We start from the raw sequence: 67157 nt of genomic DNA, 5'->3' as shown, positions 1-67157 counted from the left end.
TCACCACTAGGCTAGTGGTTCTCAACCTGGGGTAGGTGTACCCCTGGGGGTACGGAGAGGTCTCCCAGGGGTACATCAACTCATTTAGGTCTTTACCTAGTTTTACAAGAGGCTACATAAAAAGCACTTGTTTATTCTGCTCTGTATGCTACACACTGATATGCCAGTATAATATTTATATTCCAGTTGATTTACTTCCTAATTACAAGGGGAAAAAGGAGAAAGTCAGCAATTTGTCAGTTCCAGTGCGCTGTGACATGCGTGGTATCTTTATGTCCGATTGTGTACGTCAGTCGTTTTTAAGTGAGGTGAAACTTGGGGGTAGGGAAGACATATCAGATTCCTGAAAGGGGTACAGTCGCCAGGAAAGGTTGAGAGCCACTGATCTAGACCCCACTTTCCTCTCAGACCCGGGGATAGAACCCAGGAGTCCTGGTTGCCACCAGACCCCACTCCCCTCCCAGAGCCAGGTATAGAACCCAGGAGTTCTGGCTCCCATCCCCCCCTGCTCTAACCATTAGGCCCCACTCCCCTCCCAGAGATGGCACAGAACCCAGGAGTCCTGGCTCCCAGCACCCCCTGCTCTAACCATTAGGCCCCACTCCCCTCCCAGAGATGGCACAGAACCCAGGAGTCCTGGCTCCCAGCCCTTTCCACGGGTGAGGCTGGCCCGGGTGGCGAGCACTGGGCTGGGCCCCATAGGGGGGGGCAGGCCAGGTTCACCCCTTCCCGGGCGCGGCACTCACCTTGAGGCAGGCGGGATGGACGATCTCGTTGCAGATGGAGCACTCCATGAGCGACAGGTTGAATTTCTCCTCCTCCCCCTCCACCGTGTCCTCCTTCCCGGCCTCGCCACAGAGCAGGCACACAGCTGTGTGAGGCAGGACTGGCTGCGGGCGGCAAGGAGAGGCGCCGGGGCCAGCTGAGCTGCCGGCCCTGCCACCAGGGGGCCCCCGAGAGAGAGATCAGGGGATCCCCTGCCCTGCGTGGAGATACGGCCCCCTCTGGGGCGGGCCACGGAGGCTGGTTATTCTGGGACCCCTTGGCACTGTGATGCGGCCACCTCTGGGGCAGGCCGCGGAGGCTGGTGATCCGGGGACCCCTGGCACTGTGATGCAGCCCCCTCTGGGGTGGGCCACGGAGGCTGGTTATTCTGGGACCCCCTGGCACCGTGATGCAGCCACCCCTGGGGTAGGCTGCAGAGGCTGGTTATTCTGGGACCCCCTGGCACTGTGATGCAGCCCCTGCTGGGGAGGGCCGCGGAGGCTGATGATCCGGGGACCCCTGGCACTGTGATGCGGCCCCCTCTGGGGCGGGCTGCAGAGGCTGGTTATTCTGGGACCCCTTGGCACTGTGATGCGGCCACCTCTGGAGCAGGCCGCGGAGGCTGGTGATCCGGGGACCCCGGCACTGTGATGCGGCCACCTCTGGGGCAGGCCGCGGAGGCTGGTGATCCGGGGACCCCTGGCACTGTGATGCGACCACCTCTGGCGCAGGCCACAGAGGCTGGTGATCCGAGGACCCCTGGCACTGTGATGCAGCACCCTCTGGGGCGGGCCGCGGAGGCTGGTGATCCGAGGACCCCCTGGCACTGTGATGCAGCCCCCTCTGGGGTGGGCCGCGGAGGCTGGTTATTCTGGGACCCCCTGGCACCGTGATGCAGCCACCCCTGGGGCGGGCTGTAGAGGCTGGTTATTCTGGGACCCCCTGGCACTGTGATGCAGCCCCTGCTGGGGAGGGCCGCGGAGGCTGATGATCCGGGGACCCCTGGCACTGTGATGCGGCCCCCTCTGGGGCGGGCTGCAGAGGCTGGTTATTCTGGGACCCCCTGGCACTGTGATGCGGCCCCCTCTGGGGCGGGCTGCAGAGGCTGGTTATTCTGGGACCCCTTGGCACTGTGATGCGGCCACCTCTGGAGCAGGCCGCGGAGGCTGGTGATCCGGGGACCCCGGCACTGTGATGCGGCCACCTCTGGGGCAGGCCGCGGAGGCTGATGATCCGGGGACCCCTGGCACTGTGATGCGGCCCCCTCTGGGGCGGGCTGCAGAGGCTGGTTATTCTGGGACCCCCTGGCACTGTGATGCGGCCCCCTCTGGGGCGGGCCGCGGAGGCTGGTTATTCTGGGACCCCCTGGCACTGTGATGCGGCCCCCTCTGGGGCGGGCCGCGGAGGCTGGTGATCCGGGGGCCCCTGGCCTGCCCCGCTGCGCCCCCAGCTCACCGCTGTGCATTGCCTCATCAGGCAGGACTGCTTCATGCGCCCCGGGCCCCCGAACTTCTTCATGTCCTTGCAGAAGTGGCACTCGCCGCACTCCGTCCGCTGGCAGGCTTTGCACTTACGGCAGCGCGTCCGGCGCCGGCGAGATCCAGCCCCCGCCCCTTTGCTGGACGACATTGGCTACCTCCCGCTTCAGCTACTCTGCAGGCTGCGGGGCAAGGAGACGCCGGGAGTTAGAGGGGAGCTTTGGGGGGGAGCCGCGGGGACCTCAGAACTCCCCTAAAGCAGGGCCAATCACCCCCTAACTGAGCACCCAGGGAGGGGAAACTGAGGAACAAAGCCGTGCACAATGTCCCACAGTAAGTGATGGAATAGAACCCAAGAGTCCTGGCCCCCAGACCCGCAGCTCTAGCCACTAGACCCCACTCCCCTCCCAGAGCTGTGATTGAATCCAGGAGTCCTGAGGCTAGCCATGCTGTCCAGGATGACAGCCCCACCAGAGGAGCGAGGGGATGGGACAGCAGCCGCCCCAGAGGAGCCAGAGGATGGAACCCAGGCGTCCGGCTCAGCTCAGGCCAGGGGGCTGTGGAACGTGACTCACCTTGGATATGGAAAGCTGGGGCCACCGGGACCCCTCACCCACAGCTGGCATCAGATCTCCCCTCCCAGGGACCAGGCTGAGGAACCAAGAGGGCATGGCCAGCCACAGGACTCCTGGGTTCTCTCCCCAGCTCTTGGACGGGAGTGCGGGCTAGTGGTTAGAGTAGAGGGGGCTGGGAGCCAGGACTCCTGGGTTCTATCCCCAGCTTTGGGAGGGGAGTGGGGTCTCGCCCCTCCTAATCTAACCACTAGACCCTACTCCACTCCCATAACATCCCAGTCTGTGAAAGGTGAAAGGCTTGGAGCTCACAGTGTCTCCCCTGGCCAAACAACTCTACAGTTAAATGCTCCAGCCTGAATCCCTAAGATGCAGCTGCCTCTGGGGTGTGGCAGCTGGGGAAAAGCCGCACAGCAACACTACAGGATCCGTCTGTCACCCAGGCTCAGACCAACAGGCCCACCTAACCCAGTCTCCCGTCCCCCCAGCACTGGATCTGACAGTCACACCTTTAATCGGCCTGTATTTGACACCCAAACATAGCATCAGGGAGTTCCATAGGTCACCACAACAAGCCAGGGCCCCTACCCAAAACCCCCTATACACTCGGCGAAGGCTTGGCCCTCGCATGCCACACAACGCGAGGCTGTATCTGCCGGAGTCTGCAGAGAGCCTGAGACAAGAGCTCTGAGGAGAAATGGGTGTCGACTTTGAAACCTACTGACAGCAGATGAGCCACCAGCATTATTAACTGTTCCACTGCTGTCCCAGACCAAAGACAATTTCAGGGAGGTCTTGTGAGGGGCACATGCACATTAGGGTTGTGCCACAAAGGGACCGAGGTCAGGGCCCCCATCACACCAGGCACTGCGCAGACCCCGACCGAGATCAGGGCCCCCCTTCCGTGCCGGGTGCTGCACAGACCCACGGTGAGAAACACGCCCTGCCCCCAGCAGCCCACAGTCTAACCTGACATGAGGAGGGGGGATAATCCTGCCTTGATCACAGATGGGGAAACTGAGACCCAGAAAAATTCAGGAACTTGCCCGGGAACACAGAGGGGGTCTCGGCAGAGCCAGGACAGAATCCAGGAGTCCTGGCTCCCAGCCCCCCCCCCCCCCCCCCCATCTCTAACCCATTAGATCCTTCCCCGCTCCCAGAGACAGGGAGAGAACCCAGGAGTCCGGGCTCCCAGCCCTCCTGCCCTAACCACTGGCCCCCTGCTGGAAAGCAGCTACTGAAATCAAGAGCTCCTGGGCAGAGAGACGAGAGCAGGATACCCCAGCTACTACACACCCCTCGGCCTCCCACAGGCCTGTCAGGAACCCCCCAGGCCCCACAACTCCTCCCCACACTGTCAGCTTCCCTCCACAGCCCCAACCCCGCCCCCCCTTCTGCTGTGATCAGCAACGAAAGTATCATAAGGGAATCGGTATCAGTGGAGCAGTGGTGGGGGGAGCCCAGGGCTGCGCTGGCAGGGGGCTGCGGGTCGGGAGTGAGGGGCACCAGCAGAGCCGGGGGGGCAGGCAGGGGGCTGGGGGTCGGGGCTGAGGGGCACTGGCAGGGCTGGGGGAGCTGGGAGAGCTGGGGGGCAGGCAGGGGGTTGGGGCTGGGGGGCACTGGCAGGGCTGGGTGGGGCAGGGCTGGGGGGGCTGCGGGTCGGGGGGCTGGGAGAGCTGGGGGTCACTGGCAGGGCTGGGGGGCAGGGCTGCGGGGGCTAGGAGAGCTGGGGGGCAGACAGGGGGCTGGGGGTTGGGACTGGGGGTCGGGGGGCACTGGCAGGGCTGCGGGGGCTAGGAGAGCTGGGGGGCAGACAGGGGGCTGGGGGTTGGGGCTGGGGGGCACTGGCAGGGCTGCGGGGGCTAGGAGAGCTGGGGGGCAGACAGGGAGCTGGGGGTTGGGACTGGGGGGCACTGGCAGGGCTGCGGGGGCTAGGAGAGCTGGGGGGCAGGCAGGGGGCTGGGGGGCACTGGCAGGGCTGGGGGGGCTGCGGGGTCACTGGCAGGGCTGGGGGGCAGGGCTGCGGGGGCTAGGAGAGCTGGGGGGCAGACAGGGGGCTGGGGGTTGGGACTGGGGGTCGGGGCTGGGGGGCACTGGCAGGGCTGGGGGGGCTGCAGGTCGGGGGGCTGGGAGAGCTGGGGGTCACTGGCAGGGCTGGGGGGCAGGGCTGCGGGGGCTAGGAGAGCTGGGGGGCAGGCAGGGGGCTGGGGGGCACTGGCAGGGCTGGGGGGGCTGCGGGGTCACTGGCAGGGCTGGGGGGCAGGGCTGCGGGGGCTAGGAGAGCTGGGGGGCAGACAGGGGGCTGGGGGTTGGGACTGGGGGTCGGGGCTGGGGGGCACTGGCAGGGCTGGGGGGGCTGCAGGTCGGGGGGCTGGGAGAGCTGGGGGTCACTGGCAGGGCTGGGGGGCAGGGCTGCGGGGGCTAGGAGAGCTGGGGGGCAGACAGGGGGCTGGGGGTTGGGACTGGGGGTCGGGGCTGGGGGGCACTGGCAGCGCAGGGGGGGCTGTGGGTCGGGAGAGCTGGGGGGGCAGGCAGGCTGGGGGGCAGGCAGGGGGGGGCCACCGGCAGAGTCTGCCCCCCCCACCTACCTGGCCCGGCATGCTGCGGCCGGGCCCGCCCCGGGCGCGGCGCCGGGGGTGGGGGCGGGGGTCGGGGCCGCCCCCCAGGCCCCGGGCCGGGGCGAGACACGAGCCCGGTTCCGCCGGACACAGCCCAGGGCTCCGCCGGCTCTTGCGTCCCCGGGAAACCGCGCGGGGAAACTTTGGTTCCGGGGTCGCCCCCCCCCCCCCGGCCGCCCGCCCCCCGGTATCGCCCAGCGACGCCCCCCCCCGCTCTAGCAGCCAGCGCCCCGATCTGCCCCCCCCAGAAAAAAACCCGCAACCCGCAGGAGGGGGGGGCGAATAAACCCCGCAGCAACAAAGGGGACGGGCGGAGGGGGGGAGCGGGCTCCCCCTGCCCCCTCGTGCTTGGCCATCTCGGGGGGGGGGGGTCGCCCCGAAACGGCCCCCGCCCCCCCCCCGCTCCGGCTCCCCCCACCCCCCGCGAGTCGGGCTCCGCTGCCGGCCGGGCCTGGCGGGGGGGCAGCTCCCGGAGCCCCCTGCCGCCCCCCCGTCGCTGCACCGCGCAGCCCCCGGGGGCGCCCCCCCGAAAGCCGGCCGGGCCCGGGGGGGGGGTGGGGGGCGGCGGCGGCGGGGGGGGGGGGCGGGCCCGGGGGAAAGCGGCGCGATCTCCGCCGAGGCAAAAGAAACTTACCCGGAATCCCGGCTGGCCTGGCCCCTTCGCAGGCACCGACCCACCCATCCCTGGGGTGGCTCTGCGCTGGGGGGGGGTCCCCCCAGATCCCCCGCAAAGGAGGAGCGGGGGGGGGGAGACACTTACCTGCTGGGTAGCCATGGGGCTGCGTGGGATCCGGCGTGGGTCACAGGCTCTTCCATGGGGGGGGTGGGGGGGGGGAGAAACTGCAACCAACCCAGACTTTTGTTTCCTTCGTCCCTACGGCGTGGGGGTGGGAGGCTGGGGGGGGGGGCGGCTCGGAGGCGGCCTCTGAGGAGCAATGTGGGGTACCCCCCCCCCCCGCAGGCGCGCTCGCCTCAACCTGACCCCCCCCTTCCCACAGCCGGACAACCCCCCCCCTTTACCCTTCACCGCTTTCTTGTCCTTGGAGGAGGAAGGGGAGCCGATTGCACGAGCACCCCTCTCCCCCGACCCTGTCTCCTTCCCCCTAGGGGGGCACCCCCAAGTCCTCAGCACCGCCTGGGCTTTTTTTGGGGCGGGGGGAAAGGGATCTGAGCTGCCCAACCCCTCCCCAAGAGGGACCAGGTCCCCGCCCTCCTCCTTCTAACCCCCCCCCAATAGGAATCAGGGAGTCTCCCCCCTTTCCAACCCACCCCAACTTCGGCTCACCCCCCCCTCTTTCCGAGCCGCCCCCCAATAAGAATCAGGGACCCCTCTTTGCAACCACCCCCCCAATAGGGAGCAGGTCCCCTGCTCTTTCCAAGCCCCCCTCCCCGACTTAGGGAGCAGCCCCCTACTTTGCAGGGCCCCCCAATAGGGCTCAGACCCGCCCCCTGCTGCTCAAGCTGCTGCCCCCCACCAATAAGGGGGTTCGCTTCCCTTTTTTAGGGGGGCCTTTGCCCCTTCCTAGCCTGCCTCCTCCCACTCGGGGCAGTCTCTGGGCTCCCCGCAATTGAAGAGGGGGAGCTCAGCCCCCTCTCCACCCCCCTAATTTAGGGATCTAGCCGGGGGGAGGGGTCCTGCGCTGCTCCAAGCCCCCCACACACATATGGGGGCGGGGCCTAAGCTGCCTTCCTCGTTTCCCCCTCCCCCCACTCGGGCTGGCTCGTGCGGGGGGGGAGGGGCTGCCCCAGCGCCCCCTAAAATTGCAGAGAGGGGGAGGGGTGCAGCTCCTGGGACGGGGGGGCTGGGCCCCAAGGCTGCTGCTCTTCTGCTGCGGCTGCTGCTGCCCCCTCCTGTAGCCTGGCTCATCCCCCTCCCCTCCCTCCCCTCCCCCTCTCAACCCCGCAAACACACAAAACCCATCATGGCGGCCCGGAGCCAGCCCAGGCCCGCGCACCGCCTCATGGGAGACGTAGTTTCCCCTCCTCCAGGCCGCGTTCGCTTTGAAGAAAGGACGGGCGTGTTTGGACTTCAAGTGTCATGGCGGCGCGGGGAGGCCGGACTTCCGCCACGCCTCATGGGAGATGTAGTTCCCCAACCCCTCCTCTGAGGCACGTTCATATCTGTGGGGAAGGGGCCAATGTTTGGACTACAAGTGTCATGGCGGCGCAGGGAGGCTGGGCTCTCGCGCTGCCTCCTGGGAGATGTAGTTTCCTTTACTACCCCCCGAGCCCTGGTGTTTTCCAATGAGGGAAAGGGGTGTTTGGACCAAAAATGTCATGGCAGCGTGGGGGGTGTGGTCCTCGCGCTGCCTCATGGGAGATATATTTCCCCACCCCACTGAACCCATTTATGTCCAGGGGGAGGGCATGTTTGGACTCCAAGTGTCATGGCGGCACACAGCAACGGCTCATGGGAAATGTAGTTTCTCAGCTGCCCAAGTTCCTTTCATTTCTAAGAGAAAGGGGACATGTTTGGACTTCAAGTGCCATGGAGGCGTTAGGAGGGGGATGCGCAATGTCTCCTGGGAAATGTAGTTTTACACCCACACCTACACCTGAAAAGAATCCCCTTTGTTCTTCTAGGGAAGTGGGAGATGTTTCAGTTACAACTGTCATTGCAGTGCAGCCAGGCTCATGCCTGACACGGCCTCATGGGAAATGTGGTCCTCACGCCTGGACTACAACTAACATGGCGGAGCTTCCCGCGCACGGCCTCATGGGATTTGTAGTCTTCCCCCGTCCCCTATGATAACTGGCAAGCAAAGAGGCGAAAACTGGACTACAACCACCATAGAGGCTCAGGGTTGAGAGGGGAAAATTCCATGCAAGACCTCATGGCAGTCGTAGCATTTGCCATTGAGTTAAAGCTGGAGTGGAGGAGGAAAGGGCCTCACGGGAAATGTAGTCCAGTTCCCCTTCCCCAGCCCCCATTCATCTCAAAGAGCATTCACTCCCAGCCCCTGACATCCACCTTTACCCTACTCCTCTCCTGGAGCTGAGAATAGAACCCAGGAATCCTGGATCCCAAACCCCCCCCCCCCCACTCTAACCCACTAGATTCCACCTCTGCCTGGTGTTGGCACCAAGACAAAATTCCGTCACCCTCATTGACGACAGCGGGACTAGCCAGGGACTAACATCACTCCGCATTTTCTGCGGCGTTACCAGCCCCAGGCGCTCAGAAATCATGACCAAAGCCTCCAAAAGTCGCCAGCTCAGTGTGGCAAATCATGAGATTTCATAAATCAGATAACATCTCCCGTGCTTATTAGTGGCCTTCTTGGTTGAGTGCCAATGGGGGTGATGTCTTCAGGCTTTTCTCCAGCAACACGGAGTAACCAATAATTATTTAATGCTTTTAAAGGCAAGCAGAGTTTTTCACGTGACTCCAGAAGCTCGAGGCATTATGCGGGGGAGGGGAACAATGGAAGATTCCTGATAAAATGGTTGCATGCGGCTCAGGGTCTGCTCCTGGGACTAAATTGTGCAAATATAGCTATAACCCTGACCTGAAGTGTCCCTCCCAAGTAGAATGCTGATGCGACAAAAGTATTTCACCACTTTGCAATATCCGCTGACCCTGCTAATTCTTCCCTGCAGCTTGTGGCTTTCAAAAGCAACAGAAAAACTTCATTCTGATCCAGTCCGGAGCGACTCCATTTTCAGGGCCAGATTCTGAGCTCAGTGACCCTGGTGTAAACCTGGAGCGAGCCAAATCTACCCCATGATTAACTCCAGGTCCTAACCTGGCCTTCCTGGCACGCTAACCAAAAATAACAATTCAATTAATGCTGAAACTCAAGTCGACCAGGGTATTCCTGGAATTAAAACCGAAGGCAGGGATAAGTGTGGGTCAGATCTCGCAGCAGGTGCTTCAAACAAGTCCTTCATTCTAGAAGGAAAATCCTACTCATTTGCAGCATGGGGGTCCGCCTGGACTGGGAAGGGACAGTGCCTCCTACTGAGCCCTGCCCCACTCCCTGCAGCACAGCGCCTCCTAGCGCCGCACTGGGGCATCGGGGCCGGCCCTGGCTGCCCAGGGAGAGCGCCCCCTGCTGAGCCCCCGCTCCCTGCAGCACAGCGCCCCCTAGCGCCACACTGGGGCGTCGGGGCCGGCCCTGGCTGCCCGGGGAGAGCACCCCCTGCTGAGCCCCCGATCCCTGCAGCACAGCGCCCCCTAGCGCCGCACTGGGGCAGCGGGGCCGGCCCTGGCTGCCCGGGGAGAGCGCCCCCTGCTGATCCCCCGCCCCCTGCAGCACAGCGCCCCCTAGCGCCGCACTGGGGCAGCGGGGCCGGCCCTGGCTGCCTGGGGAGAGCGCCCCCTGCTGATCCCCCGCTCCCTGCAGCACAGCGCCCCCTAGCGCCGCACTGGGGCATCGGGGCCGGCCCTGGCTGCCCGGGGAGAGCGCTCCTTCTCTCCACAGCCGAGTGAAGGGTTAATACGACCGATCACTAGAAGCCTAGACAGGACCAGGCGGGTCTTCTCTGGGGGGAACGAAATAACAAAGGGACCTTCCGCTTCCTTCCTCTCCCCCCACAGTCCAGGCAGCTGGGGGGAGGGGGGTATCCAGCGGATGTGGGGGGGGGGAAGGGGCCGATCCCCAGTCTCCCCTAGCCCCGGGCAAGCAGGTATGTGGGTGCAGACAGGGTACCTCTACGCCTTGCACCGCTGGGGGATGCGTGCATTGATTTGCTCGTCAATTGCATGGTGCAGATGAAGCAGAGGGAGGTGGGATGGGATGAGGGGGAGGTCGGAGAGGACCCCGCGTTCCCCAGCACCCCCTGAGCTCTGCCCCTCTGGATCGGGGCCCCACCAAGGAGGATCGAACCCCCAATCCCTGGCGCTGCTGAGTCCGGGACATCTGGGGAGGGAGCTGAGCCCAGCAGGGTCACCCCCGTGCCATCAGCTCTGGGGGTGCGTGGGGGGGAGGGGGATGTGCAGGGTCCCCCCGACCCAGCCAGCTCTGAGGGTGCATGAGAGCGGGGGGGGTGTGCAGGGTCCTCCCAACCCAGCCAGCTCTGGGGGTGCATGGGGGGTGAGGGGTGTGTGCAGGGTCCCCCCAACCCAGTCAGCTCTCAGAGTGCACGGGAGAGAGGTGTGTGCAGAGTCCTCCCAACCCAGCCAGCTCTGGTGGTGCATGAGAGGAGGGGGGTCTGTGCAAGGTCCCCCCAACCCAGCTAGTTCTGGGGGTGCTTGGGGTGAGGGGTGTGTATGGGATCCCCCCAACCCAGATAGCTCTGGGGTTGCATGGAGGGAGGGGTGTGTGCTGGGTCCCCCCAACCCAGATAGCCCTGGGGGTGCATGGGAGGAGGGGATCTGTGTAGGGTCCCCCCAGTTCCACCAGCTCTGGGGGGCGCACAGTGAGAGGGGGCATCTGTGCAGCTGAAGACCGCAGGGTTCCCCCCACACACACCCATCCCCATATTTTGGGTGGGTTGCAGGTGACAGTTAGTGGGACGGACAGCAGTGAAGATGGACTCCCCCCGAGGACTGTGGGAGGCAAGGAGGCTGCACCCCAATCCTGCACCCCAAGAGGAGGCAGGGCCAAGCCAATGGCCAGAAGCCCAGGACCAGGAGCCCCACATGTTACAAGGTAGGGCTCAGTGTTTGGGGGGGGTGTCTCCCCAGCAGGGGTCACTCTCCTTGAGGTGGAGGGGCTCTGGGGGGACCCCAGGACTGAAAGGGAGGGTTGGTTCCCCTGGGGTCTCCTAAACGACTCGCTCTTCTCCCTCAGATCTCACATGCCCCCAGGTGTCTCTGCCTAGCTCGGAGAGGCGTGAGCCGCAGCGGGGCCCGGCTGACCCGCCCTGGGAGCCTGGCGTCCAGGTGGGTCGTGGGGCCGGCTGGGTTCCTGGGAAGAGGAGACTGGCCTAGATTCTGGTCTCAGTGACCCCAGTGTACGTCTGGGGTGGGGCAGGAGTGAGCAGGCGGGATACCGGGCGAGCTGGGCCCCTGGGTCTGAACTGGGGCGAGATACCAGGCTCGATGGATGTATGGGTCTGTTGCTGTGAATGTTGCTAGGAAGTGAGGCTGCTGGGATATTCCCACAATGCACTGGGGCACGTGGGCCTGGGCAGCCCAGGGGCCGCTGCTGGGATATTCCCACAATGCACCGGTGCAGCATGAGGGTGTCTGCCCAGATATTCCCAGAAGGCAGCTGGGCACTGGCCAGCTCCACCCCTCAGAGAGCAGGGGTGTGGCCGCGGCGCCCAGTCGGGTCCCTTGCGGTTCCAGGCGCCAGTAACGTTCGAAGAGGTGGCCGTGTATTTCACCGAGGACGAGTGGCGTCTCCTGGACGAAGGGCAGAGGCGGCTCTACAGGGATGTCATGCTGGAGAACTACACCAACCTCAGCTTCCTGGGTGAGGGTCCGCTTCTCCGCGGGGACAGGAGCTGGGCAAGACAGTCCCCGGCTCTAACCACTAGACCCCACTCCCACCCAGAGCTGGGGATAGAACTCAGGAGTCCTGGTTCCCAGCCCCCCTTGCTCTGATCACTAGACCCCACTCCCCTCCCAGAGCTGGAGTGAGAACCCAGGAGTTCTGGCTTCCAGACAACCCCCATCACTCTATCGTTTTACTCTATACTAAGTATTTCACCAATGGAATGATCTATCTGTCTATCTCTCTACCCCCATATCTATCTATCCATCCATCTATCCCATACCTCTCTTTCTCTCTCTCTTTCTCTCTCTAATACCCTAGGCCGATCTCTGTCCATTAACACATCCCCCAGCCGAGCCAACTCGGCCCCCTCCGGGAGCTGAATTCCGCTCTCTGCTTTCCTAGTCGCTCCGGTCTGGTCTAGAGTCTCACTTGATCTTATCCCGCCGCTGGCAGGATTCCCGGTCCCCAAACTGGCCGTGATCTCCCGGATGGAGCGAGGGGAAGAGCCGTGCGTCCCGGATCTCCAGGGCTCTGAGGGGAGGGAGATCCCAGGTGAGGAGTGAATGACACCAGCTCGGCGACCGTCCGGGAGTGAAGGGGAAGGTTTGCCCGGTCTCGCTTAGTGTCCCCACCAGCGGGTGCCCGAGCCCCGTGGCAGGATCCCGTCCCTCCCGCAGCCTTTGAGGGCTCAGCTGGGTCATTGGGGCAGAACCAGCCCCTCTGTTCCCCTTGGGGGGAGGTTCGGGGGCTCGGTTCCTGCCCACTGGGTTTTCTATTTAGTCACCAACCCCTTTGCTGCCCGCTCTGTCCGCGGCCCAGGGAACGAGCCCTGGCTGGAGTCTCTCTCTCTCCCCCCAGCCGGTGCCAGGACGGCGAGTGAGAATCCCCAGCAGAGAGTGGATCTGCGCGGGACATTCCCGTGGAGCTCGCAAGAGGACGTATCCCAGAATCCTCTAGGAGCTGATCTGTGCGGGCAGTTTTCAGGGCGATCCAAAGAGGACATATCCCAGCGTCCCTTGAGAGGAGATCCATGCAGGCTGTCCTCCACCCAGCAACCCAGAAGGGCCCGTCCAGGGGCGGGAGCGGGGGGCCGCCTGGGCCCGCCCAAGGGCCCCCGGCGCGGGGAGCGGCCCACCATCTGCGGCGAGTGCGGGAAGGGCTTCCTGCAGAACTCGGACCTGGTGAAGCACCTCCGCACCCACACGGGCGAGAGGCCCTACCCCTGCCCCCAGTGCGGGAAAAGCTTCACCCAGAGCTCGGCCCTGACCCAGCACCTCCGCACCCACACGGGCGAGCGCCCCTACCCCTGCCCCCAGTGCGGGAAGCGCTTCACCGAGAGCTCCACCCTGGCCCAGCACCGGCGCGTCCACACCGGCGAACGGCCCTTCCGCTGTCACCAATGCGGCAAGGCCTTCAGCCTCAGCTCCACCCTGAAGAAGCACCAGCGCACCCACACCGGCGAGCGGCCCTACGTGTGCGAGGCGTGCGGGAAGAGCTTCGCCGAGAGCTCCCACCTGGCCAACCACCAGCGCGTCCACACCGGGGAGCGGCCCTACCGGTGCAAGGAGTGCGGCCGGGGCTTCAACCACACCTCCACCCTCTTCAGGCACCAGCGCGTCCACACCGGCGAGCGGCCCTACCCCTGCGGGGACTGCGGCAAGGCCTTCAGCTGGACCACGGCCCTCAAGCAGCACCAGCGGGTCCACACGGGCGCCAAGCCGTACCGGTGCAGGGAGTGCGGCAAGGCCTTCAGCTGGAGCTCCACCCTCAACCAGCACCGGCAGGTCCACTCCGGGGAGAAGCCCCACGTCTGCCCCGAGTGCGGCCGCGCCTTCGCCCGCAGCTCCCACCTGGCGCAGCACCGGCTGGTGCACTCTGGGGAGAAGCCGTTCCAATGCGGGCAGTGCCCGCGGGGCTTCATCCAGAACGCCCACCTGGTGTCCCACCGCCGGCTGCACGCCGCCCCCGCCGGGTCCCCCCAGGGCCAGGAGGAGGGCCCCGGCGACCGGGGCCGGGTTCAGCTCCCCCCGTGAGCCCGCTGCTCCCCGCTCGCCCGCCCTGGCTTGGGGGTACCTGCGCTGCACACCCTGGCATAAGTTAGAACAGCTTCAGAGCTGTTGCTGGCCACGCCCCCTCCTTCTCAGGCCCCACCCCCTCAGATGCCCCTCCTTCTCAGGCCCCACCCCCTCAGATGCCCCACCCACCTTGGCCCTGCCCTAAAACATGCCACTGCTACCCAGGCTTTGCCCCCTAAAATGCTCTGAAGTGCACCCCCTGCCTAGGCCCTAAAACACCCTCGCCAGGCCCTGCCCTTGACATGCCACTCCTACCCAGGCTTTGCCCCCTAAAATGCTCTGAAATGCACCCCCTGCCTAGGCCCCACCCCCTGTGATGCCCCCTCCCTCTCAGGCCCCACCCCTGATGCCACCTCCCTCCCAGGTCCCACACCTGACATCCTCCTCCTAGACTCTGGTCCCAACAGGCCCCCTGCTCTGTCCCTTCCCTCCCAGACTCTGCCCCAATAGCCCCTCTTTACCAGTCCCCGCCCACTGACACACCCACCGTTCTCCCCCTCCCTCTTAGTCCTGCCTCCTGACAGGCCCCTCCCCCCATTTCCCCCTAACCACGCCCACTGCTCCGCCCCATACCTCCCTAGCCCCAGCCCTACGCTATCCCTTCCCTCCCAGGCTCCACCTCCTGGTGTTGCTCTTCCCCTCCCACCCAGGCCCTGTCCCGGACCCTGGAAAACGTTACAGAGACCGCTTGATTCTGATTTAAGGATGGGATCTTAAGTCCCAGCTAATTAGCACCTTCTCCAACGCTGAAGCACTGACATGGGGAACACAGACTTGATAAAGGGCTTGTCTGGCAAAGATCTAACTGGATCCGATGGCTGGAAGTTGAAGCTTGACAAATTCAGACTGGAAATAAGGTGTAAATGTTGAAGGGGGAGAGGAATTACTTACCGGGGGTCGTGGTGGATTCTCCATCGCTGGCCATGTTTAAATCATAGTTGGGTGTTTTTCTAAAAGCTCTGCTCTAGGAGTTATTTGGGGGATGTTCTCTGGCCTGTGTTACAGAGGAGGCGAGGCTAAATGATCCCAGCGGTCCCTTCATGGCCTTTGTGAATCGATGGACCCCAGTTAAGATAAATCAATTGTATGTTAGCATGTATTAAACCGATCGCGTTAAAGTCTATGTTGTTTCTCAGCTTGTTTAAAATCAAGCTAAATGTGTTATTCTAGAGTCTAGACACAGTCTAGACACTAGTCTACATTTGGGGGAAGGATAGATTTTTTTTCGTTTCCATGCCAATTCCGAACAATTTTAAAAAATCCTTTTCCAGTGACCACAAAATTAATTTTTTCCCCAAATTTCCAGTGAATCAAAATGCCGGAAAAGAAAATCTTTTTGGATCAAACAACATGTTTTGTTTGACCCAAAATGAAAAATTTGGGGCATTATTTAATGTGTTTTTTACTCTAAAAAAAAAAAAAAGGCAAGAAAATTTAGAATTGAAAAGACATTTTGAATTAAAAAATCTAAACATTTTGGGGTTTTGGGAATTTTTTTTTAGGGTTCCCCCCTCCCCCCAAAAGAAGCTGGTGAAACGGATGCAAATCTTCAGTTTTCACCAAAAAAGTTTCAGTCAAAACTTTTCACAAAACTCTAGATACAGATTTCAATTCCAGTGTAGCATCTTAGATAGAGTTCATTAGATCAGTGGTTTTTAAATTGCGGGTCATGACCCAGTACTGAGTCGCGGAACGTAAGGCACTGGGTTGCAGCAGCTCTGGTCAGCACTGCCGACCATTAAAAGTCGATTAAAAGTCCCGTTGGCGATGCTGCCCGGCTAAGGCAGGCTAGTCCCTACCTGTTCTGACACTGCGCTGCATCCCAGAAGTGGCCAGCAGCAGGTCCGCCTCCTAGGTGGGGGGGCCACAGAGCTCCGTGCGCTGCCCACGCCCCAAGCACCAGCTCTGCACTCCCATTGGCCAGGAACTAGCCAATGGGAGCGGGAGGGGGCAGTGCTTGCCGGCGAGAGCCGCTTGCATGTGTCTGCCTAGGGAAAAGATGAGGAAAAATACAAAAATACCCCAACATTTAAAAAAATTGCTCATAAATAATCCAAAAAGTTTTTGCTTCGGAAAGGAAAATGATGAAGTTTTGGAGTAAAAAAAAAAAAGGAGTATTCCCCTCAAATCAAATTTTTTTCCTGCCAAAAGTTTAGTAAAATATTTTAAAGACACAAAACATTATGCCTTGTTGGAATTAGAAGAACTTTGAAATTCTGGAATGAGATAACGAGGAAAACCCCAAATTATTAAAAACAATCAAACAAAGTGAAAAGGTTTGGGAAAAATTTTAAAGAAAATGAAATGGTTTTGGAAGGAGAACAATGTTGAATTTTTGAATGAAATGAAAATCTGGGGAGGGGGAAAGATTCCGGGACGTCATTCATTTGTTGCAATCGGTGGCAAAAAATCCAGAAATAGAAAAACACGCAAATTGCATTTTTTCTAACAACAAAACTAGTTTTGCAATACCGTTAAAAGAGAAAGAGAGAGGAATTGTTGGTTTGAGAATGAAAATAGTGTTGAAATTTGGGGGGGGGCGGAATTGAGGAAAAACTCCCCCAAATCAGAACTTCCTGCCCCCCAATTTACAAAACATTCTTTTGAATGAAAACGACGTTGACGTTTTACAATAAAAAACGAGGACAGACGCCCCAAATCGGAACTTCCTGCCCCCCAATTCACAAAACATTCTTTTGAATGAAAACGACATTGACGTTTTACCATAAAAAACGAGGACAGACGCCCCAAATCGGATGTGCCCCAACCTTTTGCCAGACATTGTTTGCAAACCGGTCAGTTTGGGATTGAAAGCAACGTTCCTCGACTTGTGACAGAGCCAAACAAAGTTGTCCGCCATCTCGGGCAGTCCCATCGACTTGGAGAATGAACTTCTCCAGCCGAAACTGAAGACCCGGCGTCTGTAAGAGGTGTTGTAACAGCCTCATTTGTGGCGTGAGTATGGGCTACGTATGGACCCGTGGGTTACAGCTGAATTGGAGGCAAATGGCTACCTTTGATACCCACAACACCTGGTGGAAGTACCCCCAGGAGATGGACTGTGGACATCTTATCATTGGCTCAGATCCTTTTTGGGAAGAGACTTTTTTTGGTTCTGTGTTTGTACAGCGCCTGGCACATTGGGGTCCTGAGGCATACCTGGGCATTAGGACACAGATAATCAATTACACTAATTCCACCAAGGATTGGGATGGGGAAATCCCCAGACAGGAAAGGACCTAGTTCATCAAAACCTCCTTTGGGGATCTGGGGCAATTTCTTGGGGCTTTTGATTGTTGATGGGGATGGTGGAGATGGGCAATCCAAATTCCCTTCCAGTGGGGCTGGGCCTGGCTCCGTCACCACCAGCAGCTCTGTGGCCAATGCACACCAGCTAAGAGGCAGGGTGGCCAAGTGGCTAGAGCGCTGGGCCTCAGGATGCCTCAGTTCTGTTCCTGCCCCTCTCCGGGCCTCAGTATCTCCGTTGGTAAAAATGGGACTACTTTTGTAGACTGCGTTAAGCTCTACCGATGGAAAGTGCTAGCTAAAGGTGAAGTATCATTATAATGCGGCGTGGGAGCTGGAGGAGAAGGGGAAAGGTTCTGAGGGATGTTGAGGCATTGGAGGGAGGATTTTTCCCCTCTGTGTGTCTGTCTGAGAGAGACATAAATGGGTCAGATCCCCAGCTGGAGTCAATTGGATGTATCTCCATCAGGGTCAATGGGGCCAGATCCTCAGCTGGTGTCACTCGGCCATAGCTCCATTGGGGTCAATGGACCAGATGTCCAGCTGGTGTCAATTGGACATTGCTCCATCAGGGTCAACGGGGCCAGATCCTCAGCTGGTGTCACTCGGCTGTAGCTTCAATGGACCAGATCTCCAGCTGGTGTCAGTTAGACATGGCTTCATCGGAGTCAATGGGGCCAGATCCCCATCTGGTGTCAATTAGACATGGTTTCATCAGAGTCAATGGGGCCAGATCCCCTGCTGGTGGGAATGAAGTAAACAGATCTATGCCTGTTGACGCCAGCTGGAGATCTAGATCACTGGAGTCAGATTCTGTGGAGATGGGACCAAAGGGAGAGGAATTTACTGTAGAGTTATGAATTATCCTGACCAAGGAACTTCTGAAATCAGGCCAGGCTGGATTCTATGTTTCACCACCCCTTTGCCACCACTCCAGTAGGCTCCCTACGCTGGTCTCTGGTTACCCTTTCCAGTTCCAACTGAGAAGCAACCCAGTACCAAAAATCGTCGAGCTGCCAGGTACGTCTGTTGGCATCTCTGTCTACACAATAAATCTCTTTCCCTAGTCGCCTGTTGTCTGTCTTGAGTTGCCAGTTCCGCGCTGAACTTGGCCGAATCTGAAAGGAAATGCCTTGGGACCATCAAAAGGCACCTCCTTGACTCCAGGGCTCTTCCACCGCCCAGGCCGCCGATGGGAAGAATGGAAGCGTGGGAGCTTTACAAATACAGGCCGCCAGACTCTTTCATCCCAGAAAGGGTGAGGCCAGTTCAATGGTGGGGTGGCTACCAGCCTCCTCTCTAGTAACAGCCTCAGAGGTGTTGTCTGCAGAGGCACCGTGGGAGCACGGAGCTCCGTGGCCCCACCACCTAGGAGGCGGACCTGCTGCTAACCACTTCTGGGATGCAGCGCAGTGTCAGAACAGGTAGGGACTAGCCTGCCTTAGCCGGGCAGCATCGCCAACGGGACTTTTAATCGACTTTTAATGGTCAGCAGTGCTGACCAGAGCTGCTGCAACCCAGTGCCTTACGTTCCGCGACTCAGTACTGGGTCATGACCCGCAATTTAAAAAACACTGATCTAATGAACTCTATCTAAGATGCTACACTGGAATTGAAATCTGAATCTAGAGTTTTGTGAAAAGTTTTGACTGAAACTTTTTTGGTGAAAACTGAAGATTTGCATCCGTTTCACCAACTTCTTTTGGGGGGAGGGGGGAACCCTAAAAAAAATTCCCAAAACCCCAAAATGTTTAGATTTTTTAATTCAAAATGTCTTTTCAATTCTAAATTTTCTTGCCTTTTTTTTTTTGAGTAAAAAACACATTAAATAATGCCCCAAATTTTTCATTTTGGGTCAAACAAAACATGTTGTTTGATCCAAAAAGATTTTCTTTTCCGGCATTTTGATTTGGGCTGGGAGCCAGGACTCCTGGGTTCTATCCCTCGCTGTGGGAAAGGAGCGGGGTCTAGCGGGTTTGAGAAGTTTGGGCTGGGAGCCAGGACTCCTGGGTTTTATCCCTGGCTGTGGGAAAGGAGCGGGGTCTAGCGGGTTTGAGAAGTTTGGGCTGGGAGCCAGGACTCCTGGGTTCTATCCCTCGCTGTGGGAAAGGAGCGGGGTCTAGCGGGTTCGAGAAGTTTGGGTTGGGAGCCAGGACTCCTGGGTTCTATCCCTCGCTGTGGGAAAGGAGCGGGGTCTAGCGGGTTCGAGAAGTTTGGGCTGGGAGCCAAGACTCCTGGGTTTTATCCCTCACTGTGGGAAAGGAGCGGGGTCTAGCGTGTTCGAGAAGTTTGGGCTGGGAGCCAGGACTCCTGGGTTCTATCCCTCCCTGTGGGAAAGGAGCGGGGTCTAGTGGGTTCGAGAAGTTTGGGCTGGGAGCCAGGACTCCTGGGTTCTATCCCTCGCTGTGGGAAAGGAGCGGGGTCTAGCGGGTTCGAGAAGTTTGGGCTGGGAGCCAGGACTCCTGGGTTCTATCCCTCGCTGTGGGAAAGGAGCGGGGTCGAGTGGGTTAGAGAAGTGGGGGCTGGGACTAACTCCTGGGTTCTAGCCCCAGCTCTCCCAGAGACACCCTGTGAGACTTCTGGTAAGTCATTGCTTTCCTTTGGGCCTCAGTTTACCCAGTTGAAAAACGGGGCCGGTCTCTCCCTCTCTGTGTGTTTGTGCAGCGCCTGGCACAAAGGGGCCATGAGCAGAGCACTCTGTGGGTGCTCTGGGGCTGGAGCGCCCATGGGGAAAAATCCACAGCCAAGCTCCCCGCTGTTTGGGGGCGTGCCGCGAGGAAGCGGGAGGGGCGGGAATGTGGCGCGCTTAGGGGAGGAGGCGGGGAAGAGGCCGGGCTGGGTGGGGATTTGGGGAAGGACTCGGAATAGGGGCAGGGGCTTTGGGGAAGGGGTGGGAGGGGGTGGGGCAAAGGCGGGTCCGGGGGGCACAAGGGGGTCGAGCACCCACCAGCGGGAGCAGAAGTTGGCGCCTATGGCCCGGATCACGGGTGGGGTCTGTGCAGCATCTGGCACAATGGGGCCCCCGCTAGCCGTCAGCACCGGGCACAACCAGGAGGACCCTGCTCTCAGCTGAGTTCTGTGCAGCACCTGACACGGCGGGGGCCCAATCTCAGCTGGGGTCTCTAGCTAGGACAGTAATACACCTAGTTAAAAAAAAAAAAATTCCGTCTCCACTGCGCCGAGACCTTGGGGACTATTTCCGCCACATCACTTCGCTCATGACCCTGCTCAGAGGCATATCTGGGGGCAGAGGACTGGCTGGCTCAGAGGGGTGGGGAATGGGACAAAGGGCCTTTCCCCTCCAGGGGGCGGGGGGTCCGATCCTGCCCCCGGGCTGGGGACTGGCTGGCTCAGCGTGGGCAGGGAATGGGACCCAGGGCCTCTTATCGCCCGGCGTATCCCACTGCTGCCACCACGTGGCGAGCCGCAGCCCACAGCTCGCCCCCTGCTGCAGCGAACGCGTTCCAACGAGACGGCTCCACCTCCTGGGCTTCTCAGCCAGGAAGGAAGAGGGGACAGGCGAGCAAAGGGACCTTCCTGTTCCCAGCTCCTCGAGCCCGCCCCCCACCCCAGCCCCTGGGCTCGGCGGCGGGCTCCCTGGGCCCCGGGGGCCGGATCGGGCTCCCCTGGGGTGGGGAAAATCGTTCCCCCCTCCCCGCTCCGGTGAGTCGGGGCCTCCTGGGAACCAGGGAGGGAACTGAGCCCAGCAGGGTCCCCCCTCCCCCGCCGCCCAGCCCGCTCCGGGGGCGCACGGGGAAGCGGGTGGTGCAGGGTCCCGTCCCCCCAGCTCTGGGGGTGCACGGGGAGCGGGGGGGGACCGTGCATCTGAGCCCACTGGCTGCAACGTGGGATTTTCCTGGGCGTGAACTGGTGGGGATGCACTAGGATAGGGGTTCCCACACCTCTGGTTTTGGTGGCCGGCGAGGACAATTTGTCCTAAAATACTGAATTCGCTTTCGGAGAATCAAATACATCTGCCCGTAGCCACGTCCAGACCATTACAATTGAGCTAGGTACGGGTGGGGTGGTTTTTTGTTTTTTTTTCAGACTCAATAATAAAAATAACGTCCAGTTGTCTCTCTTCTTTACTGGATCTAAGCCAGCGGTTCTCAAACTTTTGTCCTGCGGACCCCTTTCACACAGCAAGCCTCTGAGTGCGACCCCCCCTTATACATTAAAAACACTTTTTTATATATTTAACGCCATTTTAAAGGCTGGAGGCGAAGTGGGGTTTGGGGTGGAGGCTGACAGCTCGCGACCCCCCCTGTAATAACCTTGCGACCCCCTGAGGGGTCCCGACCCCCAGTTTGAGAACCCCTGATCTAAACAGAATAGAAACGCAAATCGGGTGCTTTGCATGTCGTCTTTTGGTTGTTGTTTCTTTTGCTTTTTGGATTGGGTTTTTTTTTTTTTAGTTTTTTTTTTAGATTTGTTAGCTAGTAAGTCTGGGGCTGTGAATCGTGATAGCTGTGTTTCTTAATATCACTTTGCACAGCACCGGACTTGCGAGCTGGGAGGCAGTGAAAAGGGATATTAACAAAACGTACAAATAATCACCTTTCACAGCAGACTTTCTCAGCCCCCGCAAGCCGGGGGACAAATCACACCTTGGAAGGGAGACCGGGGTGATGGGGTGGATGGGAGAGGGGCCGGGGTGGGCAGCGGGGACCGGGGGTGATGGGGTGGATGGGCGAGGGGCTGGGGTGGGCAGCGGGGACCGGAGGTGATGGGGTGGATGGACGAGGGGCCGGGGTGGACAGTGGGGACCGGGGGTGATGGGGTGGATGGGCGAGGGGCCGGGGTGGGCAGCGGGGACCGGGGGTGATGGGGTGGATGGGTGAGGGGCTGGGGTGGGCAGCGGGGACCGGGGGTGATGGGGTGGATGGACGAGGGGCCGGGGTGGGCAGTGGGTGATGGGCTGGATGGGCGAGGGACCGGGGTGGGCAGTGGGGACCGGGGCTGGTGAGCCCGAAGCCCCAGACTGAAGCTGGAAGCCTGAACCCCACTGCCCCAGGAAGCTGGGGAACTCACTCTAGCCGTCTGCTCCTCCGGCATTTGTGGCTCCAGAAGAGAGGGCCCCAATCCATACTGGAGGCCCCGGGGAGGGGCTGCTGCTGTCCTCCCCCCGCCCCCCAATCACCACCCTGGAGGCTGTGGCTGCAAGAAAAGCTCCTGGTGGCCGCAGGCGGCTGCATTTGAGAAACGCTGCACTTGGACGCCCTTCGGTGTAAATGACTATAGGGGAGATTGCACTGTGGGGCAGAGCGAGGGTGGAGGTGGAGCCCACGGCTGGAGTAGCAGGGGGCTTGCCCCTGGGCTCTGCCTCCTGCCCCAGAAACACTCAGTCCCGCAGCGCCTGTTTGATTGAGCCCTCTTCGCTCTGGCTCTGTGCTCACGGGTGCTTTTGGGTTGTCCTCAGGTCGGCGTTGGCCTATGGACGACCCCCGGAGCCATGGAGCCCTCCCTGCAGCGCTGGGAGGCGGTGAGCATCAAGGTGGAGGGAGAAGAGCCCAGTGCCACCGGGGAAGCCCAGCAGGGGGTGCTGGCTCTGAGTCCCTACCCCGAGGCTGCATGCCCACTGGGCTGGGCTCTGAAAGAGGAGCCGGAGTTCCAGCAGGGAATGGGTAAGAAACTGGGGGTGTGGTGGTTGGGGTCTCCCCAGCAGGGGGCGGTCTTCTATAGGTGGAGATCTGTAGAGCAGACCCCCCCAGTGCTCAGATTGGATTTTGGGGCAGGACTGGTCAGGGACAGGGATTTTGGGTACCCCCTTTTCTTCTCTGCCCCAGTTCAGAAAGCCCATCTGGGTTCCTTCTCTCTGTTCCAGCAGGTGATGGTGAAAGCCTGGGATGGGATCCAGTGCAGAAAGATCTGGAGAAGGCTGAACTGCACCAGCTCTTATCGATAGCGGACGTCCCCCAAGTAGAGCTGGGTGAGGTGCTGTCTGGAGGACCTGAAGAAACCGTTCCCCAAGCGGATCTGCTTCGGACGGTCTCTGGAGGGTCTGAAAGAGACGTTCCCCAACTGGATCTGTGTGAGATGTTCTCTGGAGGATCCGAAGGAGATGTTCCCCATATCAACCTGTGTGGGATACCCTCAAGAGGCTCTGTAGGGGAGGTTCCCCGGGTGGATCTGCATGGGAGGCCCTCAGGAGGAGCCGAAGAGGATGTTCCCCAAGCGGATCTGCGGGGGACGTTCTCTGGAGGGTGGGAAGGGGTGGGCATGCAGCAGCGGGGGGACCCTCCAGGGAGGAGCCAGGAGAAGCCAGCCCAGCAGGGCAGCCTCCCTGCCCCGGCCCCGGAGAAACCTTACAAGTGCTCGGTGTGCGATAAAAGCTTCGGGCAGAGCTCCCACCTCATCCAGCACCAGGTGTCGCACACGGGCGAAAAGCCTTACAAATGCCCCGAGTGCGGCAAAGGCTTCACCTGGAGCTCAGCGCTGGCCCAGCACCGACGCATCCACCGCGGCGAGAGACCTTTCGTCTGCCCGGACTGCGGCAAGAGCTTCAGCCAGAGCTCCAACCTGAGCACCCACCAGCGCACCCACACGGGCGAGAAGCCGTTCGTCTGCCCGGACTGCGGGCGCGGCTTCAGCCAGAGCTCCAACCTGGCGGCCCACCGGCGCACCCACACCGGCGAGCGCCACTACCGCTGCTATGACTGCGGGCGGGGCTTCTTGGAGCGGGCGGCGCTGGCCGAGCACCAGCAGGGCCATGCCGGGCATCGGCCCTACACCTGCGGGCAGTGCGGCAAAGCCTTCGGGCAGAGCACCAAGCTGGCCCAGCACCAGCGCATCCACACCGGCGAGCGGCCCTTCCGGTGCGAGGAGTGCGGCAAAGGCTTCAACGACGGCTCCTACCTGGTCAAGCACCGGCGGGTCCACACCGGCGAAAAGCGTTACCGCTGCCCAGTGTGTGGCAAAACCTTCAGCCAGACCTCCAACCTCATCACCCACCAGACCACCCATACCGGAGAAAAGCCTTTCCGGTGTGGGGACTGCGGGCGTAGCTTCATCCGCCAGGCTCACCTGGCTGCCCACCGGCGCACTCACACCGGCGAGCGGCCGTACCAGTGTGCCCAGTGCGGGAGGTGCTTCTCCCAGCGCTCCACCTATGCCCAGCACCGGCGCACCCACACCGGCGAGCGGCCTTACCGCTGCCCCGACTGCGGCCGGGGATTCAGCCAGAACTCCAACCTGGCGGCTCACCGGCGCATCCACACCGGTGAACGGCCCTACCAGTGTGGCCAGTGCGGCCGGTGTTTCGTCCAGAGCTCTGCCTTCACCCAGCACCAGAAGACCCACAAGAAGAGACGGGACTAGGGAGGGATGCGGGGGACTGGCCTGCAGGAAGTCGCTCCCTCTGGGGCAGCTCTGGCTCATAGGAAGCTGTGCCGCTAGGCAGGTCTTGCTCACAGGAAGTCGCCCCACTAGGACATGGTCTGGCTTATAGGAAGTCGATCCATCTAGCGAGCCTCACTCCCAGGAAGTTGTCCCATTGGGTAGGGCATCACTGACAGGAAGTCACCCCCTCTAGCATGGGTCTTGCCCACAGGAAGTTGCACCCCTGAGGTGGGATCACTTTCAGGAAGTCACCCCCGCATCCAGGTCTCTCTGACAAGAAGTTGCCCCCCTGTAGGGTGGGTCTTGCTCACAGGAAATCACACACCCCCTTTGTATCTTGCTCACAGGAAGTCACCCCCTGTAGGCTTAGCCTGTGGCTAACTTGCCATGTGGTCGGATGAGATCCACGAAAATGCCTCGTTATATTAACGAGGTCTCGGGTCTAATGAACCTCTTTCGTGGGGAATGCGGACTTCTAGAGAATTTCTTCTTGAACAGTATAGATGGAGATTGTGCGTGTTCTTGTTCCCCTCTCATGGCTGGTCCAAAAATAGGATACAAGCCTATTACAAAAAGAAAAGGAGTACTTGTGGCACCTTAGAGACTAACATAAGACTAACTAGAGACTAAGCATAAGCTTTCGTGAGCTACAGCTCACTTCATCCGATGCATCCGATGAAGTGAGCTGTAGCTCATGAAAGCTTATGCTCAAATAAATTGGTTAGTCTCTAAGGTGCCACAAGTCCTCCTTTTCTTTTTGCGAATACAGACTAACACGGCTGTTACTCTGAAGCCTATTACAGCTGCTGGTGGATGGAGTTAACTTGTTCAGTTTGTGAAGTAAAGGATCGTGCTTTTATCACTGGAAGACCCAATGTTCGAACCCCGCTGATGACCCAAAATGGTCATTCTATAGTTGTGTCATATTAATGTGCTCAATGGCTGTGAGAGGGTCCTTCCTCGGCTTCAGAGGAAAGAGATCCCTTTGAACAGACAAAGATGCCATTGGTGGGTTCTTCCATAGGTCACACCGCAACTCCATGGTGAGTCTTCTTCAGGTCTTGTCTAGCCACTCTTCTCCTCTTTGACTCTATGGTTGGCTGGAGGACTGGACCTTATAGCCTCGCCAATACTATAAGAAATAGTTGGTTTCTGGATACTGTAAAGAGAAACTTAACTAAGAGGAGAAATTAGGGTCGTGGTTGATATTACAAAGGGCTAACGAATGACCTGTGCACGTTATAAGGATGTTACTGACATGAGCACCACATGTTGTAGATGGTTATAAGCCACGGTTATTGGCCTGTCAGGACTGTGTAACAATCAATGAGCTACTGATCTAAACAGAGATCCGATCGTTTATTAATAAATGGAACCTTTATTATAAAGGGAAAACCGAGTGGTTTTTAGTTCGACTCCTTAAAACTGGTCAATTTTGACGTGCAAAGCCCTATATGAGGCAAAGGCCTGACATATCGATGGGAGAAAAAAATTTGGTGAAAATGTAGGAATTGGAGCTAGTTGAAATATGGGGTTTTAGGGAGAGGAAAATGTTTGCTTTCTCCAGTGGAATATGAATACTGAATAACTTCAGCTGGAGACGGAAATATTTCAATTTGGAAAGGCTGCTGCAGTGTCTCGTGGGAGATCTCGCCCTGCTTTCCATAGGGGGTGGGGTCCTATGCCCTGTCCCATGCTCCAGGGCAGCCCAGTAGCGTCTGCTATTGGGTGGGGCCTCTGCTATGGGACAGTGGCCCCATAACTGGCCCCTAAGGCCTTGTCTAGATTGAGGTGTGTAGGGGCTTTCTGGCATGTCTTATAAACCCCACTTAGTGCCGAGTGTGGATGGGGTCCGATCCTGTCAAACACGTCAGGGGCGTGGCCTAACCCTAGGGGGAGGGGCCTGCCCAACTGCCATAACAGACCCTTTGGAAGGTTCCATTCTCACTGAGAAGGGTATCTGGCCAACTGCCACTTTTGGAAGGTTCCATTGTCAGTGGGAAGGGGAACGGGGCAACTGCCCTAACTGACACTTTGGAATGTTCCATTTTCACAGGGGTGGGGGAAGATAGTCGTGTGCTGATGCAAATCCCCACTACTGGCACTTTGATTTAAAAAAATCCCCCTTTTACTAAAAAGAACAAAAACATTAAAAGGGTCTAATTTTTCAGATATGGAGAAATGAAAATGAAACGGGTCAAATTTGAACCTTTGGCATTTTACCCCTGCTCCCCCTCATCAGTGAAATGGTTCATCCCATCAGCTGGGAGACTCTCTGACCCCTGGAAGGAACCATTACACTTTCGGGAGGGGGGAGGTTAAAATTTCTGGGGAAGCCAGATTGGATTTTTTTTTTCCTATCAGGAAATTAAAAATAAAAATCCTTCCCATTACAGGCCCCTTTTTAATCTGGGAAGGGAGTTTAATCCCTTGAGATTGGGGATAATTTCCCACCCCCGCCCACGAGAATGGTACCTCCCAAGCCCAGAGTGACAGGAATGGGGTCAATACAGTTCTAAGAGGGGTGGAGTGTGATTCTGGATTCACACTGGGGTCACTGAAATCAGAATCCAACCTTCGCTCCATTGGTGTCAATGGAGTCACTCCAGATTCACACCGGGGTCACTGAGATCAGAATCCAGCCCTTATTCTCTTGCGCCAGTGGAGTCATTCTGGATTCACACCAGAGTCACTGAGATCAGAGTCCAGCCTTCACTCCACTGGCGTCAGTGGGATCACTTCGGATTCAGACCGGGGTCACCGAGATCAGCATCCAATCCTCACTCCACTGATGTATATTTTCCTTAAAGCCCGCAGCTCCTGGAGTCACGTGAAATCAGCTTCCATTTGGAAAATAAATGTTTAGGTCTCATGGATGCGGGGAAAAGGTTCAAAACATGACCCAAGTGTGACCCTAAATGTAGCCAAATGAAAAGCACCCTCCTGATTTTTAAGCCAATCTTGTGATTTTGTGAGGCCCCACTTGTGAGTTTTGAAGCTGTAGCAACACCATTGTCTCTTGCGATGAAATGTCGGGGTTTTTTTTGCGGGGGGGAATAGCATTTCAATATGAAACACCTTGGTTTCCCCTTTCCAAAGGATGTTTTCTGTTTATGACATTTACAAATTATAACGCAATCTCATAAAAATGGCAACACTGGAATGCAACACTTAGATTGCAGAGCAAGGGAACCTTTTCAATTGACCCGGAGGGATTTTATTTTCCCAAGATGGATGGATAGATAGTTAGAGGGTGTGGGTGGGGTTAAGTAGACAGACTGACACATAGATGGGGGCTACATATGTGGATGTAGGGATAGATACAGTGTAGTGTATGGGGATAGATAGATTAGATTAGATGGGGTGTATGCGGTCAGGTAGATAGAGGGGGTGTATGGGGATAGATAGCTCAAGGGGGCGTATGCAGATAGATAAATTAGATGAGAGCAGTGTATGGAGATAGATTAGATTAGATTAGATGTGTATGGGGTAGATAGAAGGTTGTATATATGAGGCGGGATGGATAGATAAAGAACAGTGCATAAAGGGATGGATGTATAGATAAGAGATGCATATGGGGATAGACAGACAGGGTGTGTGTATGGGGATGGAGAAATAGATATATAAATAGACAGTGTGTGTGGGGATGGATAGATAGAGGGGTGTGTATATGAGGAAGGATAGCTGGACATATAAGGGTGTGTAAAGGGATGGATGGCGAGACAAGGGGGGCATATTGGGATAGATGGGGGTGCACATGGGGATGGAGAGAGAGATCTATAGACGGGGAGTGTGGGGATGGACAGACATACAGGGGTGCGTATGGGGATCTGGGGATGGATGGATGGATAGACAGGCGTATCCACGGGGTGCAGGGGGATGGATGGACAGATGGGGGTACACATGGAGATGGGTAGACACAGGGCTGAATCTGTAATGAAAACGGTGCTGGGGCAAAAGCAATTTTTTTACATTCATAACTGATGCAGCGAGCCCAGGGGCGCCGGGCTCGGACCTGCCGGGCCCAGGGGCGCCGGGCTCGGACCTGCCGGGCCCAGGAGTGCCGGGCTCGGACCTGCCGGGCCCAGGGGCGCCGGGCTCGGACCTGGCACAGAGGAAGCCCCGGCCGGCTGGTTCGCTCGGTGCCTCCTTGGCAGCCACACGGGCGAGCCTGGCGCCTCTGGCCGGCGGCGGCGGGGGGGGGGCGGCTCTGGGGCCGGCGGCGGCGGCGGCGGCTCTGGGGCGGGCGGCGGGGGGGGGGGGGGCGGCTCTGGGGCCGGCGGCGGGGGGGGGGCGGCTCTGGAGCGGGCGGCGGGGGGGGGGGGCGGCTCTGGGGCGGGCGGCTCTGGGGCCGGCGGCGGGGGGGGGGGGGCGGCTCTGGGGCCGGCGGCGGGGGGGGGCGGCTCCGGGGGGCGGCGGCGGCGGCTCTGGGGCGGGCGGCGGGGGGGGGGGGGGCGGCTCTGGGGCCGGCGGCGGGGGGGGGGCGGCTCTGGAGCGGGCGGCGGGGGGGGGGGCGGCTCTGGGGCGGGCGGCTCTGGGGCCGGCGGCGGGGGGGGGGGGGGGCGGCTCTGGGGCCGGCGGCGGGGGGGGGCGGCTCCGGGGGGCGGCGGCGGCGGCTCTGGGGCGGGCGGCTCCGGGGGGCGGCGGCGGCGGCTCTGGGGCCGGCGGCGGGGGGGGGGGGGCGGCTCTGGGGCCGGCGGCGGGGGGGGGGCGGCTCTGGAGCGGGCGGCGGGGGGCGGCTCTGGGGCGGGCGGCTCCGGGGGGCGGCGGCGGCGGCTCTGGGGCGGGCGGAAGGGCGGGCGGGCGCCGCGCAGGGCCGGGAGCCCCGGGCCGGGGGGACGCGAAGGGCGAAGGCGACTTCCTGTTCCCGGCCTGCTCGGCGGCGCGTCGCCCGGCCGCGGGGCGGGGGCAGGGGGGGGCCCAGTCCCCGGCGCCGAGATCCCCCCCGGCGTCGGCGCGGGGGGGGGGGATTGCACAGGGAGCCGGGGTGAGTCGGGGGCGGCCGGGGGGCGGGGGCCCGAGGGGAGGGCAGAGAGGCAGGAAACGGCAGCTGTGGGAAGTGGCCGAAGGGGGATCAGCTGGGGGGGGGGGGGTGCAGCCGGCTCTGGGGGTGCATGGGGCGGGGGGGGGGGTTAGCTAGGGTGGCCGCCTGGCCAGGGTTTTCCAGGATGGTCCCTTTGTTGAGGTGGCCGGACCGGGAAATCTGTACTGCGAGGGGGGGGCTCTGTGCAGCTGAGCCCGGCAGGGCCCCCCCTCCCCGCCCAGCCAGCTCTGGGGGTGCACGGGGGGGGTCTGTGCCGCTGCCCTCCCCAGCCAGCTCTCGGGGTGCACGGGGGGGGGTCTGTACAGCTGGCCCCCCCCAGCCAGGTCTGCGGGTGCACGGGGGGGGTCTGTGCCGCTGCCCTCCCCAGCCAGCTCTGGGGGTGCACGGGGGGGGTCTGTACAGCTGGCCCCCCCCAGCCAGGTCTGCGGGTGCACGGGGGGGGTCTGTGCCGCTGCCCCTCCCCAGCCAGCTCTCGGGGTGCACGGGGGGGGTCTGTACAGCTGGCCCCCCCAGCCAGGTCTGCGGGTGCACGGGGGGGGGTCTGTGCCGCTGCCCCCCCCAACTAGCTCTGGGGGTGCACAGTCGCCCCAACTCAATCAGGGCCAATGCTGGGAGGTTCCTGGTGTCGCCCCCCACTCGGTGTTGCACTGGACATGCTGGGCCTTTCTGCCCCTATTCACACCATTGGTGTCCTCCCTGCCCACCCGCCCCTCGGGGCATGACTCCCCGTCCCCCTCCATCTACTGCTCTTTCCCCCCCCGGCCTCCCCATTCTTTTCATCCAGCTATTACTCCCCCCACTATGCACAGCCCGTTTGCAGGGAGCCCCTCCCGCTCTGGCTCCCTGCCCCCTGGATGTTCGGTGCTGCCCAGCCAGGGGAAATCAGGGGCCCTGACCCTGGGTGCGTCTCTCCTTGCAGGTGCGGGGGGCTGCGATGGAGGAGTGGGCTCTGCTGGATGAGAGGCAGAGGGAGCTCTACCGGGACGTCATGCAGGAGAACTATGGGGACGCCATTTCACTGGGTGAGGGGCGGCATCGGCACCCCAGGACCGCAGGCAGAGAGGCTGTGACCCCACGTCCCCTTCCCGTGACCTGATGCGGCTCCTCGGCCGTCTCCTCCCGCCCTGCTCCCCGCACAGTGCCCCTGGGCTCCCCATTTCCCACAGCGCCCCTGGGCTCCCGCCCTGCTCCCCCCTTCCCACAATGCCCCTGGGCTCCCCCCATTTCCCATTCTGTCCCTGGGCTCCCCCCGCTCTCCCCTTCCCACAGTGTCTCTGGGCTCCTCCCTTCCCACAATGCCCCTGAGCTCCCCCCCTGCTTCCCCCACAGAGCCTCTGGGCTCTCCCCTTCCCACAGTGACCCTGGGGTCCCACCCTGCTCTTCCCACAGGGCCCCTTGGCTCCCCCTTTCCACAATGCATCTGGGTCTCCCCCTTCTCACAGTTCCCTGCCCACCCGCTCCTCCCACAATTCCCTTGGGGTCCTGCCCCACTCCTCCCACAATGCCCCACGGGACCGCCTTTGATCACCCCGATGCCTTTCAGAGCGGCGCAGGAAACTCTGGGAGGCATCTCCCCAGAAGGCATTGCTGCTGATGCGACTGAGCGTGGCAGTGACGCGCCTCTCCGTGGACACGTGCAGACACCGTGCACGGACATGCCAACGCATGCTCGCTACGGGCCTGATAACTGTCCAACGAAGTACAGTCAAGATCTATCTGGTTCCAGCACTGTAGCATCTGGGCACCTCACACTCTCTAGCGCATTTAGTCTCACAACAGCACTGTGAGGCTGGGCTTTTAGCCCCCTTGTACAGATGAGGAAACTGAGGCACAGAGCAGCTAAATGACTTGCCCATGGTCATCTAGGAAATGTGTGGCAGAGCAGGGAATTGAGCCCAGGTTTTCTGGCTAGCCCCCTGTAACCACGGGGCCACCCTTCCTCTCTGCCCGATAACACCTTTGGGGCTGGAGCTGGCAGAAATGTCTGGAGTGACGGATTTACTGGAAAATGGCCGTATTTAAAAAAAAAAAAAATGACAAAATATTTGGTTTTCTTCAAAAAACACCAATTTGTTTGGGGGGTTTTCTGACAGAAGTGGGAAATGAACAATGGAGGTGGTTTTTGCAGTTTCCCATTGCTGGCGACAGAAGAACAAGGGGGGAAAATGTCATCAATGAACAATTTTCAAAATAGAAAAATGTCACTGAGATTTTCTTTTACTGCTGGTGCGTTTTTTTTAAGTCGGAAATGAAAATGGGGGGGAAAAAACATTTTAAACAACGAACAATTTTCCACTCAGAAAACGTTCATGGAAAAAAATTTCATTGTTTTTTTTTTTTTTTTAATTCTGCGATTTTCAAAAAAGTGGCAAATTATTTTTTTCCCCAACTTTCCTTTTTTCTATTTCTTCCCCTTTTTGTGCAGCAAAAGGGGAGGGGACAAGGGAAAAACCCCAAAGTATGGAGAAGTGAACGTTTCACAATTGCATGCAGTGTTGTAGCTAGGTCAAAGAAGACCTGAAGAAGAGCCCTGTGTGGCTCTGAGCTTGTCTCTCTCCCCAGCAGAAGCTGGTCCAGTAAAAGACACCGTCTCATTTTGTAATTGGAAAGGTTAATGGAAATTGAAAACACCTCTTTTTTGTTTCAAACAAAACTGAAAACATTTAAATGGCATCAGGTTTTCAAGTTTCCTGTCCAACCCCTTTGTCTGTGGAAAATTGAAAAAGGTGGGGAAAAAAAGGAAAAGTTTAGCAAATGAACATTTTCAACCCCAAAAAGGTGCACGGAAAATGTGTGGGTTGAAAAAAAGCGCTCTTTAAAAAACAAAAAGTGGAAAATTAAAAGATCTGCGCTGGTTTTCAAGTTTCTTTTCTCCAGTTCCTCCCCCTTTGCTGTGGCAAAACAAATGAAAGGGAAAATCCCTCAAATTTTAAAAAAACAACGTTTCAAAATTGATTAATTTTTTAAAAAATTTGGTGGGTTTTTTTTGTGATTAATTTAGAAAATGACATGGGTTTTCTAGTTTCCTCCCTCATCCTCCACTTCCTCCCCTTTTATCTGCAGTAAAATAAGAGGGGAAATGGGAAAATACCAAAGAATCCTCATGGAAAATTTTAAGTTTAAAAAAAAATAGCCCCCCTTTTTTTAAAACAAAAGTAAATGGAGTTGTTTTTTCAATTTCCATTTTTCTTTCCTTCTCTCCCCCTTTTATTGTAGAAAAATTAAAAAATGGGGAAAATACAAAAAAATCCTCAAAAATAAACATTTTCAAAACCATTATTTGGGGTTTTATTTTAAATAATCTTTTTGTAACGAAACAGGAAAAAAGAAAATGGATTTTTTTTTAAGTTTCCTTTCCCCTCATTTCTTCCCCTTTTTCTATCACAAAGGGGGAGTGGGGTGCCCAAATATTTATTCATTCATATTCTATTCACCTCTGTTACAATTAGTGTATAACAAAAGTCAAAAAAATGCATTTTCCCTTTATTGTTTTGGCTTTGTATAATATAATATAATTATAATGAATTAATAGGAAGGATTCAGGTTCTATCATTAAATGTTGATTTTCCCCTACACACAAACCAACAAAAAAAGTTTCCATTGATAATAATCGAAATTTACAAATAGGCAACATAAGACTTCACAGGCAAAATCCAGACTTTTGAATGAGTGGCTGTTTAGTTTGGATATTTTGACATATGACATTGACAATTTATGTTTAGCAAACATAAAGCTTTAACTTTTTGAGTTGCAGCATCGACTGTCTGACTTCCCCCACCCAATCATTCCCCATAACTGTGAAAACTGGGGGGGATGCTTTAAACCCCTAATTTTGCACAGTTGTGAAAATTGCAATTGATAAAAATCTAAAAAAAGTTTAAAAATAAACATTGACAGTGTCAAAATCATAAAAAAAAAATTCTCCCAAGCCATATTATATTATATTACATTTATTTTATATTCATTATATTATATTATTACCTTGTTTCCTGCCACTCCCCTATTCGGGGTCAGTGACTCTTACTACAATAGAATATAAGTATAATATAGTAGCAAATGTTTTGATTATTAAGTAATAGTGAAAACATTTTGCGTGTATTGTATTGTGTTATATTATATTACGATAATAAGAATATAGTTAAAATGAAATATTTTGACTGCATGCGGACATCCCCGCATGTGTCCTACCATGGATTTTGGTGCATGGAGAGGCCACTGCTTCTTCCATTGTCCTAAACGAGCTCCATGAACGTTCAGAGTGGGCTTTGATGAATAGATAACAACCTGCTTTCCCCCCCCGCTGGCAGGATTTCCCGTTCCCAAACCGGCTGTGATCTCCTGGATGGAGCGCGAGGAGGAGCCATGCGACCCAGATCTCCAGGGCTCCGAGGAACAGGAGATCCCAGGTAAGGAATGAGTGACACCAGCTTGGAGACTATCCAGGAGTGAAGGGAAAAGCTGGGATCCCAGCAAAGCTGCCCAGAGCCCCCCTCAGTTCTTTCTCATCTTCTCCAGCGGGTGTCCTGTCATCATGGCAGGCGTCACTTCCGGCTTCCATCTGCCCTGCCTGACCCTGGCTGGACCCCTCGCCTCCCCCAGCCTTTCTCTGAGGGCTCCGTGGGCCATTGGGGCAGAGCTGACCCCTTCTCTCCCCTTGGGACAAGAGACTCAGACCCCAGGGTGATGGGTAATTTACATAGATGGGTGTTTATGGGGATGGAGAACGGGATAGATGGAGATGTGGGGATGAAGGAGGGATGTGTCTGGGGATAGTTTTGTATGGAGATGGATGGTTATGCATTTGGACGGATGCCTGTATGAGTGTATGGGGATGGATGGAGGAGGGGTGTGTGAGGGGATGGAGGGGGTGTATGGGGATGGATGGAGGGATGGAGGGGTGGGTGTGTATGGGGAGGGATGGAGGGGTGGGTGTGTTTTTATGGGGAGGGATGGAGGGATGGGTGGGTGGGTGTTAGTGGGGATGGAGGGATGGATGAGTAGGTGGGTGTTTATGGGGATGGATGAGTGGGTGGGTGTTTATGTGGAGGGATGGATGGGTGGGTGTTTATGGGGGGGATGGATAGAGGGATGGGTGGGTGTTTATGGGAATGGATGGAGGGATGGGTGGGTGTGTTTTTATGGGGATGGATAGAGAGGTGGGTGGGTGGGTGTTTATGGGGATGGATGAGTGGGTGGGTGTTTATGGGGAGGGATGTGTGGGTGGGTGGGTGTTTATGGGGTGGAGGGATGGGGTGGGTGTTTATGGGGATGGATGGAGGGATGGATGGATGGGTGTGTGTTTATGGGGTGGCTCGATGGCGGGATGGGTGGGTGTTTATGGGAATGGATGGAGGAATGGATGGGTGGGTGTGTTTTTATTGGGATGGATAGAGAGATGGATGGGTGGGTGGCTGTTTATGGGGATGAAGGGGTGGGTGGGTGTTTGTGGGGATGGAGGGATGGATGAGTGGGTGGGTGTTTATGGGGTGGCTCGATGGAGGGATGGGTGGGTGTTTATGGGAATGGATGGAGGGATGGGTGGGTGTGTTTTTATGGGGATGGATAGAGAGGTGGGTGGGTGAGTGTTTATGGGGAGGGATGAGTGGGTGGGTGTTTATGGGGAGGGATGGAGGGACAGATGGGTGGCTGGGTGGGTTTTTATGGGGAGGGATGGAGGGAAGAAAGCATGTTTATGGGGTGGATCGATGGAGGGATGGGTGGGTGTTTATGGGGTGGAGGGATGGGGGTGGGTGTTTATGGGGATGGATGGAGGGATGGATGGGTGGGTGTTTATGGGGGGGATGGATGGAGGGATGGATGGGAGGGTGGGTGTTTATGGGGGGGATGGATGGAGGGATGGATGGGTGTTTATAGGAATGGATGGAGGAATGGATGGGTGGGTGTGTTTTTATGGGGATGGATGGGTGGGTGGGTGTTTATGGGGGGGATGGATGGAGGGATGGATGGGTGGGTGTTTATGGGGGGGATGGATGGAGGGATGGATGGGTGGGTGTGTTTTTATGGGGATGGATAGAGAGGTGGGTGGGTGGGTGTTTGTGGGGATGGAGGGATGGGTGGGTGTTTGTGGGGATGGAGGGATGGATGAGTAGGTGGGTGTTTATGTGGAGGGATGGATGGGTGGGTGTTTATGGGGTGGCTCGATGGAGGGGTGGGTGTTTATGGGAATGGATGGAGGGATGGATGGGTGGGTGTGTTTTTATGGGGATGGATAGAGAGGTGGGTGGGTGGGTGTTTATGGGGAGGGATGTGTGGGTGGGTGGGTGTTTCTGGGGAGAGACAGATAGTTGCGGGGAGTCTTGCCCCTCAGTCTCAGCCCTCTCCCCGTGCCCGGTGTTGGTGGGAAGCCCCTCTCCGGCGTGGGAGCGAGCCCTGCTGGCACTCTGCTGCCTCTCTCCCAGCAGGTGACGGGACGGCGAGCGACAACGAGGAAGAGGAGGTGGCCGAGCCTCCCCGGCAGGAGGAAGAGCCTCCAGGGCCGGAAGCCCCCAACCGCCCCGACTGGGCCGAAGCCTGCGAGAGCTTGTGCCGGCCCCCGCAGCGGGGGGGCCGCTGGGGCCCGTACGCCCGGCGGCGGCGGGTCAGCACCAGCCCCCGGGCCGAACCTCGCTTCTTCGACTGCCCCGACTGCGGGAAACGCTTCACGCTCAGCTCCCACCTCATCCGGCACCAGCGGGTGCACACCGGCGAGCGCCCCTTCGCCTGCGGGGTGTGCGGGAAGAGCTTCTCGCAGCGCTCGGACCTGGGCCGCCACCAGCGCACCCACACGGGCGAGAAACTCTACCGCTGCACCCAGTGCCAGAAGAGCTTCAGCGAGAGCTCCCACCTCATCCGCCACCAGATCATCCACTCCGGCGAGAAGCCCTTCAAGTGCAACGTCTGCGGCAAGAGCTATGGCGACAGCTCCTACCTGGCCGTCCACCAGCGGGCCCACACCGGCGCCCGCCCCTACCGCTGCCCCCTCTGCGGCAAAAGCTTCGGACGCAGCTCCACCCTCATCCGCCACCAGCGCGTCCACGCGGGCGACGGGACGCCCCCGGAGGGCCAGCCCGCCCTGCCCGGGCCCCCGCCGGCCCCGCGGCCCAACGCCCGCCACCTCCGGATAGTGGGGTGGCAGTGGGGCGTGGAGTGAAGGGGGCGGGGTGGGGGGGGGCTGGGGAGCGGTCGGTCGCTGTTGGGGGGGTTGGTTGCCACGGTGGCTACGGAGGGGATCAGTGCGTGCGTTACCCTGGTGATTGGTCACTGTGGAGGGGATTGGTGGGTTGGTTGCCATGGTGGTTGGTAACTAGGGAGGAGATTGGTAGGTTGGTTACCGCAGTGGTTGGTCACTACGGAGGGGATTGGTGGGTTGGTTGCCATGGTGGTTGGTAACTAGGGAGAAGATTGGTAGGTTGGTTACCGCAGTGGTTGGTCACTACGGAGGGGATTGGTGGGTTGGTTGCCATGGTGGTTGGTAACTAGGGAGGGGATTGGTGGGTTGGTTACCGCAGTGGTTGGTCACTACGGAGGGGATTGGTGGGTTGGTTGCCATGGTGGTTGGTAACTAGGGAGGAGATTGGTGGGTTGGTTACCGCAGTGGTTGGTCACTACGGAGGGGATTGGTGGGTTGGTTGCCATGGTGGTTGGTAACTAGGGAGGAGATTGGTGGGTTGGTTACCGCAGTGGTTGGTCACTACGGAGGGGATTGGTGGGTTGGTTGCCATGGTGGTTGGTAACTAGGGAGGAGATTGGTAGGTTGGTTACCGCAGTGGTTGGTCACTACGGAGGGGATTGGTGGGTTGGTTGCCATGGGGTGGCTGGTAACTAGGGAGCAGATTGGTGGGTTGGTCACCGCGGTGGTTGATCGCTAGGGAGGGGATTGGTGGGTTGGTTACTGCAGTGATTAGTCACTAGGGTGGGGCTTGGTAGTGCAGTTACCATGCTGACTGACCACTAACAGCGATTGGTGGATTGGTTCCCATGGTGGTTAGTTGCTAGAGAGAGAATTGCTGATTTGGTTAGTAAGGATGATGGGTCACTCTTGAGAGAGGGAGGGGATTGGTGGTTTGATTACCAGGGTGATTGTTGCTAAGGCGTTGATTGGAGGTTCAGTTACTAGGGGCTACTGGTCACTCGGGAGCGACTGGATTGATGCTCTGTTTACTGGGTGTGAAATATTGTTCGGGGGCGGGGGGCGTTTGAGGTTTAAGGGATTAAATTTGGGTGACGGGGGACAGATTTTGGTACTCCCCAAACCTTTGTAGCATTTAATGATGGTGCCCAGGGGGTTCATACCCAGGAACCCCCCTCATCCCAGCTCACCAGGAATCCCAACCAACACCACTGCCCACTTCCTAGTGCCCAAGTCATGGGGCACCCCATTCCTTCAGATCTCCCCATCTCTGGGCCTCTGCTTGGTTCAGAGGGGAGGGAGGTGGATTGACAGCCTCGTGACATGGGGGGCGCATGAGGCAGGATAGACTGACGCCCCCTCATTCGGGGCAGCGTTCACAGCATTCGCCGATTTCAGAACCAGCTGCCAGGACAGAACAGGAACAGAGGTTTCATCAGGGAGACGGGGCTGTCAGGCGCCCCGGGTGAATCCTGTCCCTGGAGCACTGAGACACCGCGGACTCCACATGGCAACGGGGAAATGGATGAGAACAAATATCTTCCTCTTAGAGAGTCAATGGGGCAGATCCCCAGCTGGGGTCACTCGGCCGTAGCTCCATTAAGGTCAATGGGGCCAGATCCCCAGCTGGGGTCACTCGGCCGTAGCTCCATTGAGGTCAGTGGGGCCAGATCCCCAGCGGGGGTCACTCGGCCGTAGCTCCATTGAGGTCAATGGGGCCAGATCCCCAGCTGGGGTCACTCGGCCGTAGCTCCATTAAGGTCAATGGGGCCAGATCCCCAGCGGGGGTCACTCGGCCGTAGCTCCATTGAGGTCAATGGGGCCAGATCCCCAGCGGGGGTCACTCGGCCGTAGCTCCAGTGGGGTCAATGGGGCCAGACCCCCAGCTGGGGTCACTCGGCCGTAGCTCCAGTGGGGTCAGTGACACCCGCTGAGGGTCTGGCCCCATTGAGCCCAGTGGAGCCAGAGCCGAGTGACCCCAGCTGGGGGTCTGGCCCCAATCGGCCATGACTCCAGTGGGGTCAAGGGACCAGATCTCCAAGAGGTGTCACTCTGCCGTCGCTGTCTCGGCGTCAAGGCTGGTCGGCAGCTGGCCATGGATCCTGGAAGTTCTCAGATCTTGTGATACTATAACATGACTGACCTTTATATTTATTGACGGTTCCCGTCCCCCTCCCCACAGCGTGCCCTAGGTTTGTCGAACTTAGATTGTAAGCTTACTGGGGCAGGAACCTTCCTTTTTTTTTTTTTTTTTTTTTTTAGACCTCTGTACGAGCACCGTGCAAAGCCGCGGGGCTGCAGAAATGTTTAATAATAATAATAAAAACCTAACGAGGAGTCATCTCAAAGCACTTCCGTGGCCGCGCCGATCTACAGCCAGGCCTACGGTCCACAGACCGGGATTGGGGCCGGCCCGTCGATGGATCCTCGGTGGTTTGGAGAACCTGGTTTCTACGGTGTCTGTTGCTGATATGCAATCCCGGGGTGGGTAGCCATGTTCCTTTGTTGGGTCATGAGCCGGGACTGGACCTGCCGACGGGAAAGCATGAGCCTTTGCTCATTGAGCGATAGGATCAGACGCTGTTGCCTGACGGCAGGGCCCATCACTACAGAGAGGCATGCAGTGTCATTGTGGTCGCTTATCCCATTCCTCCCCTCCCCGAGCTGGCCAGTCCCCCGAAACCTGGAGTTAGATTAGTGCTGGTGCCCCCTAGAGGGGAGAGGCCCCATGTCCCCATTCCGCACCCCCTTGAGCCAGCCAGTCCTCTGTCCTGGGGCAGGATGGGAGCCAGCGGCCCCTGGAGGGGAAAGGCCCCGTCTCCCATTCCCCACCCCCCTGAGCCAGCCAGTCCCCTGCCCTGGGGCGGGATCAGAGTCAGCACCCCCTAGAGGGGAAAGACCCCGTGTCCCATTCCCCACCCTGGGTAGCTGCAGTAACCAGAGGTATTTCTGCCTTGAGCTGAGGATGACCAGTCCAGTAGAGGGTCAGGGGTGCGAGGGGATTGTCATTGTGCCATGTGGCCAGGAGGTGGCAGTGCAGACACCCATAGGCCGGAGCACTAGGCCAATCCCCTGCGCTCATCCCTTTGGGGTGAGCGGTTCGCGATGGACCCCGAGAGGTGACTCCAGAAGAGCTGGGAGCCAGGACTCCTGAGTTCTAGCCTAGCGCTGGGAGGGGATTGCTCTGAGGGCATGTCTGTGAGGCAGTCTAATTTATTAATACAGCAGGGGGAACTGAGGCAGGGACAGAGGGGCACAGAAAGAACCCAGGAGTCCAGACTCCCTGCTCTAACCTACCAGGTCCTCCAGAGCCAGGGAGAGAACCCAGGAGTCCTGGCTCCCAGCCATGTAAGTAGTTAGTTCACGGAGTGAAATGGAAAGTAGGAGCTGGATAGCACGGCAGACTAACAGCCTCCCAGTCTGCCTACCAGGTGCTTTCCCATCCGGTGCCCAGCTGGCGTCTTGGACACCGGCCTCCATCCGCCATCTGGGGCTGGATTCCTGGAAAGAATAAACCGTGACTGATTCCAGTTAGACCAGTTCCACCAGATGGCGTGCCTGCCCAACAGCGCCCCCTACGGGGAAAGGCCCCGTCTCCCATTCCCCATCCCGCTGAGCCAGCCAGCCCCCTGCCCTGGGGCCAGATCGGAGCCAGCGCCCCCTAGAGGGGAAAGGCCCCGTCTCCCATTCCCCATCCCGCTGAGCCAGTCAGCCACCTGCCCTGGGGACAGATCGGAGCCAGCGCCCCCTAGAGGGGAAAGGCCCCGTCTATTCCCCATCCCGCTGAGCCAGCCAGCCACCTGCCCTGGGGCCAGATCGGAGCCAGCGCCCCCTAGAGGGGAAAGGCCCTGTCTCCCATTCCCCATCCCGCTGAGCCAGTCAGCCACCTGCCCTGGGGACAGATCGGAGCCAGCGCCCCCTAGAGGGGAAAGGCCCCGTCTATTCCCCATCCCGCTGAGCCAGCCAGCCACCTGCCCTGGGGCCAGATCGGAGCCAGCGCCCCCTAGAGGGGAAAGGCCCCGTCTCCCATTCCCCATCCCGCTGAGCCAGCCAGCCCCCTGCCCTGGGGCCAGATCGGAGCCAGCGCCCCCTAGAGGGGAAAGGCCCCGTCTCCCATTCCCCATCCTGCTGAGCCAGTCAGCCCCCTGCCCTGGGGCCAGATCGGAGCCAGCGCCCCCTAGAGGGGAAAGGCCCCATCTCCTATTCCCCATCCTGCTGAGCCAGTCAGTCCCCTGCCCTGGGGCCAGATCGGAGCCAGCGCCCCCTAGAGGGGAAAGGCCCCATCTATTCCCCATCCTGCTGAGCCAGCCAGCCCCCTGCCCTGGGGCCAGATCGGAGCCAGCGCCCCCTAGAGGGGAAAGGCCCCATCTATTCCCCATCCTGCTGAGCCAGCCAGCCACCTGCCCTGGGGACAGATCGGAGCCAGCGCCCCCTAGAGGGGAAAGGCCCCGTCTATTCCCCATCCCGCTGAGCCAGCCAGCCACCTGCCCTGGGGCCAGATCGGAGCCAGCGCCCCCTAGAGGGGAAAGGCCCCGTCTCCCATTCCCCATCCCGCTGAGCCAGCCAGCCACCTGCCCTGGGGCCAGATCGGAGCCAGCGCCCCCTAGAGGGGAAAGGCCCCGTCTCCCATTCCCCATCCCGCTGAGCCAGCCAGCCCCCTGCCCTGGGGCCAGATCGGAGCCAGCGCCCCCTAGAGGGGAAAGGCCCCGTCTCCCATTCCCCATCCTGCTGAGCCAGTCAGCCCCCTGCCCTGGGGCCAGATCGGAGCCAGCGCCCCCTAGAGGGGAAAGGCCCCATCTCCTATTCCCCATCCTGCTGAGCCAGTCAGCCACCTGCCCTGGGGCCAGATCGGAGCCAGCGCCCCCTAGAGGGGAAAGGCCCCATCTCCTATTCCCCATCCTGCTGAGCCAGTCAGTCCCCTGCCCTGGGGCCAGATCGGAGCCAGCGCCCCCTAGAGGGGAAAGGCCCCATCTATTCCCCATCCTGCTGAGCCAGCCAGCCCCCTGCCCTGGGGCCAGATCGGAGCCAGCGCCCCCTAGAGGGGAAAGGCCCCGTCTCCCATTCCCCATCCTGCTGAGCCAGCCAGCCCCCTGCCCTGGGGCCAGATCGGAGCCAGCGCCCCCTAGAGGGGAAAGGCCTCTCCCTTTTTTCTCCCTGACCACCGCAGATTCTCTTCCCAGGATCTGGGGCTCCTTTCATGCCCCGTTGTGTTTCCATTCCCCACCAAGGCAGAGTTACAAAAAGGAAATTATCTAGAATAAATAAAGGCGAAGGGCAAGGGATGGGGAAAGTGAGGGGACTCTTAGCAGGTGCTAAATTCCAGGCAGAGAGGAAGGGAGCCGAGTGGCCGGGTGTTAGCAGGGCTGTATTGTTTGATTATACCCCGTCATGAAACACTTTAGGATTTCCGGCTAGACCCTGGGAAAGTCTCTCTTTCCTCTCGTTGACCATCTAAACCCTCCCGACTCGCCCGTTTGTAGGTGACGCGCATTCTGTCGACTCTCAGCCCGTGCCCAAAATTGTAGCAGCTGTGGACAAAACTTGGGCAGATCGTTGGTTTTGGTATTGGGAATGGAACCCAGGAGTCCTGACTCCCAGCTCCGACTGCTAGACCCCACTCCCCATCCAGCACTGGAGATCAAACCCAGGAGTCCTGAGTCCCAGCCCCTCTGCTCTAATCACAAGACCCCACCCCCCTACTGGAGCCAGAGATGGAACCCAGAGATTCACAGCCCCCCCTGCTCTGACCCACTAGACCCCACTCCCCTCCCAGAGCTGGGGCTAGAACCCAGGAGTCCTGGCTCCCAGCCCCTCCTGCTTTCAGCTGCCACAGTTTCCCCATCAGTGTGGGAGTGTGTGGCAGGGAAGGAAATAATTCTGTTTTTGATGTCAGTGGGGGGTCTGTGACGGGGTGTGGGGAAGACTGGAAAGTGACCAATATGCAAATGATAGGACGAGACCAGGATGTCTTGGGGCTTTCAATCCTGGGCATGGGAGTGTCCTCACTCTGACTGGAAATCATCCACCAGTCAGAGGAAACCACCATGCCTGGGGTGGTGAAGGATTTACCCCTCTGAGCCTTCACAGGCATATACGTGCCTCATTTCCTCTCCTCACCATGAGCAAAAAAATCGTGGGTCATATCGACCCCAGTAAGGTCGGGGGGCTACCAGGCCAGAGGTCTGCGTTTGTGAGAAGAATAGAACTGGTGCTGGAAATAAACTATCTCACATATAAAGGTGACTCTTGGGTTTCTTATTTGTTCTGCTGGGGCCTCTCAATCCTGACCCACAGCTCTCTCCACTCTAACCTACTAGGCCAGGGTGGGCAAACTTTTTTGGCCAGAGGGACACATCGGGGTGGGGAAGTTGCATGCAGGGCCTTGAATGTAGGGTTGGGGCAGAGGGCTGGGGTGTGGGAGGGGGGTATGGTGTGCAGGAAGGGGCTCAGGGCAACGGGTTGGGGCAGAGAAGGGGTGTGGGGTGTACAAGGGGACTCGGGGAAGGGGGGTTGGGGTGCAGGAGGGGGTGCAGAGTGCGGGAGGGGGCTCAGGGCAGGGGTTGGGGGTGCCCGGTGGCACTTACCTGGAGCAGCTCCGGCGTGGCATCAGTCAGCACCAAACCCCTGGGGTAGAGGGGGCAGAGGGCTCCGCACACTGCCCTCGCCTGTGGGTACCTCCCCTGAAGCTCCCATTGGCCATGGTTCCCTGTTCCCAGCCAATAGGAGCTGCGGGGGGGGGGGCGGGCCTGTGTGCCTGCAGGCGAGGGCAGTGCACAGAGCCCTCTCCCCCCCGTCCCCCCAGGGGCCACAGAGACATGTTGCCAACCGCTTCTGGGAGCGGTGCAGGGCCCACGGGACCACAGGGGTGACAATCCCACGGGCCGGATCCAAAGCCCTGACGGGGCCATAGTTTGCCAACCCCTGTACTAGGCCCTACTCCACTCCCAAAGCCAGGAATAGAACCCAAGAGTCCTGGCTCCCAGCCCCCCCTGCTCTAACCCACTAGACCCCATGCCCCTCCCAGAGCCCGGGCTAGAACCCAGGAGTCCTGGCTCCCACCCCCTCTCCTCTGCTGGATTCTTTCCTGCTCCCCCGGTTGCTTTGTGGCTGGAAACCCAATCTGGCGAGGACGTGCAGAGATGCCAGTTGCCGTTGGCTGGCACAGCCTGGGCACCTATTATGCCTGTCACAATGGGACCCCTCCCTGTGCTCCCCCCCCCCCCAGCTCTCACCGCTTCTCATCCCACATTACTGCCTTGAGGGAAGGGTCCTGGCCGCCGGTGCCCCCTTGTGGGGTGGGTCGAGCCCTCCACTTGCATCTGCCCTGGGGGCACCGTGCCCAAGGCTGGCCGAGGGGGCTGTGGGTCCTGGGGCAATCTGGGGGAGGGGCATCTAGGAATGGGAGGAGGGGTGGAATGAAGAAGGGGGATTGTTGGAGTGGGGCTGGGGATGCAAAGCCAGAGGACCGGGGGAAGGGACAGAGAAGGAGGAAGAATCTGCAGGGTTAGCTCCCCCGCCCCCGTCCCACCCCATGTGGCTTTGGGACTTTCAGGGTGGGGTGTGTCTATCCCCCAGACACAGTCTCACTTTCCCATTCCTTCCTTCCTTCCCTCGCACGAAACAGAGCCATTTCGCAATCCCAACCCACACACCTGCAATTTCTCCCCTCCCACCCCCACGACTCCCTGCCCCATGCCGCACCCTGCCCCATTCCCCTCTCCCTTCCTGGAAACAGAGTCCAGGAAAGCCAGATGCCTTCCCCGCTCCCACCCTGCTCTTGGCAGGAGACGTGTGCCCTCGTGGGGGGGGGGTGGAACAGGGCCCGGCCTGCCTATAAAGCAGCCACATCCCCTAGGGCTCAGGTAGCAGACGAGACCTGGCCCCAGAGCAGCCCCTGGGAAGCTCCCAGCACAGACAGAGAATTCAGTGGGGCGGGTGCTGGGATCAACCACTAGGTGGCAAGAAGCGGAGGTGCTGGGACTGGCCACTAAGGGGCAACAGGAGACAGTGCCGGGATTAGCCACTAGGGGGCAAGAAGAGGCAGTGCCAGGATCAGCCACTAGGAGGCAAAGGAAATAATTTGGGGGGCCACACCCCTGTTGGCACCCTCTGGATGCCAGGGCTCCAGATATGCCTTCCACTCTAGGTAAGTGCCCCTGCACCAGGCCCCTGGGGCAGATTTAACTGAGCTTCGAGCCCCTCTGCTCTAACCAACTACACCCCACTCCTTTTCCAAAGCTGGGGATGGAACCCAGGAGTCCTGGCTCCTAGCTCCCCCTGCTCTAACCCACTAGACCCCACTCTCTTTCCAGAGCCAGGGATGGAACCCAGGAGTCCTGGCTCCCAGCCTGCCCCGCTCTAACCCACTAGATCCCATTCCCCTCCCAGAGGGTAATATACAATGCACAATCTCCAATCCGGACAGGTGTGGAAATCCGGTTCTGGATTTAGTTCCTCCCCGTCAATCTGTCCATTGACAGCTGCAGGGGCCCAGCTGGGGGAGTCACAGGGAAATCCCGGAGTGGAGTTTGGCTCAGCACTGGATTGGGGACCCAGAATGCAGACTAAATAGCAGAGTGGCCAGATAGGGGTTCCATCAGGGGGCAGCAGGCTGGTATAGCCCAGAGCTAGGGGCAGGTGGAAGAGGCTTCTGGGGGAGGGGCCTCTCATAGTCCAGGGCAGAGGGACGGTGGGGGTGGTGGGATCCCAGCAGAGGATGAAGTGGCTGCCATGACCCAGAGCAGAGGGATGGTGGGGGTGGTGGGATCCCAGCAGAGGACGAAGTGGCCACCGTAGCTAAGAGCAGAGGGATGGTGGGGGTGGTGGGATCCCAGCTGAGGAAGAAGTGGCTGCCATGACCCAGAGCAGAGGGATGGTGGGGGTGGTGGGATCCCAGCAGAGGACGAAGTGGCTGCCATGACCCAGAGCAGAGGGATGGTGGGAGAGGTGGGATCCCAGCAGAAGCATGTCTCAGGCTGAGGGAGGGTGCTGTGACAGGCCAGGCCAATGGCTGACTCCCCTACTAAGCCTCTCCTCCATGCTACTCTTGCAGCCCAGAATCTGCTTGTGTCCCTGGTCCTGGTCCAGCTGGCCCGTCCCGACCGCACTCCCAGTGCTACTACCATCTCTCAGACCTACAACCTGGCCCGACTGCTGCAGGCCAACACCACGAAGCTGCTCAACATCTACGTGAGTGCTGGGCCCCCAGGGGAGGGGGCTCGGAGGCCTCTAGGGCCATTCATGGGTAAGGCTGCGTGTCTGTCGTGGAGGTCATGGAGTGCAGGAGCAGTTTGGGGGTGGGAGGGGGCTCAGGGTTGGGGGAGGGGGCTGGGGTGCAGGGCGGTGCTTATCTTGAGAGGGGGAGCTCCTTGGCTCCCACCGGCATGTCCCAGCAGCTCCTAGGAGGAGGGGCCAGGGGGCTCCACGCACTGCCCGCATTGATAAGCACCGCCCCTGCAGCTCCCATTGGCTGCCATTCCTGGCCAATAGGAGCTGCGGAACCGGCGCCTGTGACTGTAGCAACGCACAGAGCCCCCGGCCCTTCCACCGAGGAGCCGGGGAAGGGAGGCGGTCAGAGCCGGGGAAGGGAGCCTGCCAGCCCCGCCAACCCTCCCTCCCCCAGCACCAGCACCAGTGGGGGTCTTGGGCCACCCCTGCCCAGCACCCATGGCCCCCGGCCCTAGTTTTAGTTCGGGGTATATAGTAAAAGTCCTGGACAGGTCTCGGGCTGTGAATTTTTGTTTACTGCCTGTGACCTGTCCATGACTTTTACTAAAAAATACCCGTGACTAAAACGCAGCCTAATTCATGGGTCCGGAGGTCTGGGTTCGACTCTCTCTAGCCAGCACCCCTGGAGGGGGGATAGGCCCCCTGTCCCACTCCCCGCCCCCTGAGCCAGCCAGTTCCCTGCCCGGGGACGACACATATGCTTGATTTAATCCAGTCTCTTGGTGAATCCTCCAGTGGCCTTGACCTTCTGTCGAGAGCCTTCACCCCCTGACAACGCGGGGGGTGGGAGAGGTCATGTTTTGGCCGCCCCACCTGGGGCCCCTTGGCACCAACCCCAAGCTGGAAGACGCCAGCTCAGGAAGTCACGCCCAGCTGAGCACCCAGCCAGCACGCTCTCTGTAGCCTGGATTCCAGCCAGCAATTCCAGCGCTGGGGTGGTGGTGCCGGGTGGTGATGGGGTAAGGTCCGCGCCTCCCCCCTCCCAGCCCCATGGGAATCCCCACCAGAGGACCCAGCTCTCTCCCCCTCCCATTCTACCCTCTGCATGTCTATGCAGTCCCCGTTCCCAGGATGGGGAATTGGGGGGTGTCGAGGGAGGAGGTGGGGTCTCTGTGGGGAGGGAATGGGGAGATTTGAATCAATCTTGGGGTGGAGCTGGGGGAGGGGGACAGGAACTGAGGGTAGGATAGGAGTCGTGGCAGGTAAGCTACTGGGGGAGGGCAGCACATGCCCTGACCCCCCCTTTCTCTGTGTCTCCCCCCCAACAGCTGAACGCCCAGGGCTCCCCATTCAGTGATCCCGGTTTCAGCGCCCTGGGGCTACGGTGGGCAGGGGTGCCGGTGGCCTCCTTCCCGTTCCTGGCCTGGCGCACCATGGGCGACGCGGAGCGGCTGGCACAGAACTACGGGGCGTACGCCACCTTTGACGCCTTCCTCCAGCTGGTGTGGGATGACCAAGATGAGCTGTGCCCCGACTGCTCTGAGCTGCTGGCCATGCTGGGCACTGCCCGGGCCCGGACACGAGGTCTCCTGGCCAACCTGACCTCCATTATGGCTGCCATGGGCATCCCGGTGACCCTGGCCACAGACCCTTTGACCTCAGAGGCAGCCGGGGTGGGGGCATTTGAGAAGAAGTGCCGGGGCTACGTGGTATGCCGGGAGTTCCATGGCTGGGTCGACCGGACTGTGCGTGACTTCACCCTGCTCAAGGCCAAGTACCCGGCCTAGGAGGTGCCGCCACGCCAGGCACTGTCTGTGAGCATAGAGACCGGACCATACATTTCCTGTTGGCCTAGAGGATGCTTCCTGTTGGCTGGGCCAATGCACTTTCTGTTGACTTATAGACCGGGCCATGCACTTCCCATTGGCTGGGCCATGGATTGCCTGTGATCCTATAGACTGGGCCATGCACTTGCTGTTGGCCTAGTGGATAGCCAATGCACTTCCTGTTGGTCTATGGATTGGGTCATGCATTTCCTGTTGGCCTAGAGGATGGCCAATACACTTCCTGTTGGCCTATGGACTGGATCATGCATTTCCTGTTGGCCTAGAGGATGGCCAATACACTTCCTGTTGGCCTATGGACTGGGTCATGCACTTCCTGTTGGTGTAGAAGATGGTCAATACACTTCTTGTTGGCTTGACTATGCCCTTCCTGTTGGCCTCTGAAGTCCATGGCTTCAAGTCCTAGGCCACAAAATCCATTACGTGTGTGTAAAGAATATTAATGGATCACTTGATGATTCCCTGTTCTGTTCATTCCCTCTGGGACACCTGGCATTGGCCACTGTTGGAAGACAGGACACTGGGCTAGATGGACCTTTGGCTGACCCAGTCTGGCCGCTCTTATGTTCGAATATATATTTTAAAATCCCATCATATTTATGCCCAAAAGAAACATTTATCTGGATTATTTATATTATTTAACAGACACATGAACGTTGACTTGAGTTTCGGGCTTCTAATACTTTGGACACCTCTTGAGTCCTGGTCAAGACAAAATTACTGTCGGTTTACTGAAGGGAACCAAGAGAAATGTTCAAGGAGCACTTTATAAAGTGATGTGCGGTACCAAGGTGGGAATCCAAGCCAGTGCTAATATGCAGCTGCCTCTGGGGTGGGGCAGCTGGGGAACAGCTGCTCAGGAATGCCCATAAGGATGTTGCAAGCCCTAAAATCTGATGCCTTAGAAATCATGGTCAAGTCTTGCTACCTGTGGAATTTCCTTGAATACTGTATTAATTTATTGACTTTTGTGGATGTCGCTACTTGATTGTTACAATAAGCCTAGATGCTTCTACTGTCCAACACTTGTCTCTCTACAAGTTGTGTATCTGCTCAGGGCTGTTATTCCAGTGGTGGGTGCGTAGCAGCCCAGATAGAAAGAAGGTTGTCTACCTTAAAAACATGGGCTACTTCTGTCTGAGCTCAGGGGAACCTCCATTAGCAGTATGGGGAATATGAAACATAGTGGAGCAATTTTGATTCTAGCCGGTAGAGGGCCGTAGTCTTTCTCACACGCATACACAGAGAGACGCAAACACAGCCCCACTTCCCCCCATCAGGGGGCAGTGCTGGAATTCCTGTAAACTCTCCCATGTCTCTTTGTCTGCAATCGCGGCACGGGAATGTCGGTAAAGCTGGTTTCTTCGACACTCAATAAAAGCTCTGGTTTTTCTGAGATAACACGCTTGTGTTGGGATCTCTCCCCAGCTCTGGGAGGGGAGTGGAGGCTGGTGGGTTAGAGCAGGGGGGGCTGGGAGCCAGAACACACTCGTGCCCCCAAAAGCAAACTTCCCACACTGTGAGCTTCTACTAAAAATACTTTATTAATAATAATTACACTGTGTTTTCTGGTAAGAACATACCACAGTATGAACTACAGTTTTGGGGGGGGGGGGGGAGGGAGGTGGGGTGTGTGTCAAAGGCCGCCCCATCACCTCCACATTTATGGGCGGGGGTCCCCCACTATTGTCGGGGGGCAGAGGGGACTCCTCCTAACCCCTCTGCATAAACCAGGGGGGAAATGTCTGTATTGACAGGGAGGGAGGAGTTGGGGCCGATTCCCCACCCCCCCCAGAGTTCAGCGGGGCAGGGCCCCTTCGGGGAAGTGTGTATACCAGGGCAGGAGTTGGGGGAAGGGAGACCCCCCCCCAGCGGTTTGCAGTGAGGGGTGGGGAGGAGAGGCTGTGAGAGTCGGAGGTTGGAGCAGTAAGGGCAGAGGGTTGGGGGGGGCAGATGGGGGAGCAGGAGGTTTCTTGGGGGAATGGTTGGGGTACGGGTACTTGGGGGCAGATGCAAGGGGGGTTTGTGTGGCGGCAGGGATTATCTGAGGGGCAGATGGGGGGCAGGACCTGGGGGGTGACAGGGGCAGGGGATATCTGGGGGGCAGGAGCCAGGGGTTCCCAGGGGAGACAGGTGGGGGGAGGGCAAGGGTAGCTGGGGGGCAGAGGGGAGGATGGGGGCACTCACAGCGGGTACTTGGTGTGGAGAAGCCCCAGCGCTTCGTGGCTCCGCCTGGCCCAGTCCCGATGCAGCCGGCACACGTGGTACCCGCTCAGCTTAGCCAGGAAGGCGCTGGTGGCAGGGCTGCCCAGGCTGGGGGAAGGAGGCGGGGGGCCTGGCACCCCCAAGGCGCCCATGATCCCCTCCAAGTTCCCAGCCAGCCCCCGGCACTGACGGGCCGCGGCCTCCAGCTGCCGGTGCAGCTCCGAAGCCAAAGGGTTGAGGTCGGCCTGCTGCCGCCGCACGGAACCCAGGAGTCCGGGCAGGGTGGCATAAGCCACGGCTAGGTGCCAGAGCCGCTTCTCATCGCTCAGTGCCAGCCAGGCCTCGGGGGGGACAGAGGGCGAGGGCAGCCCGGGGACTGCCATGGCAGGGGGTTGGAAATCTGGACTGCTGAATGGCTCTCCTTGGTGACGCACCTGGAACAGAGAGACACTGAGTCAGGACTCCTGGGTTCTATCCCCAGCTCTGTAAGGGGAGTGGGGTCTAGAGGTTAGAGCAGTTGGGACTGGGACCCACAGCTCCTGGGTTTAGCAGTGGCTCTGGGAGAGGACTGGGGCCCCAGGAAGCTGTCAGAAGCATTTGAGCTGTAGGAGCAGCAGTGAAATCTGTGACAAATTTAATACTTGAATCGCCATCATTAGGTTCAAGAGTTAACCGCTTTTTGGGCTGCACGGGGCAGCTTCCCCCACTCACAGCCATCGTGCCAGACTGTCCACAGACTCAGGCGGATGTCATGGTTTCACTCAGGAGCCAAAAAGGGCGCCTCACCAGCAGGGGACAGAAGGAGATGGTCTCCCCTGGGATTGAAGCCCGGGAATAGAAGAAAACCTTGCAGGCCACTGTGTAACAGGGACACGCACACAGAGGACTCTGACCCCTCCAGCAGGGGGCAGTGCTACCCCCCTCCCCAATGCTCACATATTCTGCCAGCAGCTGTTCAGAGCGGTGCTTCAGAAGCACCGTCAGGCTGTGGGTTTGCTTGATCTTGGTGGCTACCTCTTGCTGGGAGAGGGACGAGGGCGAGGAGGCGGAAGACAGCGGGTTGGCGCGATCCACTGGAGAGAGGGAGTGAACCAAGGGTTAATTCCGCTCACGCCCCGAGCCACAAGCCTTTGGCGCGCGCTCCTGGGCTCAGAAGCCACCTCGAGAGAAAATTCATCTTGGGAAATTCCGCCTGCTTGGAAAAATACTTCTGAGATGCGGCCACCTCTGGGGTGGGGCAGCTGGGGACCAGCCCCACGCAACGGTTCCTTCCATCTGCCTGCAGCACAGCGCCTCCTAGCGCCACACGGGGACACTGGGTCCTGCACTGACTGTCCGGGGGGGGGGATACCCCCTACTGAACCTCCTGCCCCATAGCACAGCTACCCCAGCACTGCTCGGGGGCATTCGGGCCAGCTCTGACTGTCCAGGGAGAACACCCCCTGCTGACCCATTCCCCCGCCAGGTGTCAGATGCACCCCACCCCATATTGTCCTCAATATTTTACCTCCCAGGCAAGCACCAGAGATCCCATTGTCCTGAGCCAACGCACCAGAACGAGCAGCAGCTCCCTTGGAGGGGAGGAAAAGTCACAGCAGAGCTGTGGATAGAACCCAGGAGTCCTGGCTCCCAGCCCCCGCTGCTCTAGCCCACTAGACCCTACTCCCCTCCCAGAGATCTGGGTAGAACCCAGGAATCCTGGCTCCCAGCCCCCGCTGCTCTAGCCCACTAGACCCTACTCCCCTCCCAGAGATCTGGGTAGAACCCAGGAATCCTGGCTCCCAGCCCCCGCTGCTCTAGCCCACTAGACCCTACTCCCCTCCCAGAGATCTGGGTAGAACCCAGGAATCCTGGCTCCCAGCCCCTGCTGCTCTAACACACTAAACCCCACTCCCATCCCAGAGCTGGGATAGAACCCAGGAGTCCTGGCTCCCAGCCCCCCCGCTCTAACCCACAAGACCCCACTCCCTTCCCAGAGATCTGGATACAACCCAGGAGTCCTCGCTCCCAGCCCCCGCTGCTCTAGCCCACTAGACCCTACTCCCCTCCCAGAGCCGGGGAGAGAACCCAGGAGTCCTGGCTCCCAGCCCCCCCGCTCTAACCCACAAGACCCCACTCCCTTCCCAGAGATCTGGATACAACCCAGGAGTCCTCGCTCCCAGCCCCCGCTGCTCTAGCCCACTAGACCCTACTCCCCTCCCAGAGCCGGGGAGAGAACCCAGGAGTCCTGGCTCCCAGCCCCCCTGCTCTAACCCACTAGACCCCACTCCCCTCCCAGAGCCCCCCTGTCTAACCCCCCCCTTCATTGATCTCAGAGCATGATGAGCTTGTGCCAGGCAGTGCCCATGCCCGCCCCCACTCTCAGGCAGCTGGTCACGTCCCAGCTGTCAGCCCCCGCCCGGCCAGGTTCCCAGCCCGACTAGCTACGGGGATGTCCCAACGGCCCGAGAACCTTGCCAGCCCCAGCCCTGCAGGAGGGTGACGCAGGCACCGCAGTGGGTATCTGCCCAGGCCGGAGGAGCTGGCCAAGGCAGAGAAGAGGACTCCTGTGGAAGCACCATCGCTTGGGACCCTTCTCCACCTTGGGTGACGCCAATCTCCTGGGGGGTGTTGCCACCACGTCATGAGTTCTATCCCCGGCTCTGCGAAGTCTAGTGGTCAGAGCAAGGGGGGCTGGGAGCCAGGACTCCTGGGTTCTGTCCTTGGCCCCGGGAGGGGAGTGGGGTCTAGTGGGAGGGGGTGGGGGCTGCATATCAGGACTCCTGGGTTCTCAGGAAGGGAATATGGCCTCCTGGTTAGAGCATATATAAGCAACACCCCCTGTGCCCTCCCCTCCAGGATGGAAGAAACAGAGCGGTCGAGTGGGTCTTCCACCAGCCACAGCTCTGCAGATGCCCCTCAGTCCTGACCCCCAGCCTTGGGTGGTCGCGTTGGTGGGTCTCAATGAGCACGTCATGGGCTTTGGGTTCGAGACTTGACCGCGCGCGTCACGCTCTGTCCCTACCCAGATTCCTCTGGCGCCCAAAGCTCCACCAGTCAATCATTAGCTAGGGGCCACCCCACCCTAGAGATGGAGCCTGGAGGAGCCGCCAACCTGGCAGGTGGCTGGGCGGACAGCAGAGTCCACGTTGCCCCTCTGGCTTGCCCCGCAGAGACATCTCCAGGGCAGGAACTGGTAGGTGGACAGAAGTGGGTTAGCTCTGTGGAAGGGAAGATGAGGAGGACGGTAGAAGAAGACCTGGGGCTGGCGGCCAGAAGTATAGAGTGGTGGCAAGGATCTGGAGAAGTTTCTACAGGGTATGGGGTCCTCTTGGGGTTCCTCAGCTCTTGGCATGTACCCCAGCCCTGGTTGCCCCAAACTGTCTCCATCTCTCCCCAATTGTTAGCCACCCCCGAGCCCGGAGCCCTCCTCAGGGAAGCCAGGCCCTCACCAGCTCACACCCGGTCCCATCTAAACCCTTACTCCCACCCCCAATTCAGTACTTCCACTGTGCAAGCTGACCCAGGAATGTCCCGGGACCCAGGAATGTCCCCCAAATAAGGGGGGACTGAGTCATACACAGGTGGGGACAGAACCCAGGAGTCCTGGCTCCCACTGCTCTAGCCCATTAGACTCCACTCCCCTCCCCTAGCCAGGGAAAGAACCCAGGATTCCTGCAGCTACCCCAGCTCTAACCCACTAGACTCCAAATCCCTCCCAGGGCCAAAGACAGAACCCAGGAGTCCTGGGTCCCAGCCCCCCCCCCCCTGCTCTGACCACTAGACCCCACTCCCCTCCCAGGGCCAAGGAAAGAACCCAGGAGTCCTGGCTCCCCTACCTGTCAGCACTTCCATGCTGTCCCAGCCGTGCGCACTTGTTGCTGTCCCGCAGAGGCCAGGCTGGGGGCGGGGGCCCTGGGTTTATATCCCCTCCCAGTCCCCCCTTCCCCCCCGCCCCCGCCCCCGCCCCGCGTGGATGCCAGGAGGCTGAGCTCAGGGCTAGCCGGGCCTGGAGCAGCCCCAGCCCGGGCCGGGGGTGTGTGTGTGGGGGGGGGGTGAGCAGCCCCTGGAGGTGGGGGGGAATGGGGGGAGTTGCTGTTTGCTCCGCTCCCCCCGCCCGGGCCCCGTCCCTCCATGTGCGGGCGGGGGGGGGGGGGGGGAGAGGGGACAGCCTCCGGCATAAACACATTCCTGAGCCGGCTTAAAGGGGCCGCGGTGCGCCCGGGCCTGGGGGGGGGGCCGGGGGGCAGGCGCTGTGTGTCCCTCACTGCGCCCCTCTGGGCCTCCCCGCCACCCCCTTCTCTAGCTACCCCTCCCCCCCACTCCCCCACCCCCTCTATCATACCCCTCCCCTCCCCTCCATCCACCCCCATCCCCCTTCTCTAGCTACCCCCTCAGCCTCCCCTACCCCCTCTATCGTACCCCTCCCCTCCATCCACCCCCACACCGCTCTCTATATTACCCCCTCCACCCACCCCCCACCCCCTCTATCGTACCCCTCCCCCATCCATCCCCACCCCTCTCTATTTTACCCCTCCCCCTCCATCCACCCCACACACCGCTCTCTTGCTAACCTCCTCCCCCTCCACCCCCACCCCTTCTCTACCTTACCCCACCCCATCCATCCACCCCCACGCACCACTCTCTAGCTAACCCCCGTCCAATAATCCCCCCATCCAGCCAGCCCCATACACCCATCTATCACCTTTGGGGGGAGTGGGGTCTAGTGGGTTAGAGCAGGGAGGCTGGAAGCCAGGACGCCTGGGTTCTCTTCCCAGCTGCGGGAGGGGAGTGGGGTCTAGTGGTTCGAGGGGTGGGGGAGACTGGGAGCCAGGACTCCTGGGTTCTCTCCCCAGCTCTTTGTACATTTAACTCCTTTCTTTGTGTCCCTCACTCCTTATATGACCCAGACCTGTGTAACATCGCAGAGACCCCCCCCCTCCGCCAGCTATTGCAAGATGTTTCATGACTTTTCTACGTCTCTTTATTTGTGAAACGTGCAGGGACGAGGGGCAGAAAGACACAAGGGCCACCTAAGCTCCCGGCACACCCAGCTCTGCCCGGGCCCCTCACTCCCGACCCGACCCCCCCTCCCCCACTTCGGTCCCTAGCAGGTTGGAGATACCTTCCCTTGTGAGGCTGAGGTCATGGTGACACCCCCCCCCACACACACACCTCCGGTGTGAGTCAGCGACGCACAATGACCTCAGTGTAGACATCCGAGCCCCTCCGTTGTAATCCCTTCCAAGCCGCTTCCAGGATTAACTGTGGGGGTGGGCGTGGGAAAGGGGTGGGGGACTGGGAGCCCGGACGCCTGGGTTCTCTCCCTGGCTCTGGGAGGGGAGTGGGGTCTAGTGGGTTGGGGGGGGGGGCTGGGAGCCGCCTGGGTTCTCTCCCTGGCTCTGGGAGGGGAGTGGGGTCTAGTGGGTTAGAGGGGGGGGGGCTGGGAGCCGGGACGCCTGGGTTCTCTCCCTGGCTCTGGGAGGGGAGTGGGGTCTAGTGGGTTGGGGGGGGGGGCTGGGAGCCGCCTGGGTTCTCTCCCCAGGTCTGGGAGGGGAGTGGGGTCTGGTGGGTTAGACGAGGGGGGGCTGGGAACCAGGCCTCCTGGGTTCTCTCCCTGGCTCTGGGAGGGGAGTGGGATCTGGCGGGTTACGGTGGGGGTGGGGGGCTGGGAGCCGGGACTCCTGGGTTCTCTCCCTGGCTCTGGGAGGGGAGTGGGGGTTGGGACCCAGAATGCTTGGGTTCTATGCTTCTCCTGGGGAGGGGAATTGTAACGCGAGCCAGAGAACCCAGGCGTCCTGGCTCCCAGCCCCTCTGCTCTAACCCACTAGACCCCACTCCCCTCCCCTCCCGGATAAGAGCTTGGGAGAGAACCCAGGAGTCCTGGCTCCGACCCGCCTCCCCTTCCGCCTTCCTCTGCCCCCCCCTGCGGCAGGCCCCAGCTCGGCTCGCGGAAGCCGGAGAGTTTTGCTTCCGCTCCACCCTTTCGCAGCGAGCTGAGCCGAGCCGAGCCGAGCCGCGCCGCGCCGCGCCGCGCTCCGGCCTGGCCACCGGGACCGGGGCCGCCGGACAGACCCAGCCGTCCGGACAGGGGGAGCGGGAGGGGGGCTGCGGGGGCAGGGATCCATAGGCGGGGGCAAAGGGGGGCAGAGACAGGAAGGGGGGCGATAGGAGCGGGGGGCGGGGGGGTCTGTGGGGCCGCAGCGCTAGGTCCCAGCCAGGCAGCCAGCGGGGCAGAGGTGGGCGATCGCTGGTTACAGGGGTAGGCGTGTGGGGGGCTGGATGGACGGGTGGCCTGTTAGACAGACAGACTCCGAGTGAGCCTCCTCTCGGCTTCCCCCCCCACGGTGTCGTTCCCCTCCGCTGCCCCCCTCTCTCCCCCCTCCCCGCCCCGGGCGCCGTCCCCATGTCAGGGCGCACGGTGCGGGCCGAGACCCGCAGCCGGGCCAAGGATGACATCAAGAAGGTGATGGCGGCCATCGAGAAAGTGCGCAGATGGTGAGTGGGCAACGGGGTGGGTGGGTGTGTGCCCCAGCTGCTCCACCCCAGACGTGGCTGCATCTCAGTGCCAGGTAAACCAGCGCCCCCTGCGGCGTTGATGGGCGGCCCTGCCCCAGTGCCCCACCCCAGAAGTGGCTGCATCTCAGTGCCGGGCGAGCCAGCCCCATGGGCGACCCTTCCCCAGCTGACTCGCCCCAGAAGGGGCTGCATCTCCATGCCGGGCGAGCCATCCCCGTGTATAAAGGAACTCTCTGTGACTAGATGCAGGATCAGGCTCTTAATGAGAACAATTAATTATTATTCCATGGTTTTATTAATTATTTTGTTGATCGTTCACCTCCTTTTTTCTATGGAAATTGCTCCTGAGACATGAGTGGCTGTCAAATTATTTACCCTGGCCTAGATGATATGTGTGACATGGATCAGGATAACAGCTTACTACTGCTGCTGTTTAAAGGAGTCTCTGCTTTAACTCAGGGGCTGGAAGGATGCAGTGTGAGGGTTTCATCCCTCATGACAGAGGGTGATAAGCTACCACTGCTCCTTGCTCAAGGCCTGGCCTCTTTAGCTCTGCATGGAGGACAGCAACTTCCCAACGCAACTAGCTAACGGCATCAGTCCTTTAGCACTGCCTAGTGGATAATAACCTACTACTTCTGCTAGTGAATGGCCGTACAATCAGGTCGATGGCGGGGTGGATCTCTGAAGATTTTGGGGGTGGGGGGGATCTCTGGAGGGCTATAATCCACCCCATTGAATTCCTCATCTCCCCCCACCCAGGGAGAAGCGCTGGGTGACCGTGGGCGACACGTCTCTGAGGATCTACAAGTGGGTGCCCATTGTGGACCCCCGGGATGAGGTGAGAGAGGGGCTGAGCGCCGGTCTGTCCCAACCCTGCCCCCTCGTCTGTCTGTCCCTCCCGTGCTCCCCTCGCCCCTCCTTTCCAACACCCCCCATTTGGAGGCCATCTCTACCCCCCCGCTCTCTTCCCTTCCCTGCAGGAGAAGCGGCGACTGGCTAGCAGTGGGGAGCGGCACAAGGGCCGGGAGAGGAGGGGGCGCGTGCCCAGCCCCCGGGCCAACCCCGCCCTCCTCATGCTGGACCTGAACGGTACGTTGCTGGCTGGGGAGGGCCCCCCCCGGGTCATCTAGTCCAACCCCTGGCGAGATGCAGGGTTTGCTGTGTCTGAACCATCCCGGACAGGTGGCTCCAGCCTCCTCTTAAAACCCTCCAGCGAAGACGCTTCCACGACCCTCCCTCAGCAGGTCCGTGCCACGGTCCTCCTGTTCTTACCGTCAGGACGGGTTTCCTGAGATTTCATCTCAATCTGCTCTGCTGTAGTTTGAACCCGCGGCCTCTTCTCCTGCCCTCTTTGCCAACTTTTCTCCATCCTTTTCATGGCAGCCTTTCAAGTATTTGAGGACCATCCTCATGGGTCCCGCTCCAGCTCCTCTTTTCCAAACGTTCCCAGGTCCTCCGGCCTTTGCTCAGGTGGCTTGCCTCCCATTCCTTTGATCACAGAATCATAGAATATCAGGGTTGGAAGGCCCCCTCAAGGATTGAACTCACAACCCTGGGTTTAGCAGGCCAATGCTCAAACCACTGAGCTATCCCTCCCCCCCCCCGAACTAACTTTCATAGAATATCAGGGTTGGAAGGGACCTTGGGAAGTCACCTAGTCCAACCCCCTGCTCAAAGCAGGACCAATCCCCAATTTTTGCCCCAGATCCCTAAATGGCCCCCTCAAGGATTTCACTCACAACAAGCCTGGGTTTAGCAAGCCAATGCTCAAACCACTGAGCTATCCATCCTCCCCCTGAGCTATCCATCCTCCCCAAATCATCTTTGTCACTTTGTCACGCCGCTGGACCCTTTCCAGTTTCTCCACATCCTGTCTGTACGCCGGTGCCCAAAATTGGACAGTCCTCCAGCCGAGGCCGAACCGGTACCATGCCCTCCCGTGACTGGCATATTATGCTTCTGTTACGTTGCATTTGCTTTAGTTAGTTAGTTTTTGCCACAGCAGCACGTTGCTGACTCTCATGCGAAGGTTGTGATCCACCACGACTCCCAGATCCTTCCCAGCAGGGCTGCTGCCAAGCCAGTTACCCCCCCTTCTCTTTGTGCATTTGGTGTTTCTTCCCTAGGTGTAGCACCCTACATTTGTCTTTAGAATCATAGGGCTGGAAGGGACCTCGGGAGGTCATCTAGTCCAGTCCCCTGCACTCACGGCAGGACTGAGTATTATCTAGACCAGCCCTGACAGGGGTTTGTCCAACCTGCTCTTAAAAATCCCCAGTGATGGAGACTCCACAACCTCCCTAGGTGATTGATTCCAGGGCTTAACCACCCTGACAGGTAGGAAGTTTTTCCTGATGTCCAACCTAAACCATCCTTGCTGCAATTTAAGCCCCTTGCTTCTTGTCCTAGCCTCAAAGGTTAAGAAGAACAATTTTTCTCCATCCTCCATGTAACAACCTTTTACATACTTGAAAACCGTTCTCATGTCCCCTCTCCGTCTTCTCTTCTCCAGACTAAACAAACCCAGTTCTTTCAATCTTCCCTCACAGCTCATGGGTTCTAGACCTTGAATCGTTTTTGTTGCTCTTCTCCGGACTCTCTCCAATTTGTCCACATCCTTCCTGAAATGTGGCACCCAGAACTGGACCCGATACTCCACTTGAGGCCTAATTAGAGCAGAAGAATTACTCCTCGTGTCTTGCTGACAACACTCCTGCTGATACAGCCCAGAAGGATGTTTGCTTTTTTTTGCAACAGCGTGACACTGTTGACTCACACTTAGCTTGTGATCTGCTCTGACCCCCAGATCCCTGTCCACAGCACTCCTTCCTGGGCAGTCATTGCCCATTCTGTGTGTTGAATTTCATTCTGTCTGTGGCCCAGTTTTCCAATTTATCAAGATCCCGCTACGCTCCAAAGTGTTGGCAAGCCCCCTAGCGTTGTGTCATCTGCAAATTTTGTCTATTTTTACAGCCAGGTCATTAGTGAAGATGTTAAACAATGCCGGACCCAGAACGGATCTCTACGGAAACCCGACATCATTCCGTTAATAGCTACTCAACCAATTATGTATCCACTTCATGGTATTTGTGTTGAGCGTGCATTTTCCCAGCTTACTTATCAGACTGTCACGTGGGACTGTGTCAAAAGCCTGGCTGAAATCCGGTTATATTATGCGCACCGCATTCCCCCCATCCACCTCGGGTGGCCAGAGGACTGTCCCGATTTTTAGGTCTTTGTCCCGCGTCCCGACCGATGCACGGTTGGGACACCATTTGCCCCGATATTGCGGCTTTGCCCACTCCAGTGGGGTTTTTTTGTTGGGTTTTTTTAGCTTTGGCAACTCCGACTGGTTTTTTGTTTTTGTATTTGCTTCCCACATGTGTCCCGATGTTTTCTCCGTCACATCTGGTCACCCTATATCCACCAAACCCGTTACCCTGTCAAAGAAGGAAATCAAGCTGGTTTGGCAGGCTTGGTTCTTGGTCACGCCATGCTGGCTGCCGGTGATCACCCCGTTCATCCTCCCGGTATTCACAGATTGAAGGGTTGACACGTTTCTCCAGCAGCTTCCCAGGTATCGAACTCAGGCTGACTGGTCTCTCGATCCCCGGCTCCTCCGTTTTCAAGATGGGTGCTGCGCTAGCCTTTCCGGGACCTCTTCACTCATCCCTGAGTTTGCAAATATTATTGCCAGTAGCTCCGAGAGGTCTTCCGCTAATTCTCCTCGTCCCGATCTGCAGCCCTTCCCCGGTTTGGGCTGTGGTAACTTCGCGAGTCGCCCGGTCACGTGTCATTTTGTGTGTGAGGACTGCAGCAAAGTAGGCCTTGAGCAGCTTTGCCTTCCTATCGTCTTCCCTTGGCAGCTCACCGTCTCCACTGAGCCGCGGATCCGCGCCGTCCTTGGTCTTTCTTTTTTGTCTGACGTATTTGAAGAACCTCTTCTTGTCTCTCGCATTCCTTGCCAGCTGGAACTCATTCTTTGCCTTGGCCTGCCTGATTTTGTCCCTACACGCTCCTGCGGTTCCTATGTAGACGTCCTGCGTCCTCCTGGCTGAATCCCTTTCGAGCTTTCGGTGGCTAAAACGCTCCTCGTGCGGCCACCTGGGCTCTTCTCTTTCCTCTGCATCGGAACAGCTTGATGTCGAGCCTTTAGTATTAAATCTTTTAGGAACTGCCAGCCCCCTTCGATTCCTTTTCTTCCTAATTGGTCTTTCCATGGGACACCGCCTGCTAGTTCTCCGAGTCGGTGGAAATCCGCCTTTCTGAAGTCCAGTGTCCTTGTTTTGCTGTTCTCAGGCCCGACTTTCCACAGGATCTTGAAATCTGTCGGATCCTGATCGCTTCCTCCCAAATTCCCGACCACCTTCACGTGGGCAACTCATTCATCCCTCTGGGTCCAAGCCAGCTCCAAACGGGGTGGATCCCCGAGTTGTTTCCTCAGCCGTCTGGATCAGAAAGCTGTCCCCTTCCCACGCGAAGAATTTGCAGGATGTTCTGCTGCCACTGTTTTCCAGCAGATATCAGGGGAGTTAAGATCCCCCGTTAATACCAGCTCAGGACTCTGACCCCCCAGACTGAGGAGATGACACCCAGGTGTCCAGAATGGGAGTGAACATTTGGGATGGCACCGTAAGAGTTCACCTCAAAGGGGCCCTGGGGATCAAGGGGATGGGACACAGGCATCTGGGAAGTCCGTGCTTCCAGCCCTGAGGAGATGACAGGATGGGACCCAGGCGTCTGGGATGGCAGTGGGCCCATCATGTCTGGAGTAAGGGGATGGGACCAGGCATCCTGGATGACAACGTCCCCAGCCCCCAGACGAGTGAACGATGGGACCCAGGCATCCGAGACGGCTCCCGCCTGTAACTCTCTCCCCTTTTCAGATGAGAACAGCAACCAGAGCTCATTGTCTGAGACCTCCCTGGCCAAGGGGGGAGACACCAGCTCCAGCCCCACCCCCGACCGCAGCCAGACGGCGACCCCCACCCCGCTGGGGGAACTGAAAGCAGAGGACTCGCAGCCCCCCATGCTGGGGCAGGAAGGGGGTAAGTACCATGGTGGTGGGGGGGGATGGGAAGAGGAGGGAGGCCATGTTCCCAGCCTCCAAAGGAGGGGGGGAGCGTGTGGAACCCAGGAGCCCGGGACCCCCAGCACTCCTCAGGCGTGACAGAATCCAGGATGGCATCACTTCAAGGCCCAAGGGAGTGAGGGGATGGGACCCAGGCAGCCGGATGGCCGTGCTTCCCGGAGGGCAACAACAGAGGGGCGCTCCATAGGGTTACTGGGGGTGAGCTGGCACCAAGGACCTATAACCCCAGGGTACTCCCTTGTCTTCATTCCTATCTGGGTGCAGACTCTGGGGTGTTGCTACTTGAGGGGACGGATGAGCCCCCCATGCTGACCAAGGAGGACCCTGTTCCAGGCCTACTGGAGTCACAGGTGCAGGGGGAAATTGAGGGGTGAGGGGCATGGAGGTGGGTTGAGCGTAGACTGGGGAGCGCATGGTGGGGGAAAATGCATGGAGGAGTGGAATTGAAGGATGTATGGAGTGGAGGTGTTGGGTCAGGTGCATGGGGGTGAAGGGTACGTGGGGGTGGGTTGAGTGGGAGGTGGGTTGGGTGGAGGTTGGCCCGTTGGGTGGAGGTTGGGTTGGGTTGGGTGGAGGTTGGCCCATTGGCAATGGTTGGGTTAGGCAAAGGTTGGGTTGGGTTGGGACGAGTGGAGGTCGGGCCATTGGTGAAAGTTGGGTTGAGCTGGGTTGCGTCGAGGTTGAACCGTTGGCAAAGGTTGGGTTAGATTGGGCTAGGTGGGTGGAGGTTGAGCCACTGGCACTGATTGGGTTGGGTGGAGGTTGGGTTGGGTTGGGTGGAGGTGGGGCCATTGGCCCGCAGGTCTCATTGCTTATGTTGGGGTGGGTGCTTACCCGTGGCACAGGAGAAAGTAGGGAGGTTGATGGGGATCTCTGGGTGGGATCGAGGCTGGCATACCAAGGTTGCTGGGGTGTCCATCCCCCAGGCTGCTCTCTCTCGATGTATAACACCCCTTCCTTGTTTCCCCAAAGGGCCAAGAGGATGCACCCCCCTTTGAGACGGCCCCAACCTTCCCGCAGCCGGTGCTGGAAGAAGAGGATGATGAGTCCATGGGGGCACCTCCCCTGAAGCGCATCTGCCCCGAGGAGCAGGAAGTGGGTGCCCCCCACTCCCCATAGACCTAGCCTCGTCCCTGCCTTCTTCCCGGCTGGAGAGCATGGGGGGCAGAGGGGGAGCGGGGCAGGAAGTGAATCATGCTTGCCAAATGCAAAAGGACCAAAGACACTTTGAAGAGGATGTTGAAGAGGGTGTTGGTGTTGGGTCAGGACTCCTGGGAGGGGAGTGGGAGCAGGTGGGTTAGAGCAGGGGCGGACGCGGGGCTGGGAGCCAGGGCTCCTGGGTTCTGTCCCTTGCTCTGAGAAGGGAGTGGGAGGAGATGGGACGTGGCTAGGGAAAGATGGGCAGCATCCCCTGATGCCAGACTTTGAGGAGGCCTGGGTGAATTTTACATTCTCTGTGTATATACGTATTTTTTTGGTCTGAACAATAGACTTTGCTATTAAACTGCTAATGTGGTTCTGTGCCAGTCATTTAACAGCAACCCCCACGCAGCCTCAGCCCTCTTGAGCCAGGTGAATGTCTCCTCTGCACCCCAGCACTGAGATGCAACCACCTCTGGGGTGGGACAGCTGGGAAACAGCCACACAGCGATGGAGCAGGGGGATGACTCCCCCCGCTGCTTAAAAACACAGCTTTGGTGTCCCCATCTAGGTCTGTTCCTTTTGGGGTGATGGGCCAGGGGATGGGGCTGTATCTGGACTATAACGGAGGCCTCCTACAATTCCGTGAACAGGGCCTACCTCTGCCCTCATACTACCAAGGTTCGAGGGAAGGCTGTACCCCAGTCTGGGGTCTGGTGGGTTAGAGCAGAGAGAGCTGGGACTCCTGGGTTCTATCCCCAGCTCTGGAAGGAAAGTGAAGTCGTGTGGGTCAGAGCAGGGGCGGGGTTGGGAGTCAGGACTCCTGGGTTCTATTCATAGATTCCAAAGCCAGAAGGAACCATTGTGATCATTCAGCCTGACTTCCTGGGTAACGGGCCGGAGAACGTCCCCCCAAAAATCATTCCCAGCACGGAGCTTTTTGGACAACATCCACTTCTGGTTTTAAAATGGTAAGGGACGGAGGATCCACTGCCACCCCTTGGTAAAGTGTTCCCGTGGTTAATTACCTTCACGGGTCAAAACTTTTCCCGTACTTCTATGCTGAATTTGTCGAGTGTCAACTTCCAGCCATTGGAGTGTGTTTAGATCTTTGTCTGCTAGATAGATGAGCCCGTTATCAAACCTTTGTTTCCCATGTAGGTATTTCTAGACTGGGATCAAGTCACCTCTGGACTTTCTCTTTGTTAAGCTAAATAGATGGAGCTCCCTGAGTCTGTCATGGTAAGATGTGTTTTCTAATCCTTTAATCATTCTCGTGACTCTTCTCTGACCCCTCTCCAATCAATCAATATCCTTGAATGGCACCAGAACTGGACAGAGGATTCCGGCTGCGCTCGCACCAGGGCCAGATCCAGAAGTAAAATAACCTCCCTGCTCCTGGAGGGTCCCTGGCTTGTGCACCCCACAGGCTCACCGGCAGCTCATGTCCAGCTGATGACCCACCATGACCCCCAAATCTCTTTCAGGGTTGCTGCTTCCCAGGAGAGCTTCCCCCAGCCCGTAAGCACGGGCGACATGCTTTGTTCCTCGGTGGATACATTGATGTCGAGCCGTATTAAAACACCTATTGTTTGCTTGCGCCCAGCTTACCAAGCGAGCCACATCTCTCTGGAGCAGTGACCTGGCCTCGTCATTATTCACCACTCCCCCAATTTGTGTGGCATCTGCAAACTTTCTCAGGGATGATTTGATGTCGGCTTCCAGGTCAGTGATAAAAATGTTAGCGTAGGGCCAAGAACGGCTCCCTGCAGGACCCTGCTAGAAGCATGCCTGCTCGCTGGCGATTCCCTGGTTACAGTTACAGTTTGAGACCTATCAGTTAGCCAATTTTTAACCCATTTAATGTGAGTCATGGTCATTTTATATCAGTCTGGGTTTTAATGAGAATGACAGGCCGTACCAAGTCAAATGCCTTACAAAAGTCTGTTACATCAACATGATTACCTTTATCAAGCAAACATTCCCTGGTCCGGCTTCCGCTTGAGGGTCTCAGCAGAGTGGCAGCAGATGGCGTCTTTCAGGGTCCTTTCCAGCATTGTTCTGGCGGTCGGGGTGACGACGGTGTGGTCTGAGGTCTTTATGCATGGCACCAGTATTCCCAGCTCATCACAAAGAGAGATATCAAGTTAGTTTGACCGGGTCTATTTTCCGTAAACCCATGGTGATTGGCATTAATTATAGGACCCTTCTTTAATTTATTATGAATGGATTCCTGTATCAGCTGCTCCATTATTCTGCCCAGCATCGATGTCAGGAAAACAGGTCTACAATTCCCCATTTACCCTTTTTAAATATTGGCACAATATTAGCTTTCTTCCAGTCTTCTGGAACTTCCCTGGTGCCCTCCGGCTTATTGAAAATCAGCATTGACCATCCAGCAAGCTCCTCAGCCAGCTCTTTTAAAACTCTTCGATGCAAGTTAGCCAGACGTGCTGATTTAAAAATATCTAATTTTAGTGGCTGTTGTCTAGCTGCCCGAAAAAAGCAGGAGAATACACCCTGAGTTCTAAGGCTTTGAGTCCCCCCAGGAGGCACCCCACACCCTCCCAGGCCAACCTGGTGCAAGTGTTTGACAAGCTCTGCTAAAAGAATACATTGATTGTAAATTCTTTTATACATTGATTTAATTTGTTAAGTGTGTTATAATATTTGGAGAGCAGGGCCCCATTGTGGTGGGCGCTGGACTGTTTCCCCCCCCCCAACTGAGATTGGGGGACCTATCATGCCGGGTGCTGCCCTGGCCCCCTCCAACTGAGATCAGGGTCCCCATTGTGTTGGGCGCTGCACTGACCACCCCCAACCAAAATCAGAGGCCCTGGCACATTGGGAGCTGCACCGACCCCCTCAATTGAGATTGGGGGCCCTGTTACATCAGGTGCTGTACTGACCCCCTCCCCCCTGGATTGAGGAAAACCCCACTCCCTCCTGCAGCTTGGGATTGAACTCCTGGGTTCCATCCCTGGCTCTGGGAGGGGAGTGTGGTCCAGTGGGTTAGAGCAGGGGGCACTGGGAGCCAGGACTCCTGGGTTCTCTCCCCGGCTCTGGGAGGGGAGTGGGGTCTAGTGGGTTAGAGCAGGGGGAGCTGGGAGCCAGGACTCCTGGGTTCCATCCCTGGCTCTGGGAGGGGAGTGTGGTCCAATGGGTTAGAGCAGGGGGCACTGGGAGCCAGGACTCCTGGGTTCTCTCCCCGGCTCTGGGAGGGGAGTGGGGTCTAGTGGGTTAGAGCAGGGCGGCTGGAAGCCAGGACTCCTGGGTTCCATCCCTGGCTCTGGGAGGGGAGTCCGACTATTTTGGAGAGGTATATGGGTTGGGGAGATGTGCTGCAAGGGGCCTGAAGGGCTTATGGGGCTGGATGGGGTTGGGGGGGGTCAGAGGAGAGAATTAGCTGGGGTCTCAGCAGGCATCAAAACCATCCTTCCCCTCTCTAGCCGAGTGGCACCTCGTCAGCAGAAATCAGGGCCAGGGAAGAGCCTGGCAAGGGCCCCGTGAGGCTGGGGAGCTGGACGCTGCTCCTCCCCAGGGACGTCAGACCCGTCTCCTGAGTCCAGCCTGGGGAGGTGCCTTGTTGTTGGGCCCCATTCCTCGGCTCCGGCATCTGGCCACTGGCCCTGGGTGCCTCTTCCTGGCTACCGCTGCCTGCTCTGACCCCTGGGCCTGAGGTCTGCTCTAGCCACTAGGCATGACTGCCCGTGGCCCCATCTCGGCCGCCAGCCTGGGCTTGGGGTTCCCCTTTCCTGCTCCCCAGTTCATTTGACACCTTCTCAGCTCTCCCCGCGTCTTCCCTCTCCTAAGTCAGCAGATCCGCTGAGCTCGGCCAAAGCACAAGTCCAGAATATCCTCTCCGTGGCTCAGACACCTCCTGGGATGTTGTCGGCCGACCCTGCCTGTACGTAGGAAACAAAACCACCGCTTTCCCCTTCCACTCAGCCCTCTGTGCCCAGCGGATGGGCCTTGTGGCCTGTGCAGGGGTGGGATAATCATGCTGGGCTCATCGGTGGAGATCAGAGTCTGGCCCCGGCCCCCCTCGCGTCCGTGGGGTCGCACCGGCTTCATGCCGGAGTCTCCGAGATCAGATTCTGGCCTGGTTCTGTTGGTGTCAGTGGGGTTGCCAATAAAGACAGAGTCTGTGTTGATGCATTTGCATTTCTGCATGGTGCGGGGGGAAGGATCTGCGCCAGACGTTCTTGGGGAGAGCCCAAGAGGACGTAGCCCAGCATCCCGAGGGAGCAGCAGCCGTGTGGGACGTTCTGGGGATCCAGGAAGACGTACACGGCAGTACGCTTGGCACACATGTCCCATGATCGTGGGGGATGCCTACCGATGAATTCCCCCGTCCCTCCAACCTCCTCCAGCACCAAGGATACCTCAGCCACTGGCAGGCTGCAGGGGAACCCCATCTCTGCCCCGACTATGGCTCGGGATTCACCCAGTGCTCAGAACTGACAGCGCACCACATGGTGCTCCAGAGTGGCAAGGGATCCCACTACAGACACCAATGTGGAGAGACCCCCCCCTCCCTTCTAGTGCTGCCACTG

The 67157-nt window shown here is 58.9% G+C and overlaps 5 protein-coding genes across 12 annotated transcripts in view; 3 read left to right on the top strand and 2 right to left on the bottom strand.

Moving 5' to 3' along the window:
- Positions 1 to 6597, bottom strand: part of FBXL19 (F-box and leucine rich repeat protein 19) — a 15713-nt gene extending 9116 nt beyond the window's left edge. Inside the window, exons 1-3 of one of the 3 annotated variants that reach the window (XM_048855617.2) lie at positions 6194 to 6597; positions 2221 to 2425; positions 747 to 890 (exon numbers count right to left, since the gene is read on the bottom strand). In XM_048855617.2, coding sequence (XP_048711574.2) covers positions 747 to 890; positions 2221 to 2394 — 318 coding nt within the window. In that variant the 5' untranslated portion in view covers positions 2395 to 2425; positions 6194 to 6597. Of the gene's footprint in view, positions 1 to 746; positions 1005 to 2220; positions 2426 to 5403; positions 5472 to 6193 lie in introns of those variants that run through there. The other 2 variants (XM_075129151.1, XM_075129152.1) reach the window with 2 other exon arrangements.
- A 3376-nt stretch (positions 6598 to 9973) lies between these two features.
- LOC125637840 (uncharacterized) lies at positions 9974 to 38992 on the top strand. Its single transcript, XM_075129055.1, has 13 exons — positions 9974 to 10062; positions 10876 to 11027; positions 11169 to 11260; positions 11669 to 11795; positions 12222 to 12371; positions 12678 to 13849; positions 20495 to 20803; positions 22560 to 22764; positions 22965 to 24455; positions 29293 to 29465; positions 30442 to 30544; positions 33830 to 33928; positions 35942 to 38992. Exons 2-13 carry the CDS (start codon positions 10907 to 10909, stop codon positions 36670 to 36672), a joined length of 4773 nt encoding a protein of 1590 aa, XP_074985156.1. The 5' UTR covers positions 9974 to 10062; positions 10876 to 10906; the 3' UTR covers positions 36673 to 38992.
- A 5789-nt stretch (positions 38993 to 44781) lies between these two features.
- On the top strand, positions 44782 to 49089 carry LOC125637839 (cardiotrophin-2-like). Its single transcript, XM_048852875.2, has 3 exons — positions 44782 to 44797; positions 45704 to 45840; positions 47148 to 49089. Exons 1-3 carry the CDS (start codon positions 44782 to 44784, stop codon positions 47604 to 47606), a joined length of 612 nt encoding a protein of 203 aa, XP_048708832.1. The 3' UTR covers positions 47607 to 49089.
- A 99-nt stretch (positions 49090 to 49188) lies between these two features.
- On the bottom strand, positions 49189 to 53960 carry CTF1 (cardiotrophin 1). Of its 6 annotated transcripts, none has more exons than XM_048855644.2 (3): positions 53687 to 53960; positions 50883 to 50941; positions 49189 to 50302 (listed from the first exon to the last, which is right to left on the bottom strand). In XM_048855644.2, the coding sequence occupies exons 1-3, from the start codon at positions 53700 to 53702 to the stop codon at positions 49847 to 49849; spliced, it is 531 nt and encodes a 176-aa protein (XP_048711601.1). In that variant the 5' UTR covers positions 53703 to 53960; the 3' UTR covers positions 49189 to 49846. The 6 variants fall into 6 exon arrangements, with proteins under 6 accessions (XP_048711601.1, XP_048711600.1, XP_074985269.1 ...); XM_048855643.2 differs by having other exon boundaries at positions 50805 to 50941; positions 53687 to 53815; XM_075129168.1 differs by lacking the exon at positions 53687 to 53960 and adding an exon at positions 52963 to 53589.
- A 2066-nt stretch (positions 53961 to 56026) lies between these two features.
- BCL7C (BAF chromatin remodeling complex subunit BCL7C) lies at positions 56027 to 62972 on the top strand. The gene is made up of 6 exons (XM_048855642.2): positions 56027 to 56345; positions 57129 to 57207; positions 57350 to 57458; positions 61256 to 61417; positions 61726 to 61811; positions 62434 to 62972. Exons 1-6 carry the CDS (start codon positions 56254 to 56256, stop codon positions 62578 to 62580), a joined length of 675 nt encoding a protein of 224 aa, XP_048711599.1. The 5' UTR covers positions 56027 to 56253; the 3' UTR covers positions 62581 to 62972.
- The last annotated feature ends 4185 nt before the right edge of the window (positions 62973 to 67157 follow it).

Source organism: Caretta caretta, chromosome 6 (genome assembly GCF_965140235.1).
Source record: "Caretta caretta isolate rCarCar2 chromosome 6, rCarCar1.hap1, whole genome shotgun sequence".
Taxonomy (NCBI): domain Eukaryota; kingdom Metazoa; phylum Chordata; order Testudines; family Cheloniidae; genus Caretta; species Caretta caretta.
This window is presented reverse-complemented; position numbering and strand designations above follow the sequence as displayed.

Bases quoted from the DNA above. Each gene is read 5' to 3' on its own strand.
- CTF1 (XM_075129166.1), bottom strand. From the start codon at position 53,026: ATGTCTCTGCGGGGCAAGCCAGAGGGGCAACGTGGACTCTGCTGTCCG. The intron at 50,942-52,962 runs GTTGGCGGCTCC...CCCTCTCTCCAG, and splicing joins TCCGCCCAGCCACCTGCCAG to TGGATCGCGCCAACCCGCTG. The intron at 50,303-50,804 runs GTGAGCATTGGG...TCTCTGTTCCAG, and splicing joins AACAGCTGCTGGCAGAATAT to GTGCGTCACCAAGGAGAGCC.
- LOC125637839 (XM_048852875.2), top strand. The intron at 45,841-47,147 runs GTGAGTGCTGGG...CCCCCCCAACAG, and splicing joins CGAAGCTGCTCAACATCTAC to CTGAACGCCCAGGGCTCCCC.
- BCL7C (XM_048855642.2), top strand. From the start codon at position 56,254: ATGTCAGGGCGCACGGTGCGGGCCGAGACCCGCAGCCGGGCCAAGGAT. The intron at 56,346-57,128 runs GTGAGTGGGCAA...CCCCCCACCCAG, and splicing joins ATCGAGAAAGTGCGCAGATG to GGAGAAGCGCTGGGTGACCG. The intron at 61,418-61,725 runs GTAAGTACCATG...ATCTGGGTGCAG, and splicing joins CATGCTGGGGCAGGAAGGGG to ACTCTGGGGTGTTGCTACTT.
- LOC125637840 (XM_075129055.1), top strand. From the start codon at position 10,907: ATGGACTCCCCCCGAGGACTGTGGGAGGCAAGGAGGCTGCACCCCAAT. The intron at 30,545-33,829 runs GTGAGGGGCGGC...CCCCGCTGGCAG, and splicing joins TGGGGACGCCATTTCACTGG to GATTTCCCGTTCCCAAACCG. The intron at 33,929-35,941 runs GTAAGGAATGAG...CCTCTCTCCCAG, and splicing joins CGAGGAACAGGAGATCCCAG to CAGGTGACGGGACGGCGAGC.